At 41.0% G+C, this 72089-nt stretch overlaps 1 protein-coding gene and 3 pseudogenes across 1 annotated transcript; 1 reads left to right on the top strand and 3 right to left on the bottom strand.

Moving 5' to 3' along the window:
* Window positions 1-1117: 1117 nt before the first annotated feature.
* Window positions 1118-2498, bottom strand: LOC147422494 (uncharacterized; annotated as a pseudogene).
* Window positions 2499-3774: 1276 nt separating this feature from the next.
* On the top strand, window positions 3775-4538 carry LOC147422493 (uncharacterized; annotated as a pseudogene).
* Window positions 4539-37413: 32875 nt separating this feature from the next.
* LOC147422492 (uncharacterized) lies at window positions 37414-41180 on the bottom strand. The gene has a single exon (XM_086503536.1). It carries the CDS (start codon window positions 40750-40752, stop codon window positions 40288-40290), a length of 465 nt encoding a protein of 154 aa, XP_086359662.1. The 5' UTR covers window positions 40753-41180; the 3' UTR covers window positions 37414-40287.
* Window positions 41181-41186: 6 nt separating this feature from the next.
* On the bottom strand, window positions 41187-41923 carry LOC147422491 (uncharacterized; annotated as a pseudogene).
* Between the last annotated feature and the right edge of the window lie 30166 nt (window positions 41924-72089).

Below are 72089 nucleotides of genomic sequence, written 5' to 3'. Positions count from 1 at the left end.
CCTTTCCCACGCCTGCAAGTACCGAAGTTTGAAAAAACATATTTTTTGCCCACTTGACCACACTGCCTCACACCCACAACACGACCTCAATCCTGGAGCTCCACCACTTTAGAACATTTTTGCTTAACTTCCCATGCACTACCATGAAAGGACCATTTTCCGAGCCGAGAGCCTCACGATCGTAAACTGCTATCCACCCATCTCGAAGCATCATCAAAGCTCGGACCTTGTCTAAGCAGTGCAAGCACTCAACATACATAGCATGGTACCATCCCGTGCAAGAATATCCAACCACTTTAAGAGACCCGAGCGACTGAGCTTGAAAACCCACTTTGGTATGCTAAAAGAAACATTTGGCATACACATCATGCAAGATCTTTTGTGCTCTGCTTCTAGCATGTGCTTAATCATTTCCCCATCAGGCTACTGATTTCCACACCGTTGCTACTATGGCACTTCCATGGGTCAACACAGATTGGGTGCACCATCATTGCCCACCCCCTTATTGAGCATTCATGATCAACCATAGCATTATTTAAATAAAATAAGTCTGTATAGAGAGAATGATATGAAATAGCTATATAATGAGAGTAAATGATATACATAATGGATGTATAGATAGTTTAGAGGAAAAAACTATGATTTGCATCACCCTCCTGGGTCAAACGGAAAGCTCGAAGCTTCCTCAAGCATGGCATAGAGTCCACCTTGATCAAAAGTAAAGCATTGGCCACGGCCGTCCACTTGTAAAGCATACATATGTAAGCCTTTTCCACCGCCTTTAGATCCAAAAACAAGCCTCTTCTGCAACTCAATGTACATGTCTTTGTCACCCTTTATCCACAAGCCTTTATGCCGACTGTACTCATACTTTCCATCCTTTGAATCACCTAGACCAGAAGTAGCTAACCGGCCACCTGCTAGAGAACTTTCTATAGCATCATCTTTATCATATGAGAACTGAAACCTGTGTATCACACCTTGCAAAGCAACCTGTAACAACATATCCATCAACAACACAAGACATAGCTTCAATGCCTTGTCATTTGCTTGAGCTGCTGCATAGGCAAGAAAACATGTTCCCTTTGCAAACCTCTATCCAAACCCTTTGTAAATGGCTCCAAGACCAACTTTTAATACCCAAGAGTATGACCTGCTAGAGCTTCAACCTGTTCTTCAAACACCTCATCACCAACAATGTTGGTGGCACCTTCTTCTCTGCTTCGAGCCCCTCTCACATAGGCTACACCTACATCAGTTTCCATAGAGTCATCTGTCAGAGCTAGCTCTCCACGGCTACATAAAAACCCTAGAACCACATTGTGCACCTCTACATGCCCATCAAGGCAAGGTTGCCCCTTCCCTTGCATAGACAAATCATCTTGACATACCTCTGCTATTGTCTCTAGCTCCTGCAAGTCATCCTGAGACACCTGCTCTTCAATCAAGTTGGATTCACAATCAAACCATACTTCCTGCTAGCAAGGACTCACCACCACAAGACACAAGAGAAGGTTGCTCGAGTGCCAGGATCACACAAAGTATGTCCGCAATTGCACCATGCTTCTCCCATACCTTCAGCTGGCTGGCTGGCAACTCGTATACATCTTTCTCCACTTCATTCACATGAAAAACATCATAAGTTTCATACCTAGAAGACATGGACTCTGTCTCCAAAATACTATCTGTGTCCAAAGCATTGCTAAAGCTATGAGAGCTGTCGGACTCCTCTTTTGAACTTTCCGGTTCTTGCACCTTTGCTACCTTTCTCGTGACTGGTTTTGAAACTGACACTTCTTCTTCAAGGCTTTTTATCACCTCGTCCTCTTGAGGAAGCAAATTGGGTGGCACTCTGAATATGCTTCTCTGTATTGTTTAAGACGTGATTGGCACTTGTTCTACCTCCTCTTCACGTGCTTTGATCAAATGCATATCAATAAAAGGGCTTTTACCTCTTGATGCTCATTAATCTGTTTGGGCCTAGGTCCACTGGCTGCCGCAAGTATAGACTGCAACAATCCTGCCTCCATCTTCTTCTTCATCTTTTGACTCTTTGCTCTGGCGACTCTGACAGCTTCTTCATAAGTCCTTGGATCTTCATAGTCCACTCTCTCATGAACATAGGGATGCAAGCAAGATAGAAACCTTTCCAACTTAAAATATCCCGCATTGTTTGCTTGGGTAGCAACCGCAAAATCTTCCCAATAAGCTTCAAATCTATCAACAAAGGCATTGAAATTTGCACTTACGTCCTACTCCAAACCTCTGATCTTTGCATCTGCTTTCCAAGACGACACCACCTTTCAATACCTTTGTAGAAATTGCTCTCAAAATTCGATCCAATTCTGCTTGTGTGCATCTTCTAAGCCATTGAACCAAGCTATTTCTTTACCTCGCAACACCAAAGGTAGAGTCTGGAGCTTTGCTTCATCACCTGGCAACCGTAGTACTGTCAGCATAAATAGCTCAAATGGAAATCCAATCGTCTGCATCTTCATCTCCTTTGAATATCAGTGATCTTGATTCATGAACAATCGGTTAGGAAGCTATCAGTGGGTCCTCCGTGGGGGCACCACAAGATGGAAAGAATGAAATGGGAAAACACCCAGCACACAATCTAAACGCCTCTCTATAGCCCAATGATTTCACAACACCCCTATCCCCTAATAAACACACACACAAAGACCCAATCTGCTAACAGCTGTTGTCCGTGTCCAAACCCGACCAACCCTAACTGTATACACCCGGTCAAAAAGCATGCAATTAATTATTTCGACCTTTGACCCTTGATAGAAACATACACTCACATATAAGTAGTCCCAATACCCACAGACACCCGAAGATCATTGGCAATCAAGCTTGACCCCAACTTTTTATCCTCAGGGCATGTAAAGAGAAATATAGGTAGCACTCACTACTCACTCATCCTTACACCATAAAAGGGTGCATATACCCAACATACCCTTAGACTCCACATGAACCATTGAGATACACGTAAACATGAGAGCGACAGAGAGATAGAAAATATTCATTTAAATATTAGGTTATGCCAACGTAGACGTAATTTTCCACATATGCATGACTTGTCGCGTCACTTGTGTCGATTCCAAAGCAGATACAAAGGGGAGCTTGTAACCTCTAAACACTTGACCTCCCCTCTTGACGTTGGCCTTCTTCTCATGCAAGGTTGCTGGTAGCTTCTCTTTGGCTTCTCAATCAGCCCACCTTGTTCTTACCAGCCGTGCACCTGGAGTCCTCACGTTTCTCAAGCCTTGATGGCTTTCTTCCATGCAAAATAGCCCTTGGGGGTTTTCTTGTTTCCTTGCCAATCTCCCTCGGAGCCTCCTCTTCAAAATCACTGCTACTCCTTCATACACATGGCCGCCCCTTGCTTCGCATGACAACCAACATCAGGCCCTACTTCTTGTCGTTCTTGGATCCCCAACACCATCAACCCCTTGCGCTTCATATTACTCAGAGAAGGCGGCCCTGCAACTCAGATCCACCCTTGGTTTGCATGCAGGCCCAAGAACTCTCCCGTTGACCCTCAAGCCCGGGCTCATTTGCAGCTCCTTCCTCTAAAGTCTTTCTCTGTAAGCAACGCCACCTTGTGTCCCTCAATCACCTGTCAGGCCCCCGGCCTTCCTTGCTTCGGCCACTAGCGGTCACCTCCTCTGCCTGGCATCCAATCCTTTCAACTACTCCCGGCTGTCCACGGTGGCAGCTCTTCTGTCCTGCAAAAGCCTTTCCTCGGCTCCTTCTGTACTATACATCATGATGCAGCACACGGACCTGGTCAGAGTCCTTTTGTCAAACTGGTCCCCCCTGCAGAAGGCGGTCCTGCAACTCGCCCCCACCTTGTTTTCTGTGCAGGCCTCCGACCTTTCCTGTACTATGCGGCTCTCCTTTCTATCCCTCTGGGAAGCTTCCGACTTTTTTTCAAGTGGAGGTATCGACCTTGGACAGTAGACTCCTCTTAATAGCGTGCATGGCCTTCCAAGTCCTCTTCTTCCACGCAGTCGGCCAACTCGCTATCCGCTACCCCTCCACCTGGCCGTCATGCTCCCTCTCTGACGTTTTCCAGCCCGCCACCTTGTAACTGCTCACTGCCAAGCACTCTTGCTTTAGCACTTGCCGTCCTCCACTGCTTGCCACCCCTCACTCTTTGGCCACTAGCGATATCGCTAGTGGTCACCTCCTCTACAACTCTCGTCCCCCCCGGCCCCCCCTGCAGAAGGTGGTCCTTGCTTTTCATGTACTACCCACCTGGCCCGTTACCATGGAACCCAACAGGTGGCTTCCCTTTCTGTGGCAACCCATGCTCACCTCATGCAGACCAGCTAACTCCCTGTACAAATGGCACCACCTCTCTTCTCATCACTGGCCCTTCCCTTGTCTGTAAGTGGCGGCTCCCTCTCTCATGTACTGCAACTCCCCTCATGGATCTGTTAGTGGTGCCGCCCTCCCCTCGCGCATGCACAGCCCAACACGATTCTTTAAAAGAAAAAATAGCTTTAAGCTATTTACAGCTTGATTAAAAAACACACTCGCTTGGTCCCTTTCCCCCGTCCGCAAATGCCGAAGTTCGGAAAAACAGATTTTTTGCCCCTTGACCACACTGCCTGCACAACCACAACATGACCTCAATCCTGGAGCTCCCCCACTGTAAAACATTTCTGCTTAACTTCCCATGCACTACCATGAAAGGACCATTTTCAGAGCGGACAGCCTCACAATCGGAAACTGCTATCCACCCATCTCTAAGCATCATCAAAGCTCGGACCTTGTCCGAGAAGTGCAAGCACTCAATATAGATAGCATGGTACCATCCCATGCAAGAATATCCGACCACTTTAAGAGACCCGAGTGATTGAGCTTGAAAACCCCCTTTGGTCTGCTAAAAGAAACATTTGGCATACTCATCACGACAAGATCTTTTGTTTTCTGCTTCTAGCACCTGCTCAAGCATTTCCCCATCAGCCTACTGATTTCCACACCGTTGCTACTGGCACTTCCACGGGTCAACACAGATTGGGTGCACCAACGCCTTCAAAAATATAGCTAGACCATGTGGGTTGTGTATCACACCTCCTCCTGCTTTCTGTAGTACCCTTCGATATGCTCTGTCGAACCACATTGTAAAAGCATCCTCTAAATCAGGCTCCTCTTTAGCTTCATCTCGCACCACCCTTGGATAGGCTAGCAAATCGACCGCCTTGCTGACAAGAATGTGCGCCAAGTGAGACCGATTCGTGTGATCTAACTTGAACTCGAACTCGAACTCTTGTAGCTCCAACACCCACTATATAGTCCTCCTTCCAGGCTTCAAATGTAACACTGCCTCTGGCAATATATTATTAGCTCTCAACACAAAAAAAATTGCACACAATTAAATGCACCTTGAACTTCCTGCAAGCGAAGACCAAAGCCATCACCCATTGCTATGCCTCGATGTAGGTAGCCTCTCCTGGGCTAACCACCCTACTCCCGAAGTATATCGGCTTGTAGCTTCTCCCTACCTTTTACAATAGAACCGCTCCAGTGGCAATTGTGCCCACAATCATAGACACATATAAGTCGTCCTCTTGATTGGGAGGACACACCGCTAGTAACTCACACAAAATTTCCTTGACCCTATCAAAAGCTTCCCGAGCTTCCTCATCCCACTCATAACCATTCAAATGCTGAGCTCTCTTTTGAAGAGGATGTACATATTGCGATAACATCCAAAAGAAATGTGATAGATACTTCAACTTATGAACAAGAAAATTTAAACCTTGAGCATATGATGGCGTCTCCATCAACACCAACACCTTTACCTTCTCGGGATCATCCTCTATACCATTTTGCGACACCATATGACCCAACAGTTGCGCTTGAGGTTGTGCTAGCTTGCACTTCTTTAGGTTCAATTGACCTCCTTCTTCATCAAGCCTTTGAAAGAGTAACTGCAACTTTGATTGGTACTCTAATCTTAAACTGTGACAGCCTATATCATCCATGAAGACCCTGATAAATCGGCCCAGGTATGGACCAAATACCCTATTCATCCAATCTTGGAAGGTGGCATATGCATTCACCAATCCGAATGACATCCTATGGTAAGGAAAACAACCCCATGGAGATATGAATGTGGTCTTCAACTGGCCTTTAAGTGCAATCCCTATCTGAAAGTACCCTGAAAAGCCATCCACGATAAAGCATCTCTCCTGTCTGGCCACCTGATTTAGGATTTTGTCTTGAAATGGAAATGGATAGTGATTCCTCTTGGTCGTTGCATTTAGTGGCTTGTAGTCGACACACACTCTCCATTGCCCATTCTTTTAGGGGTTATAACCACTGGTGATACCCACTCTCACTCTTTCACAGGATATATAATGCCTGCATCTAGCAACTTATTGATCTTCAGTCTCACAGGCCTCCTTCTGGATTTCCCGTAATCTTCTTAGCTTCTCTGCTTTAAGCCTATGTCCCTCCTTGAGAACAATCTTGTGCTCTACCCCTTTTGCACCGCACAAATGCTTGTACTCCGTTGCAAACAAGTTTGGATAGGACTCACACAGCTGAACATAACCCTCTTTTTCACCCTTGGTCAAATCTTCACTTAACATGTTTGAAACCTCCTCTATGCTTAAACCCTGAACTTGAGGCTGCATACCTTTTTCTTTAGTTGGGGAGTCATCTATGGTGACTCCGAACAAGTCTGCACCTATCTTCAACATGTCGTCCTGGCTCTCCTCTTCCTCTATGCTAGTGTAGCCTTCATCATAACCCTTCTGTGTCTCGTACTCGTAGCTCGTCGTTTCGCCCGCATCTTTAACTGCCATAGGAAAATAATTGCTCTCCTTGGTCTTCAAATCAAGCACAATCTGCCTTCCCCTCTCTTTTTCAGGCAAGGTGAACACTTTGCTCTCCCAATCTTGCTTAGCTCCTATCACCAAAATCCATGGCCTACCCAAACCGATCGGATAAGCATAATCTCCTGCCTGCATCACAAAGAAGTCTATCAGGCACTCTATGCCCATCACCTTGACCTTCACATCCTGAGCCACACCCAGACATCTGGCCTTAGTATGGTTGGCCATCCTCATGCACACATTCAATTTGACTACTGCCTTGACTCCTGTCTCTCTCATTGCTGCTTTCGTCATGACACAAAACTGCACTCCACCGTTTATGTAGGTCTGTACCTGCATCCTCTTTTCTATAACAACATTCACCAACGGAAGAACATCAGTGGGGTTACCTACCCTCAAAGCCATGTTTTGTATCACTTGCACATTTCCCTTTGCTCTCGGTAGCCTGGTGCTAACACTTGTGGACCATTGCCTCCTTAATTTTAGATTTAAAGCTAACAACTGACCAAAAGTAATGTTTTGCTTTTTGATTTTGAACATCACTTACCAAATTGTACTCGAGATAGCCATGCCCTAACTGGAAATCCTCTTGTTTGATTTTGCAACTCCTCCTTCTTTTGCTAGGCTTGGTCTGCTCTCTACCTTCGTACACCTTCTCTTTGCCTTTCTGAGCTCTGGTTTCCCGCTCTGTCTCTGTCCCTCTCTCAACTCTTGCTCTCTGATTGACCAAAACTTTGATAGCTTGCTTTTCCACCCCGATAATATTCACTCTTGGTACCTCGCCTCCGTTTGGTGGAGCTGGCTACACCGGATTCTCCACCGCTTGTTCTCTTGGACCATTGAACTGACCTTGACCTCAACCTCTTCCAAAAAGTGGGTAGATGCCTCCTCTCTCTCTTTGTGGTTGAGGAGAATCAGGTGCATAGTGCCCCTCTTCTCCACAATTGTAGCACCTACCTGGCAGCGGCCTTGCCCTACCCCTTGCTCCTCTTGGCTTTCCTCTATCCATCATGCAACTCCTGCATTTTCTCGGACAAATCTTGCACCGTGCGTACCCAATTTTGTGGCACAACAGCTACAGTACCTCGGTTTCCATGATTTTCTTCATGCATAGGCTCCCTTGGACCCTGCGGTTGAACATGGGCCATCATCTCGTAGCCCGACACACCTTGATCTATCTTCTTCTTTATCTTTATGCTCTTGGATCGTGCAATTGCTACCGCACCATTGTAATTCTCGGGGCTCTCAAAATCGACCTTTTCTCTCACCTTTGGGTGCAGACATGCCATGAACTTATGCAGCTTGAAGTAGTCTCCATTAGCCAATTGCATGGCTGTCACTAATTTTTCTGAACACTCTTCAAATTGAACTAAAAGCAGATTGAATTCTTCACTCACATCTTGCTCAAGTGCCTTCAGCTTCGCATCCATCTCGCCTGGGGATGCCTCCTTGCGAAATTCAGGAAGAAAACTCACCTGTAGAGCCGGCCATGCCTGCCTTTGCTTGCCTTCCAACGCTTCATACCATACTTTAGCTTTCCCATGCATCACCAAAGGAAAAGTCTGCAGCTTGCTATTCTCGTTCGGCATACGTAACGATAGCATATACAACTCAAAATCCGACATCCACTTGTCAGGGCTCTCTTCGCCTGTGAAATCGGTCCATAACTTCTAGCTACCATGACTTCCAACACAAAATTTTGCTTCTTTTCAATTAACTGGCAGTGGGGGAACATGCTCGGCACAAACACAAGGGCCTCTCTATAGCTCAAGGTATCCACAACACCCCTATCCTCTTGGAAAACACCTTCAAAAACACACTACACTAGCAGACCACCGCCTGCTCGATTTCCACTGCTCACATGATCCAAAAATTCACCACACAATGCACACCTACTGCCACGGTCTGCTGTCTCTACCCTTACACACGCTCATAGCCACTCAATCTCACTCTCTCACACAAAACACTGTCGATCCGGGGGGTACACACTTCCACACAACCGAAACCGAGGGGAAACATTAAAATAGGAGAAAGAGAAGGGGGGAAGGGGAAAGAACAACAAGAGGGGGCAATGGTGGCTTGATTGCACTTTAAAAGGCATGTACAATGGCTTGCACTGCCATCACCATGGCCATTTTCAAGAAAAAGCTACAAAGGTGTCAACTTGTCAAAGAATTCCACTCTTTTGCAGGCTTCAAACGGCACCAAAAAATCCAAAAAAAATCCCCTAATTTTACTAAAATTTGACTCTTATATGGGAGGGCCTTCAACTTTGGAAACTACACTTCAATTGGTCCATCTTCAACCTTGATTTGGCATCTCTTGGAAGGAGATAACCACCCTGGTTCATCTGCTTTCTCCTTCTCTCTCTTTTGCACTTGATGGGGGGCACAATAGCGATGTAGCGATGTCGTTATTGCCCATAGGTTTTTTATTTCTTTTTTTATTTTTTCCTTGATTTTTTACCTCTTTAGGGCTACTCAATCCTTGCATTGCTCCTTGCTCCTCTTTGACCAACTCTTTCCTACTCCCACCTACCTTCTCTCTCCCTCTTTTCTCATTTTCCCTTTTGGTCCCGGCGTCCCTCCTCGCTTTTGCTTTTGCTCGACCAGCTTTGAAACGAGCTTGCTTGGCGGCCCTTGAAATGGGCCCGCCCTTTGTATTTTCCCCTGCTTGGGCACCCTTTGAGCTCCCTCCTTTACTCTCTCTCTCTCTCTCTTCTCTCGAGACTGCCCCCTTTTTTATGTCCTGGCTGCCTCTCACTTGCAGGACACCCCCCTTGACTAGCAAATAATAGCAATAGCGACATCGCTATTGGGGGGTATTTTCCCTCAAAAATTATTTGTCCCAAGGGCGCTGGCACAAGACCTACGGGCCCGCCATGTCATCATCTATCACGAACTGACGGAGAGCACATGGGGCGGCTCACTGCGCCATTATCGGATTTGTCGCTACCAAAACCAGCCTGGCTCAACAACCTCGCGCCATTGCGTGCCACCAGCGTAGCACTCACAACGCACGCCTTCGCCACGGGGCGAGGGAGCTCCCCTCTCTCCCCCTTCATGTACTGATTCCACCTCTTGGCCCAGCCTATAAAGACCGGGCGCCCTATCTCCTTCATTGCATGTGGGCCTTATGCTATGCCATGTGGCAGTCCCAGGGTCATCGAGCCTATAAAGGCACTGAAAATCTCCAAAGAAATTACCCTTAGGCACTATTTCTTTTGGGTCCATGTTCCCTCTACTCCCATGTACTTCTCGATGGTCAAAAAATCTCGAGCAACCACGCCGGGTCGGATCTTCACCTAGTCGTCCTTGGGTCGTGTAAACCTCATTGTATTATGACTCCTCTGATCTCGCTATCCGAGGCCATAAAAACAGAGAAAATACTTTGCAAACTCTCCACCTTCAACTACTCTAGGGTTCCCCATGCCGTAGCTCAGTGCTTGAAACTCAGAATCATGAGTTGTCACTTCCTACTGACTTCACTTGACCATAACTTACTATTCAGAGATCTGATTCGCATTCCAACAAAAAAGCATACACCATAATTTGTGCTCTATGCATGTATCCACTAAAATCAGCCTGGGCAACCTGACCCTAGCTACCCTGCCTATCGAGGATCTGCTACACACTCTAATTTTGAATTGCAATATCTTGAGCACCGGGGCTCCGTTTGACAAGCCGTTTGGACCGGCTTCTAGAGCACATTGAACACTACATTCCAAAGCACTGACTTGGAATTTTGGGCATTTTAATTTTTCATCCCAATTAGAACATCCTTTAGCACTTTTGGTCTAAAAAACCGCTTCAGACATACATTCTCGCTACCCTTTGGCTACCCAGGACCTTGGTACCTACCCTAGCCTTCTGCATTGCACCTGCCTGCAACCTTTTCTTGGTATAGACCACTTTCTAGCTCAGACCAACTTTGGATGCACCAACGTGATAACTTTGTCCCAGAGAGACAGAGAGAGAGAGAGAGAGAGAGAGAGAGAGAGAGAGAGAGAGAGAGAGAGAGAGAGAGAGAGAGAGAAAGCTCATGCATGCCTTTTTCAGGAATAGATCCACAAATTTCCTTTTATAATATCTAAGCTTTGATACCACTACTTCTCGACCTTGGCTTGATAGCTCTTAGGAGGGTTGGCTATCATTGATCGAGTACGGCATAGAAGTTTATGCACATTTTTAAGGCAGGCCACTTTTTAAAAACCCTAGGTATAAATGTCAATTATTTTAAGATCTAGGGTGGAGAATAGAGAAGAGAGGCGGCTATGGAGATGGATCTCCCCTCTCACATTGTAGCTAGCATTGGGTTGATAACTTAAAGCTATTTGTCGCTCTATGCTTCTCTCCCATGTCTCTATGTGTTGTGATTCTTAGAATTGTGCTCTAATTTTATCAAATAATTATCTCGTCTTGATAATTTCCTCATGTGTGTGCTCATTTAGAGTGAGTGTGTTAAGGTAATAACATTCCATTTCTCTAATCTTGGCTTCCATATGCCTATGTGTGCATGATTATTTATGTGAATATTAGTTATTAGTGAGAGATCATCTTGAGTGATGGATCAAGGTGTGTGTGTGAAGATCTTCCCATCTCTTCATGCATTCCCTCTTCTCTAATCATTAACTCCTACTCTCTCATTAGAGTCCTCAATCTGTAGCATTTGGTGCATCCACGCCTTCATGCACTAGCCCAGTTCCGATCCACTGGATTGACATTATGTCAGTGGGTTGTGAGCTATGCTACGACCACCAACATTGGCTCCCTTGCCGGGGGTCGAGCACCTAAGCTAGAGGATCACCTGTGTAATGGTTTGAGTTTAATTTTCATTAGGCTTTGGTGTTTGTTAAAGGAACGAAAATACAATCTGTTTTGTGTAGCTTGTAAGCTAATTTTGCATTTTTTTCCTCTTTGTACACACTAGTTTCACACTAATCTACTAACCATTGAGTGCACATATGTGTTTATGAGCCTAATTAGAGGCATGAAAATCACTCTTTTGCAAGAAATTTGTAAGAATTTCATACAAAATTGTGCAATTTTAAGTGTGTAGTTAGGGGATTTTTTTTAGTATTATATCCTCTAACTACTCACTAATTATATGGGTTTTTTGTGTTACACATTGCTAAAATCAAAATTCGATACATGCGCATTAATCGTATGTGATTAATTTTAACAAAATCGATGCTACACATGAGATTTGGTGTTGGTTGCATGTAGGTGAAAATGCAGTGAAGTGGATGCGAGTACACACGTGTATGTGCATCATTTATTGTTGGAATCGACATGATTCTTTGATGCAATATGAGTGCACTAATTTTGATTGAAATTTTTAATTTTTGCAGGGATTCAAGTGGTTTAAGCGCACTTGTGTGCTAAACTTAGGAACGGTTTTGTGTTTGTCTATGTGTAGGCAAAATTGTGCACATTTTAGGTGCAATTTATGGCAAATTTTGTGTCAATTGAGTGAGTAAAAAGCACTTGTATGCTTGATGACGTCGTTGTGATTATGGATCAGTTTTTGGAGTCACAAATCACACCGTTATGTTGTGGAAAAATAATGTGTGTGCAAGCTTGTAAGTGTGTTAATTGTGCAAAGTTACACACTTTTGCATTGATTTGAATGAGTGAATTAAGGTGCAATTGAATTGATTGAGATGCTAATTTGATAGTGTAATTAATCAATGTGCAGAGAAATTTATCTAATTAGACTAATGTTGGATCAAACTGGGTCAAAAAACGATTAAAATTGATTTGATTTTGAGTGATAATCTAGTGGATGATTGATTGAAGGGTCCAACAATGTTGTTAAGTGTTGCATTTTGACCTAAATTGAGCTGCATATTTTTCAAAAATTCGATGGTGAGTTTTGGGCTAATTTTTACAAAATTTTAGGTTTTTTTTCATAGTTTTTTGCCTAAAGTTGATAATTTATATCTAAAACACTAATGTGAATTGTCAATCCAGAGCGTGTTTTACTACTTTGTGATTTTCTCTTAATTTTTTGATGAATTTTAATATATTTGGGCATTTTTTGAGTAGTTTTTCAATCTTGGGGAAGTTTTTTTACTTTTTTGCACTGTTTTCAAAAAAAATTTGCACACACACACACTCACATTCACACCCCACACACACCGTTTACACACAGACACACCACACACACACATACGTGAACACACCGCTACACACACAAACTCATTAAGCTATAAGAAGACCAAAAAGAAAAAAGAAAAAAAGAGCACCTCTCTCTTTCCTTTGTCTTCTTTCCCTCTTTCATCAACAGCAGCTGCAGCCTTTTTGTCATTCTTCTTTTTTTGTGTCATTGACTTTTTTTATTGTATTAATTTCATTTTGTTACTTTTCAATTTCATTTTATTATCATTTTTCATTTTAATTCCAATTCGTCTCATTTTCATCCCCTTTAAATTCATTTCAACTTTATTCAATTTATTTTCAAATTTTTCACTTTTATTTCATTAATTTGTATATTAGCCCAAAAAAAAGCAAAGACAAAGAAAAAAAAAGAAAAATTTCACAAAAACCTCAAAGAAGAGAAATTCAAATATAAAATCACAATAATAGATCAAAAAATTAGAAAAAATCCCAAAAAAAAATCAAATAAGAAAACCTTTAAAAAATCCAAAAAAATCACCACAAAATTTTAGAAATTAAATTTTTTTACAAATAATAATAAAACACCAAAAAAACCAAAAAATTTGTTTTAAAAAAATAAAAAATTTACATTTGATTATTTATATTTGTCTTTGAGCTTTTTGCCTTTTCTATTTTTGTTTTACTCATTTCTTTTTTATTTTACATTTGTTTCTTGTTTTCTTTGTAGATATTTTTATTTTATTATTAAAATACAAAAACTCAAAGAGCAAAAAAATAAAAGAAAAATTTACATTTCTCTTTCCGGGCTCTTCTTCTTGCATCACACACGCATCCTATACCCCGTATATGCCGCGTCACATGTATTGTAACTTTGGGGGGCCATATAACACTGTTACACTCCCCAGGCTCATCACATTAGTAAACTCCCTTTATAATACTTAAGCTAAAGGTCAATAGGGTTAAGCCCACTAGAAAGCCCTAGTACATTTCATACAATGCTGCCTAAATCGGATTAAGAACCTAAGTAACCATTGTTTATTAGGAAGGCATTCCCCATGGTATTAAGAGAAGATTTCTAATACCTAGCTTGGTCAAACTAGCTTAGTCGGACTGCTTGATTTTTACACCTAAACAAGTGATTATGACAAAACATTACATTGAATTAAATGTTTGATACTAAGCAAATGCGCTGAATATTATGCTACCAATCACAATCAAAGCAGACAAACATAGATGCAAAAAGATAACGGCAATGCTAATGGATAAGAAACACCTGTTTGTGTTGATGGTCGCGCTTGATTTGAAGGTTCCATGAAGGTCCAATCCTATCAATAGCAACACGTTCCTGTACACACTAGGAAACAAAAGGAATACCTCCAGGAGGAACATCAGTGGGAAAAGAGAACTTTTCTAATCACTCAACTCTAAAACAGAAACACTCCTATCGTACTAATCTTACCTACCCTCCATCACTCAAGTGATGAGGATCAAAGGTGTTTTATGGCATAGGTTTCTGTTTCACTGTACCAGATGTGACATGTGTAGGTCTGAGTCAATGTTTTGACTTTAATGTGCATACTTGTTTGCTAATTGCTCTTGATCCTTTTTTTTTTTTTTTGAGTATAAAGCTTTATATGTACATTCCCTAAGATTGGAATTGAGAGGTCAGGGAAAAAGGTTGAGAGGGAAACAAATGAATGATGGATGTCCACAAACACTCCCCCCTTCCTTAGGTAGATCATACTGTTTGAAATGAGCTTGTCACCCTTTGAAACCAATTGTTCCAGTTGGTAATAGGTGAGGATTTTTGCCAGTAGTTTTCTATTACCCTAGGTGCCTTGTCAAGCTGCAAGGGTGGTAAGGTACTCTCCCATGATTGAACTTGAAGTGGTTCATTAGGTGATTCTTGAACACTGGGAGGTGTGGATTCTTTTGTAGCTTCATGGAGGTCCATTACTATAGATGGAGGCTGTGTAGAAGCTTTTACCTCTATGGATGTATTACATGAGGAGCTAGAAGCTTCATGGGACTCCCCCCTTCCTGAGCTAGGTGGAACAAATCGTTCTTTCTTTGGTACCCAAACTAGCTCGGGAGCGGGTGTGTAGCATTCTGTGATTTTTTTCTTTCCACGATCATTGATTTGTTTTGGAGCTACGGGATTGGGCTCACTTGGGTCAGGTGATAGGTAAGAGCACAATCTACGTTTTGGCACCCAGATTTGATCATTTCCTTGATAGTAGCCTTGGGCTTCCAATAGTCGTTTAGGGATCCATCGCAACATTTTCTTACTTTTCTTGGAGCGAGTGGTACGTTTCTTACAAGGATTCTGTTTTTTAGCACTAGCTATGGTCACTAAAGAAGCTTTAGGGACCCACTTGTATGTTTTCTTCGTTACCTTAGGATGAGTCTTGTCGGAAGCGATATGCATTGCTTGTAGCATATTTAAGGGTATACGCATTTCATCCCCCTCAGGTGTTACCCAGGTCGTCCCCCTATTTCCCCAAGTGTCTATGGTTGATGCTAGGTGGACCCAATCCACATTGTCTGATTCCGTCATACCAGGTAGGATATCCATATAAGGAGAATCTTGGCCAATGTCTGTATCCTTCTTACAAGTGTAACAATATTGTAGTGGGGTCGAGTGAACTGTGGTGTCAGAGCGATGATCAATAATGGTTTTACTCCCTAAGGGGTGTACCTTACCAGTCACCAAATCCACTCTAAGGACAGAGTCTTGGAATTGCAAATAGACATGATTTTTAGACCAATCGTGAACCATTTGTGCTTCCCTCATGAATGGTCGTCCTAAAATCATTTCATATGACATAAGGTGTTTAGAGAAATCCATTACAATGAACGTATGTCGTACCTTGTGTCCTAGAACTTTGATCTTAAGATCCTTGAGCATCCCCATAGGTTTGGCTATGGTACCATTTGCCATCTTTACCACAATGTTAGTAACACTGAGGCGGGGTTTTCCCATGGATTCCCAACAATCTTTTGTAACGATGCTAACTCCCGCACCACCATCAAGAATTCCCTTTATAGTTAATCCCTTGGTAGTGATGGGTAGGGTCGCATTAGACTCGTCGCCTTCAAAATACTGCCCTAATTCGTTAATGGGTACCTCGATCACAGACTCGTGTCCATCTAAGTCAAGTGATTGCACATGATTTTCCTCATCAATCATAATCGAGTCAGGCCTATTTGGTTGAGCAAACTGCGGTAATCCCGTTCGTAGCTCTCCGTTAAGGAATGCTCGAAGTGCAAGGAATAACTCAGGATCTCCATACAGCTTTGCTATGATCGTGGTTCGGACCTCAGAAGACATGAAGTCCACTAGTTTGGCAACATTCATTGGCGTTTTGCAGGGTGTAGGTCCTTGACTAGGAACTGGTGAGGATGGAATCTCATATTCCTCAATGGGATCAGGTATTCCTTCGTTAAACATCCTTTCCAACAAGAAGGGTGTATGCTCACTTTCTGATGTCCTGTCCTCACTCCCTTCTTGGATGATACTAGATATGGCTAACGGTCTATGGTTCATGTGGGGTGGATGAACTTGCATGGGAAACACTGTGTCATGAATTTTGACCTGCATGGGTTCTGGTTCTAGTTTCCTTTGAGTCTCCTCCACTAAACCTCTTAGATGTTTCACCTGCTCAATCTCGTCTACTGGGTTTGGGTACGTCCCAATCCTCTTTTTACGATTCTTTCCTTTTTGCCCCTGCGGTTTTTCTTGGGGGTCTTGGATTGGATTTGGAAACACTTGTGGTGTTTTCAGAGGCTCTTTATGGTTTTCTCTTATTCGGTTTTCATTTGGTTCCATGTTACGGTTTTCTTTGTCGGTCTTTCCCTTTGTGGTATTGGTTCTAGTCTCCATTGTCTCGACTGAATCTGAATCATCCTCGAGGTCATTCATATACACGGGGTCATCTCCTATTCCTATGTTTGTTTTGGAACTTGGCTTTGAATTTTCCGTATTCTGCGACTTCTTCCTTCGTGTCTTCTTTTTCTTTGCTTGGATAACTGACGCGGTATCTCTCTCTTCGAGGATATGGCTTGGCCCTTGAAGCATGGACCGTGTAATCGCATAAGCGGGTGCGACGGGTGGTATTGGCGATGTCACACTAGCAATTTCGACCAAATTCAGGGGTGTGATTTTAGGCGCATTTGGGTTATAGGGGCATTGGGCAATCAAGTGATCTATGCCACAACGATTACATGTGAGTATTGGCATTGCAGACGTGCTCCCTTGATTCATTTGCATCTGTGCAGCATTCTTTTGCAGCCTAATAGGGCACTCCGCTACTCGATGTGGTCCACCACACTCGTAGCATTGAAGAGGTGGCCTCCTAGCCTGGGTGTTGATATTTTGACCTCTGGATGCGAGAGCAGCAGCTTGATAAACCGGCTTGACTTGTCCCCAACAATCTTCCATGTAGTATATAGGACATTCTTCCAATGTATCAAGTCCGTAGGCAATACTAGTGTCTATTTCCTCCTCACAACCATCTGCATAAGCATTAGATGGCTCGCAACCCACTTGGTTCATAGGGGTGACTCTTGGATGCGGGGGCTGCGGTCCTAGCACAGGAGGTGGTAACGGCGTAGCTTGTACAACATTTTGAGGTCTAGGGACCATGTGTTGCGGTAGTTGCTCAACAAGTGGAGTAGGCATCAATACAGGAGCTCGAGGCGCATCCGTCCAGGCTACAGGTGGTCTATTTGCCATCATACGTTTGATCATTAAACAATCCTTAGCTTGGTGACCATACCTACCACATGCGTTGCAAGTTCCATTAAATTTTACTCTAAACGTAGGGCACTCACTAGTGCTATGTGGACCTAAGAAAATGGAACACCATTGTTGCTCCCTTCTTGGATACATGTGACTATTTTGAGGGGGTCGATTATCCTTAAGAGATGTCAAGGGCATGGACTACTACTAGTAGCTATTTGTCATATGTGATGGAGATGTTGATAGCCGTTTTTTCGGCTTTCCATAATTGCCATAGTAAGCTACCTCACCCTATCAAATCACTCAAACATTTTGGTTATCCCTACCATTTCACTGTACATAGGCGTGTGTGAGTTAAGGGACTTTCTCCATATTTTCTTAAAAACCCTCAATTAGCTAGTCACTGGGCTTGTTGAGCCAAAAAACTAAATAAAATCAAAAAAATAAAATATATTATGGCCCATTTGTGTGTAAATATTTCATTGAATATAGGGTCTAAATAAAAGAATTTTTCATAATTATTTTGGTATTTATTTAAATATTTATACTTAGGTGTGTGTTATTTATGCTATGTACATTGACTCACCATTACCATATTTTTTCTTACCATTTTGCATACTCTTTATTCCATATAAAAATAATTTCATCCAAGATTCTCTTATTTTTGGTGTAACTCCATCCCAAAAAAAATCCAAAAAAACTAGTTCTATTTATGTGTATATTTTTTCACTATTGTGATTTTTTCCTTTCTACATCTATTCTCTATTACTCTCATAAATTAGACCACCAAAAATATTCATCTGTTTATGATAGACTTATAATGAGAGAGATTTATTTTGACCCCTTTATATTTTTTCCACCTATATTATTTATATTTGACATGTACATATTTTTTTAGACCCCTCACTATTTGATTTTCTTAGTTGTACTATTCACTTATATCATGATCTCAATAATATCTTCAATTATAGACCTACCAAATAAGGTCAAGGGTACGTGACATGCATGCATGCACCATGGGGAGCTCACTCTTGGAGGTATTCAAAGGAATCATCCAAAGAAGGACCTCACAAGGACCTTGTATAGTGGAAAAAAAAAGTCCGTTTTGCTGAATTTTAAAAGATCACATGCTCCCTGAATTTGAAAAGGTGATACAAACAAAAGTTGTAGCTCGTGAGCTGAACTTTCACCTCAAATTTTTTCATATTTTTTGGAGCCACGAGCTGTGAGCTATGATTTTATTGGTGGACCCCAGTTTGCCCATGCTATGCAGCCACACTCCCTCTTCCACTTTATCATTTTCCTCTTTCACACACACTCCTCCCTCTCCTTTCCACTCCCAAACCTGCAACTCCCATGTCCTAATTCACCCTCTTCACCATTGCCACATCTCTTACACCTCCATAGCCTTCGTCCTCCATTTCTACACCCTATGTGTCTCCCTTTCTCTCTACATATATGTCCATATTACCATACTCTATTCATCTTTGTAAAGAACTTCAAAAAATCAGCAAAAATCCAAGGTTAACCTCTGAAAATGAAGGCTTTATCATGAATTTTCCAAGGTTTGAAGATAACATAGCTTCATCGACACGCGCTACTTCGCCATGCTGACCGCTTCTTCTACCGGTGCTGTAAAGAGGTGAATGTCAACTTCTCCAAAGCTTCAACCTCTCTTTACAAGCTCATCCCTTCTCTAACTTTTCTCATCATATATCTCACCATTTGGTGAATGATTTTGTAAATATTTTTTAGTGATAATTACTAACTACTAACCACTAACCTTATTGTAAAATGCACCCTCTACTAGAGTAGGCACTCCCAAATTATTCACTCAATCCTCTCTCCTTTCATCCTCAATAATTCTCTTCCCTTGAGCCCACATCCATGTGACTCAAAGGACAAGAGAGACCCACCCTCATGAAAAAAAATAAAAATATGCATAATCTTTTATTCCTTCAAATAAACTTGATTAGGCCTAATCCTAATCGGGGGATTCTAAAACCTATAAATAGAGCCCTTATCTCTCTTGTAAATTATCATATGATCACACTACACCACACCATTCTCAACACATACCACACCACTCTTCAAGCCTAGTTGTGTAGAGTGTGTGCATCGTGAGTGCTCTATTCCATCATTACACATAGGTGCATGGAGAAGCTTGAAGTTAGTTATGCCATCTAAAGGAGTGGAGTGTATGCCATACTCTTCACCACACTTGTAGCCTACTCTTGTGCATAAATACAATTTATAGTTTTGGGTGCAATTGTATGCTGCAACTACGACTCTTCTCTCCAAATTGACTTGATAAGTTGGCTCATCAGGTGGTTGAAGGTATATCGTCCTTGAAGTTTGTTGTGCCATTTCATGCTTGGTGGTTTGAGGGCTTGTTGAATTGTTTGCCTAAAAGGTAAATTGTAAGAGGGTGCTCGGTGAGAGGGCTCCCGTGACCCTAAGACAATTTGTGTATTGGCAACAAGGTCAAGTTTTGTGTTGTCTCTCTAGTTCTCATCAAGCTTTGTGTGCATCTAGTCTTTAAGGCTAAGAATGAGTTGCTCAAGTTGATTTGTGCTCTTTACCTCTCACTGGCGTGGTGAATGTTTGTGTTTGGTGTGTGTAGCTATCTTGCATTCCCCTCTCTTTGTGCGTTTGAGTACAAGAAGATATCACATGTGTCCTAGTTCGCATCTACAACTAGGTGGTGTCCCTTTTCTTGTTTGGTTTCTGGCTGTGGGTTGTTGTTGTCTCTGATTGTGCTTGCCCCAGCCCCAATTGAGCAGCACGGGAGCCTCGAAGGGTGTTTAGAGGCCGCTCTTCTTGTTGCCCGCCCCGGACCGCCTCAATGTGAAGTATTTGGTTTTAGATGGCTTTAATTTTCTACTTTGAAAAGCAAGTGAGTGGTCATTTTGCATCAAAACATCTCTTATACTTGAGCCACTAGCATCAATGACAACTACAATGTATGCCAAGGGCAAACCCAGGGGGCTTCATGGACCTAGGCTAAGGACCTACTGCTAAGTGTGGATAGGAGATTCTAAGTATGGATGGCCAAGGGACTATAAAATGGGTGGTAGGGTGCAGAATACTCAAAGAAACTCCCTCAGTTCTCACATTGGTATCAAAGCTAAGGGGAGAGCAGCCATGAAGGAAGAGGGAAAATATTGGAGCTTGCATTGGCTTGCATGGAATCTCTCTCTCCCTCCATCTCTCTCTCTCTCTCTCTCTCTCTCTCTCTCTCTCTCTCTCTCTCTCTCTCATGTGAGTTTGCATGGCAAGTTCAATAGAGGAGGAAGTCATGGGAGCAGCCGCTTGTGGGACGGGTATGGAGAGAGATTTTGAAGGAAGCTTTTGAGGGAGCTTTTTTCTGTTCCTCTACTTGGGGAAATTTTTTATAGCCAAAAACTCTCTACCCTGTTGCTGGAGAGAGCTTTTTGGAGGGAGATTTTTTATCAATCCCTTAGAATATTCACACTACCATTGTCTTTGAATTATGCTTGAAACATATTCAAAGGACAATAAGGTACATTCCATACTTTTAGGACATGTGAGCCCTGACACAAATCACAATTTTAACTGAGCACACAACATCTATTAGCAAAGAAATATGTTATGCACAAAGCAGACGAACTGCAAAACAACTTCAACCTAGCACATAACATCTACAAAGAAAGTAATATGATAATATTAAAGTAGACAAATTGCAAAACAATTAGCATCCATTAACAAAGAAATATGTTATGCCCAAAGTCAACTATTTTCAAAAAAATTGACATTACATCATCTCAAACACGAAATTCTCATTAAAAGAGTTTCAATACCAAATCACCCCGCAATTACATACAAAGGTGCAAGCACTCAATGGAAATTATATTGCACGTTGACAATTGAACACACTTAGAAGATATTCATTTGTAAGCTTGCTTTGATGGACAAACATATTGCGGTTCAAATCCAAGCCAAAAAAGGGTAGAAATATGTATTATATATGCTTACAAGCCGTATATGGTTCACTTTGTGCCACTCGTTTTGCAAAGTCTCCACATGTACACATCGAGCTACTAGCAACATGCACTTCTTACCTCTCTCCTCAAACTTGAGAAGAAGATGTCTCCTCCATGATTTTTTCATTCATGGCTGCCTTTACAACAACGTGCTGAACAACATGTACCTCCATGGTCATGGCTGATTCAATTCTCTTAGAGGCCTGAATTGGTACTCCTGGCAGATAACGCACATTGCTGGTTTCACTTGAAGCAATATTATTTACTGTGAATTAAGTCCCCTGTCTCCAGATCCAATAGCTCCAAGGCATTTATGTTTGTTCCCTTATCCACATACCAAGTTCTAGGTACTCTTGTAGGGCATTGAGTGATTGTGTTGCAGATTTTTCACATGTGATCCACACTGTCATTGCACAACCACATGAATTGTGACTTTGAAGTGCTTCCTTGAACAGTGGTATTCCCTCTTTCCCATGTATGAATCCCCCCAAAGGATGGTGCAACCACAACTGCACATGTGTTCCTTATATTTTTCTTGCATTTACCAAATCTAGATCCCAACCACCCTTGACATTGAACCCTACTACCCTTTGGTATACGACAGATTGCCCACATTGTCTTATGAATATCCATCTCCTCTACTATCAAACCACACTCATTTTCTTTGACCTCCCCACCTCTTGATTTTCCCTTGTGGATGTTGTTTGTGGTCCTCGATGATTGTAAGGAACATTTTGTGTAATATATTCCGGTCGGTGTGATGCATTATCTTCCTCACAATGTACTACCCCAACATTTTTGCACCTTATGGCTACTGTAATATTATCTCCCTCCATTGCCGGTCTTTGATATATGGGTGTACCTCCTAGCCCATCTTCAATCTCTTTAGCAATGGTTGTTGGACCCGGTGCTTTTCCTTGTTGTGCGTGACGACCAAGTTTTTTTGGTTGAAGGGTGTGATCCATGATATGTACCCTCAACAAAAAGCAAGCATATTCATACTTTGCAACAATGAGATTGATAGATTGGAAACACATGCATCATATAAGCTCAACAATTCTTTGTTTCTCTCATCGGAAAGCTAGCTTGCATGCTTTGTTTCTACAAGGGTTGTAGTTGGAATGTATGAAAAATCATCTACTTCCTGCAACATAAAGTAAGTCTTGTAAATGCGTTGAAGAAAACAATTATACATGCCACTAAGATAGCATCCCTCATAGTTTTACCCCAACAAAGTGATTTCTCCAGTGAGGGTAACACACGTGCCACCAACTGAGCCAGCAATCTACTTGGGACAAGTTACTATTGGAAACTTTTCCAGTTACCCACCAAGCTTGAATAGTCCTAGACAAGCTTGTTGCCGCATCGTTGCTTCTTGCACATCACCAAAGTTCACACACATGTTTGTGATTGTCCTGGAAACTTTTATGCACACATTGCATGGTGTGAATGTGCAAATCTTTCTCCCAATGAAACAAACAAGAACATTCTCATCTCTCCATAATATTGTCAGGCCCTTCGTTCAAACAACTCTCCAATTTGCCCCAGCCTCATTTGCCATGAATCCTCTAAAATCTGTTGGAAGGTGCCTACTTTCCAAAAGCACCAAATTCATCATTTCCCAAAACATGGTTTGTGTCTATGTGTCTTATTCTTTCATCTTGCAGATGTATATTGTCTACATTTCTTGGATCTTGCAAAGTGCATTGATTAATCTTTGTTACCAACAAAAGCAAAAGAAGAGGGATGATATGTCAGCAGGTCTTATGCAGGGCCATAAATATGGACTACCATTGTTGTCCACCTTGCTACTCTATGTACGTGATCAAAGCAAACCCAGCTTTTTCAAAGGTCTCCACTACCGTCTTGCTGCATTCTATTGACAAGCTCAACACCAGATCCTGGGCCATTGACTGAAATTTTGAACACATGACATCTTTTGTTTTGATCGGTGGATTGTCTTGGAAAAAGAAAACTATGGAAATACTTGTAGCGGCAGCTGTTTTCTAGTTGTAGCTTCTCACATACAATGTTTAAATTTGAGTTACAAACAACAAAGATGCAAGTAAGAACTTCCATAGGGAGCACACATGATACATATATTAGACAAGAACTTAATACCTTTGTGTATGAGTCAGTGGACAAATCTCCTCTAGTACAGAGAGGAGCTAACTATTATTCAAATGCTCCCCATTTTTAGGCATCACCGTTCCCATTACCATATGCTTTGCAAGATTTAATTGCAAATGCCTAGGGCCCGTCTCACTGGGCTTTCAGACAACACACGTGACACAAGCTCTCTAGTCTGTCTGATTGCTGATCACAAAAATCCCTTGGCCACGGGATGATTATGCCTTCCAAGATGGATAAATAACCGGGTCCAGTTGTAATCAACTAGTAAGTAATAGACAGTGCATGGACACTCTCGAAGAAGAATTGGACAATTACCATAATGAAAGCAGCATAGTGTTCCATTTTCAGTGCTAAACATACCAACCAAAGCAATTGATGTTAGTAATCTCCTTGTCTAAGAATTCTCATTTGGCAACCTGTTCATTCCATTTATCAAGCATGAGCTATTCTTACAAATGAGGTTCCCACCACATTTACTTCTCTTGATAAAAGCTCGATACCTCATTCAAGAATGAATAGGCTTAACAGTGGCCATCATACTTTTGATCCATTCCCAACATTTTGGGAATGCCATATCTGGCATAGCGTCCAGCTCATAAACGTAGTCCCCATTGTATATTTGAGGAAATTTATGAACACATCTAGAGATCATTCGGCTTAACTTGGGGTACTTGTGGATATTTAATGCAATATACTCTAATGTACTTTGCGTTTTTTCCACTTGCTTAAAATCCACTCTTTTTCTTTGTTTTCGGTATGTTCCTCACTTAATTTGCCAGCCATTTCTTCATTAGAAACATAAAAGGAATCCGTAGTCTTACCAGATGAAATTTTGGTAAACCTTTCTCCTTATTCTTCAATGGAGTTGTCAAACAACTCTACTATTGCCACCTTCGATGTTGAGGACATTTTCACACTGTTGTGCATGACCAATAGAGACTTTGAAGACAAGGTTGAATCTAGCAAAAATTGAAATTGTTGACCTACTTTGACACCATCTGCCACCTCTGATTGAATGTCACCATCCATAGATGAAATGATGGCAAACATCTTACTGTCACCACAACCTCCATAGTCCTCATGATTCACCATCGAATATCTTGCTGGACAATCAAGCAACAATGGGACATTGCCAAAATTATTTAAAAATAAACTCACCTTGCTCGATGAGGATGAAGCCATTGCTCAACAAATCTAGTAGAAGTAAATGGATATATGTGAATTTCCAATATTTCCTCTTATCGTATATTTTTAGGCATCCGAGATACTCAAACAAAGATTAGGAAGCTCAATCTATCATATCATAAGTTAGATTTGGAAATCAAAGACCATATTAGTATCAAGCCCTCCTTTAGACATATTAAATAAGATATCCCCACCTATATTCTGGTTTTTTCTCCCATGTTCCTACTCTCTTAACTGCAATTCCTTATTTTTATCTCAATCTCACATTCATTGACTATCCTCCTAATTCAACCATCCTTTATTTTGTCTCTATTTATCTCCCTCACTATGTCTATCATTTTATTCTACCTCTCACTCTATATATCTAACACTCGTACTTTTGATCTCTGTCTATTTCTCTTCACAATATACTATGTCATCTGGCCCTATCTTTAAATTTTTATATATCTCTTCACAATATACTCTATCATCTGGCAATATCTCTACTAGTACACTACTCTAGAGAAATTGGTAGTCCTATAATTATCCAAAATGCCCCTCAAATTTTCCATAGTTTCCAAAATACCCCATGGTTGTGAAATTATATATTCCTAAAAATAAAAATACTTGTAGCTTTGCACAAGAGGATTGATTGCTTCATTACTTCTTGGCAATATTGCCTATTTTACTAGGAGATTTGTGACAAACTACGTGCTAATCACTCAAAATCGGATATCAATTAATAAATAAGAAAAAAGAATAGATATCCTTGAAAAATCTAACAAAAATAGATACAATGGTATTTAAAAATTTCTCAAAACACCCCCACTATTTTGTCATAAATCCCCAGAATGCCCTTCCAATTTTACAAAACTCCCAAAATAAAACTAATTAGGAGATTATATATTTTTATAAGGAAAAAAGGTTGTAGCTTTTGATAAGAAGACTCATTGTCTATCATTACAAGATGCTAAAAGTGGGATTTGGGTGGGTTTTATAAGTTTTTAAGTTTTTAAGTGCTTCATTACTTTAAGGCATAGTTTCCTTTTTTGCTAGGTAATTTGTGACAAATCACGTGTCAAGCACTCAAAAATGGATCTCAATTGTCATATAGGAATAAAGATTAGAAGGTTTTGAAAAATCCAATGAAATTAGATACAAGTGCATATAAAAAATTCTCAAAATACGTACACTATTTGGTCATAAACTCCCAATATGTCCTTCAAATTTTCAAAATTTCCCAAAACACCGGCCCTGGCTGTGCGATTATACATTTTAGAAAAAAAAAGTTGTGGCTCTTCATAAGAGGAAAAATTGTGCATCAATACAAGATGGTTATGTTTTAGATTTGTGACAAATTTTCGTGTCAAGCACTCAATAACGGATTTCAATTGTCAAATAGGAATAAAGTTTTGAAAAAATTGAACAATTTAAATAGATACAATAAACAGTATATTGGGAAATTGTATATTTCTTTAGAAAGTTTGAGGGACACAGAGGAAAAGTGGGATAGAGAGAGACAATGATTTGCATATATAACAGGCTTAGCTCATTATATGTGGACGGGATTATAGGTATCGGTAATCGTTGCATTTAGTCGCTCACCTATTAAAAATAAATATGCATAATACAGTATAATACGCTTTTTGCAATCTACATAATAGAGAGGAAATTTGGTAAATTTCTTACTCAGTCAAAGTAAGAATGAAAATATTGGTAACTGTTGCATTTAGTCACTCAAATATTAGAAATAAATATGCATAATACAGTATAATACGCTTTTTGCAATCTAAATAATAGAGAGGAAATTTGGTAAATTTCTTACTCAATCAAAGTATAAATGAAAATATCTCCCTCTGTATCTCACCATCAAACTAACTACAAAAATTAAATAAAGGTGTTTTAACTGAGTAATTTTGCATAGGCAAAGCGATTGTGTAGAGGAAGAGTGCATGCAGGGCTTGCCACATAGGTCAAGGGATCCGGAGATAGCTTTGTTCAAGGTAGGCGTCTCTCTCTCTCTCTCTCTCTCTCTCTCTCTCTCTGTCTCTCTCTCTCTCTCTCTCTCTCTCTCTCTCTCTCTCTCTCTCTCTCTCTCTCTCTCTCTCTCTCTCTCTCTCGCTCTCTCACCCTCTTGTTCATCATTTGCCCAAGCACTGGCGCTCATGCATCAAGAAGAGCAAGCACTAGAAATCCAATTTGAAGACGTTGAAAGGGTGGGTGTTGAATCCTAAAAATTCAGAGAGTACTAGGGCCTCCCTCTCTCTCTCTCACCTTCTTGCTCAACATGTGGCCCAAGAGCTAGCGTTCATGCATCTTGAGTCTTTCAAGGTGCACTAGTGAGGAGATTTTGATGGTGATATCCTTTGGAATATGGGTAGTTCTATGTGAACATTTGCAAGGAGAAAAAACCGGTTTCTTATTATCGGCATGTAGGATAGGAGACAACACAAACTAGGTTTGAGAACAAGAAATCTCTTATTGTTGCCAATAATAGAGGACAACCTAATGACAAGGCAACATAACTCAACAAACCAAATGTCATTTTCTCTCTCTCTATCTCTCACCCTCTTCCTCATCATGATGACTGAGCGCTCCGTCATCATGATGATCAAGAGGGTGAGAGAGAGAGGGGGAGAAAATGACAATGGAGAAATTTGTCGTGGGGAGGGGAAATGCCTATAAATAAGGGTACCTCATTGACGAATTAAGAGTGACAAGCAAGCGATTATATTCGAGCAGACAATTGTTAGGTAATTAACCACTTGAAACCGTCCCGCCCTCCCTCTTTCCCTCTACCTCCCTTAAGGGAGAGGGAAAGTGCGAGGGAGAGAGAAATCAATGTCACATAAAAGGGTGAAAGAGGGAAATAGGGACAAGGAATTATAGATGCACAACGGAATCTTAACTAAGAGTATATGATGCAAAATGGAATCTTAACCTTTATGAGTTGTGCTTTTTTATCTCTCTTTCTTGAACTTTCTCTCTGTCTCCCTCAAGGTTAACAAGAGAGGTGATAGCGCTCACCTCTCTTGTTGACCTTTAGAGAGAGAGAGAGAGAGAGAGAGAGAGAGAGAGAGAGAGAGAGAGAGAAGGTATATAGATCTATAAACTAGTATATAGATAATAAGAGAGATGATAGTGCTCACCTCTCTTGTTGACCTTCAGGGAGAGAGAGAAAGTGTGCGAAAGAGAGAGAGAGAGAGAGAGAGAGAGAGAGAGAGAGAGAGAGAGAGAGAGAGAAGGTATATAGATCTATAAACTAGTATATAGATAATAAGAGAGATGATAAAAATGGAAAGGGAAAATTGCCTATATATAGGCGTTTATCATAGTTATATTGAGAGTAACAAGAGAAGGTGTGTAACGTGTACTTGATTATTAGGTAATAATGTTCTTGAACCATACCTCTCCCCCTCTCGCACCCTCCTCAGTGAGTTTTGTTCTCTCAATAAACTTTGTTCTCTATAGATATTGAGAGAGAGAGAGAGAGAGAGAGAGAGAGAGAGAGAGAGAGAGAGAGAGAGAGAGAGAGAGAGAGAGAGAGAGAGAGAGAGAGAGAGAGAGAGAGAGAGAGAGAGAGAGAGTGTGTGTGTGTGTGTGTGTGTGTGTGAGAGAGAGAGAGAGAGAGAGAGAGAGAGAGAGAGAGAGAGAGAGAGAGGGAATAGAGGAGGGTGAAAGAGGGGAAGAGAGCAGGTGAATTTATAAAGAGAAAATAGACGAGATTGAGATATTTGGGGCATTAAGAGCTATTAAGCTCTATATGGCCTAGGAGATTCTTGAGTCATCCGAGCAGGTATCAAGCGGTTGTGAACAAGGTAGGAAGACATGTATACACTCTTTTTCAATGAATTTCTTACTATCCCCCTCTATCTTGTCAGAAACCTCCCTCCCCTTGTCCCGATTGTTCTCTATTGACATAATAATAAAATAGCAGATTGTTATAATGTTTATAAGTAGAATGATGGTAACTTGGTTTAGGTTGATTTTGCAGAGTTTTCTATCTTTGCAATAACATCTAAAGAGAAAGATGGACAAGAAAACTGATGCTTCTGCATAAATTGAATTTATTTACAATGGAGAAGCTATTGGCGTTGGAAAAATAGATAAGACTTCAAATTTGGCCAAGCCTCATGGAAACAGATTGCCAATTGGATGCTTTTCTTTTGCTATGGGAGAGATATTTGAAGGGAAGTACGCTCCCCTCCCTCATGTTCCTTGTGGAAATGAGGAGATGACTACTTTGAAGAAGGCAGAGAATAGTTTTGTTGCATTGCCTAGAATTGAATTGGTAATCTGGTTTCATTTCATTAATGGCTAGTCAATGATATCCTTTGTGTGAATAGTGCTTTGTGACATCTGCAATGCACTAAGTTGTTGAATGATCTTTGCTCCAATTTTTGGTAAATAGCGGGTCACCAAGATTGCAGGACTAAACCAGCACAAATGTCACCGTATCCTACTATCGGACACTACACTTGTAGCCAACTAGTTAGCGCTGTCCCATCTTTACCTGTTTTGTCTGTAGAAAAAATCTAAAAAGGCTGCAAAGGGCGAGACAAAAGTGCATGAAGGGACTATCAGGTTGGATGAAGATATTGATAACCGAGAGATGGAGGCTTACATGACAGCAAAGGAAAATGTTGGAGGGGAGTTTCCATTAACGAGGATGTCACTGTACAATAGGATATGCCGTCTAAGCATCTTAGAAATTTAAGGGTGATTGTAATCCTTTGTATTGAAATTAAGCTGCGACTTATGAAAATTGAGTTTTTGAACATAACTTATTTGGTTATTGCAGACATAGAGCACAAGACTCCATTGCCGTGGGTTCCTCTATGCCGGTTGCTTAAACTAGAGAAAGCAAGATAGGTAAGTTGGGATTCCAAGCGTCTTCAACCACTAGCAGATACCTTTATGCTAGAGGGATATTATGAGCCCAAGGGATGCTTCATATGCTCTATCAGTGCATCGGACTATCCTAGCCTCAATGTTGAGACGCTATCATGAAAACATGGGATCCATTGTGGAAGATGGTGAATGAACAGTTTGAGGCAAAAATCAAAGATACATATTGGGATGACCTTTGTGAAAATTTTCTATAATTGTGGGATGGGAACCATAGGTTGGCCACTTGAATGGAAATTCTTAAACAAAGTGAGTTTTGTTCTCTAAGCAATTAACATGAATACGCTTTTTGGGGTGAATTTCTACATGATCTTTCCTATGATTGTAGGCATGGCCAATGAAAAAGATATCGAGTTGCATCCAGTGGTTCATGTCAAGATTGTGACCGCAAGCGCTTTAAATGAGACTGACATGCTGAGCATAGTGATGCGTATAAACAAGTAAGAACCTTTAGGAAGCTTTGATTCAAGTGTTGCTTCAAAACTAAATAAATTTCTCACTCTATCATTATGAATTGAATGTAGATTGAATGAGACGGAATACGTTGCAACATCCTACATTGATATGTTATGTATGGTGCGAGCAATGGGGATTTTTTTGAAGGAGGCAATCATGGAGAAATTGCCATGCGTGGTCTATACTTGGATGCAAGCAGACAGTGACAAGAGGGCACGGAGAAAAGCATCGTATAATGTGCCTGTGGCTCTAATGTCTCAATTGCTGCATCCTGTGAGTACCACTGTGGGTTTTTTACAGAAGATTGCGTCAGATTTTGCATCTTGCATCACTAGGTTGATTATAATGCAACACATGCTAGAAAATTACACTCTTGCATTGAAAAAGATCATTGCCAAGAAGGATACAATGCTTCCTTTGGAGTTTCAAAGCAATTATACAAAGGCATTCTTCAAAACAGATGCACCGTCCAAAAAAATAACAAAACATTTGGTGGTCATTGTTGATCCAACTTTAAGAGATGATTGGTGAAGGTAAAAAATATGGAATTGATTCTTCTTGGTTTAAATGCAGGACATTGAGAATGATTGAATGGAGCAGCTGACAAAAGTGGCTAACGGAGAAAAGACTGTACGGGTTGGCATGTGAGGATCTTTTGCTCGTGAAGAAAACATTCATTCTGCATGCAATGGCTTCTAATGACCAGACATACGTTAAGACTTTGGACATACCACAGACAGGTGAGTACATTTAGCCATTTCCTTAACAATCTACATCTCTAGCTTGGCATGGAATCCAATTTTCATGATAGATGTTTTCATAACCCAGGAGAGTCAGCTGTATTTAGGGAGTGGCTATGGGTTGAGGTTTTCTGGGTGGTGATTGCAAGAGAAGGAGGGAACGTACACAACAACATTTGTAGTATACATTTGACATCCATGCCTTATTTGAACCTTGATTCATTTATCGATGATGCCAAGCTTGCTCATAAAGGAAAGAGCTTTAGTTATGATCTGGCTATAATGAAAAGGGGAACTCAATCACAGGTAGCAAAAGCATTGGCAAATGTAAGAAAAAGATACCTTTGTAGGTTAGATCACTACATATTACTGCTTGAAAAAAACAAAACACACTTTTGAGTGCGTGTGATTCTGTTAAATGTGTTAGATGTTTGCAAAAGCATAAGTTCAACATCAAAGGTGTTGCAAGCTTGCAAAAAATGTTTGAGACCAAAAAACCAGAGCAAGTGCTCAACCCTTTGCAGCTAGCTAGCAACTTCAAGGGAAGATTTTACCAAGACCTACCTTGGTTCTTGAAATATGATGATGGATGTTTCCCTATAAGTCGAGGAGAAAGCACACAAAGAGATGAAGTGAGAGAAAGAGAAGAAGGAGCATGTGCAGGTACCAAAATGTCTATCGCATCAGAGTATAGTGTGCAATTTCTTGGTCGAGAGAAATTTGATGCGACTTCATAGTAGGTACCATCATTCTATGATTTAAAAAATCTTTACTTATGAGCACCGTCAACGTAGTGGCATTTCATTTTCACTAAGCAATTTATTTTTGTTATGCAGATCCTATCAGTCCGGTCTCTCTTTCGACTCACAACGACAGGATAGAATGAAAGAGAAACATGAGTTCTATTGATTTACGTAAGAATCACAGTCCTGATTGTTTAGCTTGTTAATATGATCTTGTTGTTTAGGAAAAAGAAGTGAAATGTCTGTAGAGGAGGTGGTAGACTTCTCCACAAGTCTGATGTTAGCAAGAAGCTAACAAGGATACCATTTTTTGAAGTTCTCTTTGTAAAACACTTATTATTTTGATAAATCAGGAATATTGTAACTCCTATTTTCTCGGATAGACTCTGTAATTAATGAGCCGGGGCTACAAGCTTCTAGATTGTATCAGCCTGTCATTACCCATCTTTGGTAGAACTCCAGATTATTAGTTTTGACCACCCAAAAACCTTGGCTAAGGTATAAAAGCCATTTTTTTAAATAAATTTTGGATAATGAAATACACAGCGTGAGCTAATGGAGCTCACTCCTCTCCTTCTCGTGCTTCTTACTCCCTCCCTGGTTGTCACATTGCAACCGCAGGTAAGAGCTCTACGCATTGACGTAAGCAATTCACACTAATTTGTAGCTTTTGGCGTCGTTGACCCGCGGCCTAATTTTATCATAACTAGGAATTTACACTTTCAAATCAAAAACTAAGCATAGACGGGGTATTGCGGCATCATTGCTAAGCATTTAGATGCATTCTGGGTCAAAAACGACTAGGTAAAAAATCCACTGCTCTTAATAATCGCGATTTTGGAAGGGGGCTTTGAAACCATAAGCATGTGTGCTTAGGTCTTCTAAACATGTCCTAGAAGTTTTGTTACGTTTGGATGTCATTTGATGCTGTAACGGATGTGATTTGTTTGTCGATGAGCGATTGGATTTTGGTGATTTCAGTTACTTGAGTGTAGCTTGAGTTAGATGCGAGTTGTTTTCTGAGAGATTGAAAACCTCTTGTAGCCTCTATGCACTAGTCGAGTCAGCTTCATCCCATGGATTCACAAATTAATCGTGGTTCTCACTAATGTTACAATAAGATAGGATTGTGAGGTTAGACATGCGTCCCACATTTGGCACAATTGCCGGAGATCGAAGAGACCTAAACTACGAAAAAACACGAGCGTCTTGTGAAGTTATCCTTTAACTTCCTCTAGGTTCACCTAAACTTCAAAACTTTCTTTTAGAAATCGCATAGCTTAAGATTGTCGTCTTTTGCTGTGTAGAGGTAGCTTGGAAGTAATTGTACTTGCTGAGTGCCTTTAGGATTGTAGTATTGTATAAATAGATTAGGATTTTGAGAATGATTGGTAGACAAGAAAAGTCTTAAGATCAGTGCTCAAAAAACCATAAAAGACAAGAAAACGAGTGTTTGTGGACACTACTTACAATCCCATTGCATGAGAATCTAGGAGTAGGGTAAGTAGGATCCGAGGTGGATTTCAGAGCATTGCTCAATCTGAAAGAATCAAGTGTGAGTTGTTTTTGGAAGCTGCAGAATTTCAGGTCTACAACTAGAAATAGCTCAAAAAGACTCGAAACCACTCAATCCAAGAGGACAGTAAGCTTAAAAGTTTTCTGAACCAGTTAGTAAGCTCAAAGACACTTTGAGGTAAAAATTTCAAGAGTTGACCAAAACTCAGATTCTTTACTTTTTCTTAACATTTTAGGCCAAATTAATTTTTGACTTGATTCATAGGCTTAAAATAGCTCATATAAAGACTGTCTTTGAAAAAATTGCAAAAAAATGTTCATTTCAAGCCTGAAGTTAATAATCACGATTATTAACTTTCTACCATTGACTCATTTCATGTGTACAAACAACTTTTGTAAAGGCCCAAAAGATTTGTATCACCAAATTGGCAAAAAAATTGTCCAAACTTGTTGAAAATTGATTCATAGGCTTATATTGATGTGATAAACATGTGTACATGCTCAGTTGACAAAAAAAGATGCAAAAAGCTGCCAGTTATAAATAATCGTGATTATTTACATTTGCTCCATTTTTCAAATTTTTTGACCAAGTGAGCATACCACTAGTTTACCATGTTGTTATAAGCCCAGAAACCAAATTTGGTAAGATTTGGATCAATGGAGTGGAAATTGTGACCAAATTTACAAAGTTAGTCTGTGGACAGAAAATTGATGACCATTTGACCAAAAATTGTCCAAACTTGATGAAACTGGGCTAGTGACCTTAATTTGAGGTGCTTAACAGATTTGTGTCAAAGTTTGGGCAAAAAGTTACAAAAATTTAGCTGGAGTAAATAAAAATGATTATTTACATCTGCTTCAAAACTTGAATTTTTTTCACATTTGAGTATACCACAAGGTCAAGAATATTAAGTAGACCTCACAAATTAATTTTGGTGAAATTTGGATCCCATAAGTGAGACTTAAGCCAGATTCTGAAAGTCAGAGTCTACGGACACAAAACAATTGATAAACTTGATCAGATTTTGTCCAAACTTGTTGAAACTTGTCCAGGGACTTTAACAAGTTGTATACTTGCCAAACCAATCCAAAAAGTGCAAAAAATTAGCAAAAGTATATAATCGTGATTATTTACTACTTCTATTTAGAGACATCAATTTTGACTTTTGAACTTATACAATGTTAGACCAACATAATACAAAGCCACTGGGCAATTTTGGGTTCAATTGGATGAAAACTGATACATGTTCACTTAGTTTCCAGGTTGCAGATTAAACCTTTGATTTTTTGCTAAAGTCAAATCTGAAAGTCAAATTTTGACTCCCATAGCTTGATTTGAAGTGATACACATAGACCAATCACAAGAGTTAGCAAAAACTCTACTGTCTTTATAGAAGAATAGCTAACTTGATCAAATTTGTACAGGAATCAAGTTGCAGACAAGGAATCGTGGCTTGATAGAAAGTTGCAATTGAATCAAGTGGAAATTCATGACAAGTCAATCCAAAGGTGAGCACTGAGCACTCTATCTAGGGCTTCATAAGTCTATATGAACCTTAGATCTGGTCGTGTACTAGGAAATTACGGCATACTCGAAGAAACCTTTAGTAGAGTATCCATTGAAGAAAGCATGAATCAAGAAAATTCCTTGCACACAATTCTTGAAGAAGTCTCAGACACTTTGTCAGATTCAACATCTGAAATGTCTTCTTACTCGACTCACTCGAAAATCGGAACAACAATGTGCTATAAGCATATACTCTCTTTTTTATAAGACTAACCGCCATGGAGCACAGGTTTACTTGGACCCTAACAAGGAGTATGCTATTCGCATTGATGACCATGGTATTGAGTTCGAAGAAGAGATTAGGACAAACAAACAAGGAAAAATATACATGGATAGAAATGGGACTCAGTATGTACAAGTCAAAAACCCTAATATGATAAAAAAATTGGGGTTATAATTAAACACCATAATCCAAGATATGTCAGCAAAAGAAGGACCACCAACTTTAGAATTCGAAGGATACGATCACGTAGATTTGAAGCCTTTGAAACGGCTTAGTACGGATAATACTAGCTAGGATCGGAGTCTATTGTTGGAAATATAGAAACATAAAAGATCTTATGTGGACTTCGCATGCCAAACCAGGACAACTAACGACCATGAAGGTCATCTATATCTTCAAGATCAAGGATAAGGGATCAACGGACCTACCAACCTACCTGTTTAGGGATTGTATAACAAAAACTTTGTTATGATGACTCCTGAGGAGGTAGAAACGAAATACCAAGGATATTCTATACGGGATTGGATATTGGGACAAGGACCAGGAACAATTCAAAGAGATGAACACTGTGAGAGATCATCTAAGAGTAATGTAAAGAAACCAGAACCCACCTCATTACGTAGAAAATCGGGTGACACTAAGGCGAATCCAGGGCTGCATGAGTCATTATTTCCAACAGATTGGTTTGAAGGACTCGGAACAAGACCAACTGCCAGGAGACCGGGAGTTGAACCAAACAGATGGGCTAGACCAGCTGATTTTCAGAAATGGGTCAAAAAATACAGTGGATCAGGGGATCCATACGACCACTTAGCAAGCTTTAAGCAAGTGCTAAGAGAAGAACGTATATTCAATTTCAAAACTCAATTTGAGGGGTTTGAAATGGCATTAGAAAGAAAATCGTTGACATGGTTCCAAAACATTCCACCAAGGTCAATCATGGACTTGAACACATTAGCTCAAGGATTTGTAGTTGCTTGTTCCAAAACGGGGATCAAACATAATATGATAGCTCAAATCTAAAGCTTTCAACAGAAAAATGATGAGTCTGTCAGGCATTCTGCAACTCGAATGAAACAATACATTGTCAGATGCCCAAGGCTAGAGATACCTGTAGAAGAACGAGTCGTATCATTGTTTCTAGAGGAACTGCTAAACAAAGAACTTCATGCTATACTCTATAGTAAAAAGCATACAACCCTAGAAGAGTGTGTGTCAGATGCTATTGACTTACGAGACAATTGTGATATTTTTAACGAAGAAGATGTCCCTAAGGATAATCAAAGCGATAAATTAGCATCCACTAAACCATCATAAGTGGGAATGGCTGCTGCAGCACCACTTTTAGCCATAGAAGATATGCTTAAAAGGATGAATGACATGATGAACAACACGCAAAAAGCACCTATGAGGGGACCAGTACAAGGGATACCTCAACAAGGACAACCAATTAGGCCACAAAAATGGTGTGCAATTGAGGGTAAGCGGACCAACCATGAGACCCATGAGTGCTACTTCAGACCAAAGTATGATGGGAATGTTCAGTTCGTGTCCATGAGGCGACAAGGACAACCCATGTACAGATATCAGTTGTGGGACGCATGTCTAACCTCACCATCCTATCTTATTGGAGTATTAGCGAGAACCACGATTAATTTGTCAAACCATGGAACAAAACCAACTCGACTAGTACATAAAAGCTACAAGAGGTTGTCAATCTCTCGGAAAACAACTAACAACTCGCATCTAACTCATGCTACACTCAAGTGACTGAAATCACCAAAAGCCAATCACTCATCTGCAAGAAAATCACATCTGTTCCAACATCAAATGACATCCAAACATAATGAAACTTCTAGGACAAGTTTATATGACCTAAGCACACATGCTTATGGCCTCAAATCCACTTTAGGTCATGTTCCAAAATCGCGATTATTAACAACAATGGATTTTTGACCTAATCGTTTTTGATCTAGAATGCATATAAATGCTTAGCAATGATGCCCCAAGACCCCGCCTATGCTTATTTTTTGTTTTAAAAGTGTAAATTCATAGTTATGATGAAATTAGGCCGCGGGTCGGCGACGCCAAAAGCTACGAAATACTGTGAACTGCGTACATCAATGCGTAGAGCTCTTACCTGTGGTTGCAATGCAACAAACGCAATTGCAATGTGACAATTGGAGAGGGAGTAGGAAGAGCGAGAAGGAGAGAAGTGAGTGCCCTTAGCTCACGCTGTGTATTTCTTATTCAAAAAGTTATAAAAAACTTACAAAAATTGGCTTTTATACCTTAGCCAAGGTTTTTGGGTGGTCAAAAGTAAGAATCTGGAGTTCTACCAAAGTTGGAAACTGAATGGCTGATACAATCTGGAAGCTTGTAGCCCCGGCTCATTAATTACAAGGTTTATCAAGAAAACAAAAGTTACAATATTCTCGATTTATCAAAATAATAATTGTTTTTAGAAGGAGAACTCCAACAAATGGTGTCCCTGTTAGCTTGCTGCTAGCATTCCCCCCCTCCTTGTCTATGTTGTCCGTTGACACAACTTTATGGGCTGAAGTAATCTTCAGGTTGAGGACGGGCGAGGCGGTCCTTCAGTGCTTCCAGTGATTTCTCATATCTGATTTTGTGTTCTTTGTCTGGCACTTGCAAAAACTGCATGGTGACTTTGTTTTTTAGTTCCACTACCGAGTACCCTACAAATCTGGCTGTGAGGTTGCTTATCACCGGTGCAAATATCTTCGTTCGCCAGGTGAAAAAGCCAGTGTAGAAGGCTTCCTCAAAAGCTAGCATATTGTGCGAGGGCAGAAACATGCATCGGGTGTAAAATCCATAAAGAACTTCCTCTGAGGGCTGTCCACTTAGATCATAACAGAGGCCTTTGTTTCCTTCCAAAAATGAGAGCCATGGGGCTCCTATCTGCTCACGATCATTGAAGACTTGTATGCAGGTAAGTAACATCTTGCAAATTTTGTATAGCATTGCGCATGAGAGATCTGGCAGACTTTTGAAGAATGTCATGACGCCTGTTGGAAAGGGAGAAATGGGAAAACCACCAGCACATAAACTCGATGCCTCTATATAGCTCAATGATCTCACAACACCCCTATCCCCTGTTTAACCTACACCTAGACTCCCTATCTACAAACCATTACTGTCCAAGCCCAATACCGACCAGCCCTGACTAGATAGACCCAATTGCAAAGTAGGTTTAGATAGCCTCCATCTATAACATTGTAGAGCACCATGTAACACAATAACAATAGATACTAAAAACCCCTACCCGATCCTTGACATACACTCGTTTATCTTCAAGCTTGCAGTCTTATACACACCATCATCCATATATATAGCACATATACACCCATCGCTTTCGAAGATACACATATACTAGACCAATAGATAAGAGAGAAAGAAAGGATTGATAAACTTGCGGATAGATGTAACCAATATCAGGTAGACAAAAACCTCCAAAGAGGGTATACAATGATGGATCCCCATAAAGACCACCATCCTAGTTTGATTGCATGGCTCAATTTTTGGTGGCTCACAACAATACACCTTAGCTCCCATAGGCTGCTCTCAATCTTACTTTCTTTTCACATGCCATCTCAATAGATGGCACACCCTGTGACATGGCAGCCCCTTCAGGCCCTCTCGTTCTCCTCCTCTATAGCCCACTCCTCAAGGTGGTCCTCTGGCGGCCCTTCTCCTCACGACCCTTGGCGGCCCGTCTTGCTGCAAGCAGCGCCCTCCTTTATGGCGACTCCTGCTCCCCCTGTAACCCTCGTCCAAACTGCCCTTCACCATGCGACTTCAACAGGTCGGGCTTGCAAAACTGGCTCGGCCTGCCTCCTTCTTCCACTACACCACCCCGTGACTGGCGGCCTCTGGCCTTTTTTCTGTTTCACGCCATCATTGGCTCCTCTTCGTGCAGCCACCCCACCACACAGGCTCTCCTCTGGCAACCCTGTCTTCCTCCTCTGCTAGGCCAATAGCGACCTCGCTATTGGTCACTCCCTCTATCAACTGGCCTCCCCACGTTCAGCCACCCCAACTGGCGGCTCCTCTAGTCCTCAGTGCTTAGCCGCGGGCTGCAGCCCCTCTTGCTCTTCTGCAATCGATCCCCCAACACCCTGGCGGCCCTTTGGCGGCCCCTCGCTGCCTTCTACTGGATGCGGCCCCCTCTTCACTTGTGATATCGGGCCACCTCCTGTCTTGCCAAAACTGGCCCTCTTTCCCACTTGCTCTCCTTTATGCAAACTGGCCCTCCACCTGTCGACCTTCCAAGTAGCACTACTCGTCAACTGCAGCTTGCTATTCGTTTTTTTATATTAAGAGCCTTAAAAGCTTTTGGGCTTGGCCCCCTTGCACACGCCAGCGATCGTCGGCTTTAATTCGCCTAAAAAAAAACAAGATGTTCGCCCGGACTCACACCTTGACATAACAATTATAACTCCCTCTAAATGGTACCACCGATTGCCTTAGACAAATCCATGTCCTGTCCTCGATAAAGCACAAACTCGTCCCGATCCTTGTGACCTTCAAACATACGCACCCACTTGGCGAGTCTCCAAATAATGGCGTTTGAGCTCGACCAACTTTAACACCCATTTTGCCTACACCATGGCACCATCACTTAGGGCTTCAATCTGCTATGTTCGACCGGTTATGTATCACATCCGACATCACTGTGAAACGTGCTTAAAAATGTATCTAATACTTGCCAAAGTGTGATACCATTATCCTGCTTAATACCGGGCACCGGCTGCTGGCTTCACCCTGTGCCGACAAAAACTGGCTGCACCATCATTGCCCACCCCCTCGTTGAGCATTTATGCTCAACCATAGCATTATTTAGGTAAAATAGCATTGCATAAAGAGAATGATATAACATAGATATATAGTGGCTATATAGATAGGATAGAAATAGATAGAAAAGCATCAGCTATTGCATCACCCTCCAGGGTCAAATGGAAAGCTCGAAGCGTCCCCAAGCATGACATAGAGTCCACCTGTATCAAAAACAAAACCATGGCCGTGGCCATCCACCTGTAGAACATGCATCTTCAAGCCTTCCTTTGCACTTGTAGGCCAATAAACTCGCCACCCCTCTAGCTCTTTATAGCTTGGAGCGTTGTCACTGTGTACCCACAAGCCCTCGTGCCAACCATAAACATTGTTTTGACCACTTCAAGCATTGGTACCACAAGCGCGGCTATCCTGTCACCTACTAGAGAACCCTCCATAATGTAGTCTTCTGCAAAAAAACCTTGCCACTGAGACAAAAACACCTGTAAAGCAACCTCCAATAACATAGCTATCAGTAGCATCACATAAAATAGCAAAACCCTGCCACTAGCCTCCACCTGCTGCATAGCCAAGCAAACCTGATCCCTTTGCAAACCTGTATCCCAACCCTTTGTAAATGACACCAAAACCATCTCTTTATCCTCAAGAACATGACCTGCTAGAACGACAACCTGTTCTACAAACACCTCATCATCTGCAAGGTTGGTGTCACCTTCCTCTCTGCATAGAGCCTCACGCTCATAGGCTGCACCTGCATCATCTTCCATAAAGTCATCTGCCGGAGCTAACTCTCCATGGCTACCCACAAACTCTGGAACTTCAAAGTACACCTCTACATGCTCACCAAGTCAAGGTTGCCCCACCCCCTGCATAGACAATCACTTCGACATACCTCTGTTTCTGCTTCTAGCTCTTGCAAGGCACTCTCAAAACCTGTTCTTCAACTAGGTCTGATGCACAATCAAGCCATACCTCTTCCTCCAATAGGGACTCACCATCACACGACATTTGATAGGACTACTCGACTGACAGATTCATACAAGGTGAAACACTATACTTATCTTCGACTTTCAAATGAATGGCAGACAACTCGTATACATTGCTCTCCACTTCTTCTACATGGAAAACATCATAAGTTTCATACCTGGAAGATCGGGATTCTGTCTCCCACATGCTATCTGTGTCCAAACTGCTGCTGGAGCTATGAGAACTCTCGGACTCCTCTTTTGATCTTGCCAATTCTTGGACCACTACTGTCACCCTCGTTGCCCTCGTTACTGGCTTTGGAACTGGCACCTCTTCTTGAAAAACTTTTACGACCTCGCTCTCTTGAGAAAGCAAACTGGGTGGCACTCTGAATATACCTCGTTGTATCCTTGAGACCTGGTTGGCATTTCTTCTACCTCTTCTAGCCTGACATTAGCTTCACGTGCTTTGATCAAATGTATATCAAGAAAATGAGCTTTTACCTTTTGATGCTCCTCAACCTGTTTGGGCCTAGGTCTACTGGCTGCCGCAAGTATAGACTGCAACATCTTGCCTCCATCTTCTTCTTCATCTTTTGACTCTTTGCTTTGGCAATTCTGATGGCTTCATCATAAGTGCTTGGATCTTCATAATTGACTCTCTCACGAACATAGGGATGCAAGCATGATAGAAACCTTTCGAGCTTCAAATATCCCTCATTGGTTGCTTGTGTAGCAGCCGCCAAATCCCCCCAATAAGCTTCAAATTTATCAACAAAAGCATCGAAATTTTCACTTACGTCTTGCTGCAAACCTTTGATCTTTGCATCTGCTTTCGAAGTCGACACCACCTTTCTATACCCTTGTAATAAATGCTCTCGAAACCCGATCCAAGTTTTCTTGTAAGCATCTTCTAAACCATCGTACCAAACCTTTGCTTTTCCTTGCAGCACCAAAGGTAGAGTCTCGAGCTTTGCTTCATCACCTCACATCCGCAATACTGTCAGCATAAATAGCTCAAAATAGGCAAGATAATCATCTGCATCCTCATCTCCTTTGAACACTGGACCAAACTCCTGCTTCATCTTGATTCACAAACACTCGGTCAGGAAGCAATCAGTGGGTCCTTAGTGGGGCCACCACAAGATGGAAAGGGGGAAATAGGAAAACCACTAACACATAAACTCGATGCCTCTATATAGCTCAATGATCTCACAGTACCCCTATCCCCTGTTTAACATACACCTAGACTCCCTATCTGCAAACCATTACTGTCCAAGCCCAATACCGACCAGCCCTGACTAGATAGACCCAATTGCAAAGTAGGTTTAGATAGCCTCCATCTATAACATTGTAGAGCACCATGTAACACAATAACAATAGATACTAAAAACCCCTACCTGATCCTTGACATACACCCGTTTATCTTCAAGCTTGCAGTCTTATACACACCATCATCCATATATAAAGCACATATACACCCATCGCCTTCGAAGATACACATATACTAGACCAATAGATAAGAGAGAAAGAAAGGATTGATAAATTTGCGGATAGATGTAACCAATATCAGGTAGACAAAAACCTCCAAAGAGGGTATACAATGATGGATCCCCATAAAGACCACCATCCTAGTTTGTTTGCATGGCTCAATTTTTGGTGGCTCACAACACCTTAGCTCCCATAGGCTGCTCTCAATCTTACTTTCTTTTCACATGCTATCTCCATAGATGGCGCACCCTGTGACATGGCAGCCCCTTCAGGCCCTCTCGTTCTCCTCCTCTACAGCCCACTCCTCAAGGTGGTCCTCTGGCGGCCCTTCTCCTCACGACCCTTGGCGGCCCCGTCTTGCCGCAAGCAGCATCCTCCTTTATGGCGACTCCTGCTCCCCCTGTAACCCTCGGCCAAACTGCCCTTCACCATGCGACTTCAACAGGTCGGGCTTGCAAAACTGGCCCGCCTGTCTCCTCCTTCCACTACACCACCCCATTACTGGCGGCCTCTGGCCTTTTTTCTGTTTCATGCCATCATTGGCTCCTGTTCATGCAGCAACCCCACCACACAGGCTCTCCTCTGGTGACCCTGTCTTCCTCCTCTGCTAGGCCAATAGTGACCTCGCTATTGGTCACTCCCTCTATCAACTGGCCTCCCCACATTCAGCCACCCCAACTGGCGGCTCCTCTAGTCCTCAGTGCTTAGCCGCGGGCTGCAGCCCCTCTTGCTCTTCTGCAATCGATCCCCCAACACCCTGGCGGCCCTTTGGCGGCCCCTCGCTGCCTTCTACTGGATGCGCCCCCCTCTTCACTTGTGATATCGGGCCACCTCCTGTCTTGCCAAAACTGGCCCTCTTTCCCACTTGCTCTCCTTCATGCAAACTGGCCCTCCACCTGTCGACCTTCCAAGTAGCATTGCTCGTCGACTGCAGCTTGCTATTTGTTTTTTTATATTAAGAGCCTTAAAATATTTTGGGCTTGTCCCCCTTGCACACGCCAGCGATCGTCGGCTTTAATGCACCTTAAAAAAAACAAGATCTTTGCCTGGACTCACACCTTGACATACCAATCATAAGTCCCTCTAAATGGTACCACCGATTGCCGCAGAAAAAGCCACGTCCTTTCCTCAATAAAGCACAAACTCGTCCCGATCCTTGTGACCTAAAACGTACACACCCACTTGGGGAGTTGCCAAATAACGGCCTTTGAGCTCGACCAACTTTAACACCCATTTTGCCTACACCATGGCACCATCACTTAGGGCTTCAATCTGCTATGTTCGACCGTTAATGTATCACATCCGACATAGACATCACTGTGAAACCTGCTCAAAAATGTATTTGATACCTGCCAAAGTGTAATACCATTATCTTGCTTAATATCGGGCACCGGCTGTTGGCTTCACCCTGTGTCGGCAAAAACTGGCTGCACCACTGTTAGTGTTTTCACCATGTATTCTTCTGTTGCTTGGCCTCTCTCTGGATCCGGCAGCATGGGAAAGTTTAGCCATGTTGGCCTCTTCTTCTGCAGTGCTTCATGTGGTTGCCATGTCCTTACTCGAGGTACAAGACAAAATGTTGGATCTTTCTATATGGCCGCAGGTGCTCTCCTGAACAGAATCAAGTATCTTGATTTCTTGTTCAACCAACTTAGCCTCCACTTCGGGTGGTCTTGATCTGCACCATCTTCTTGCATATCTCTGTATAATCTTTCCTTTACCTGTAAGAGTTCAACCTTGATGAGAGGGTATGGCAGGGATTGTTGGTGCCATTGAGCATTGATTTGATTGGGAGTGAGCTGTGTGACGTTGACAGAGTGTAAAACTCTCAACTCCCAATCCATAGCTGCCTTCCACTGCTCATCTACCTCCAAGGCAGTGAATCTTCTTCAGCCTTTGACAGCTGGACCATCGGCACTGGGTATTCCTCCGTGATTTGACTTGAAAATCTTCTCCCCCACTAGGCTTTGCTGTAGACTGCGTCTCAAAGTCAGCAAATGAGACCGATGGGATTTCCACTTGGGGTGGCTCTGAAGTGCCTGCCTCTTCCTGTATGTCTGGCTCTCCATCTCTGAGGAGTTGGTTTACTCTTTTCAGTTCTGCAATCTCTTTAAGGAGCTCCTCCTCTATTTGGACCCGCATGAGCGCTAGGTCTCTGCATTGTGATTGCTCCAACTTCAACTCCAGCTCTAAATATCTGTTTGTCTTTTCAAGTGCTTTATACACCTCATCTATTCCCTTGATCGAGGCCATGGCTGGATTTTCTCTTAATTGCTGCAAGAAATTGGCCTGATCATTAATTCTTTGTTCAGAATACTGCAGAGATGCGTTCGCGACATCTAATTGTACTTGAATCTTTTGAGTTGACAGAGAGGTGGTAAGAAGTTCATTTTTTACTTCTGTCAAGTGCTCATCTTTCACTTTGCAGGCATCAAATAGCTTAGTCAGGAGGTCACCCAACTCCTCCATTTCCTTATGTTGGCTATCCCTGTTTATCTGATGTTGTTCTGCTTTAGTCTTTAGCTCTTGTACCTAATTTTGGAGATCAGTAATTGTAGCCATTCTGTGTTCGAGCTCTCCTTAAAGAGCATCGATTGACCATTTCTAATTCTTTGGCTTTAGTACTACGGTTAAAGGCTGCTGAGCGGAGTTTCTCCGTCATGATTTGCATCTGCCCTGCATACTCGTTCACTTGTAGAAAGACTTCATCATTGGACTGCCACGATTCCTGTTGTGCTAGTTCAGATGTGCCGACAGCCTCTTGTGTCGCTTCTTGCTGTGTTGTTATTGCTGGTGTCTCTATAGAGATGGTTGCTTCTTGGCCAGCTTGAGGTTTTGAAACCTCGGCAGTTTCTGGCTGAGTGGAAACAAGCTGTGTGGTTTCAACCCTTACAGTTTCTTTAGTTATAGGTCTTTCTGCCTTCTCAGTCTCGGTTTCTTCCCCATGTGTAGTGGTTTGCTTTTTCTGTATCTTGGTCTTTATTAGTTTCATCCGCCTCCTTGTGAGTGTCCTCAGCTGTCTGTTCTGGTGCTGGTTCAGCTTCCTTTTCTTCATGTTGCTCGGTGTGGTCAGTTTTCTCTGTAGCTTCAGTTTGGTGGGTGAACTGAGACTCTTGTTCCTTGTCAGTCTCGGCCTTTTCAGTGGTCTCTTGGCCTGGCGGTGATGATGGTGAAGTGGGCATGGGCTCATCCTGTTGTTCCGGCGGCGGTGAGGTGGGTCGGGGAGATGCTTGGCCTTGCTCTTGAGTTGCCGCTTCTTCAACTTTCTTGGATGCTTCTTCAGTCTCTTTCAACTTCAAGGCCTCTACCTCTTAGTAAATTCTTTCTAAATGATTGTTGGGATCCTCGGCCTCTTTCCTTGAATGATGTTTCGTTCGAAGTCCCTTCAAGCCGGTGGATACCCACTTTTCCGGGTCTTTTCCCTATGCTTGCCTAGTGTGCTGATATGCCAGTTTTTCTCTTTCAAATCTCGTTTTCTTTTGAGCTAGCTCCTCTTGGTGAGCAGCCACTGCTTTCCTCTTCATCTCTTCCCTCCTAGCTCTTTTTTCTTTGTTGTCAGAGCTTTCACTGCTATGCTGCTCTGATGAATTGTCATCGGATTCATCACTTGATTTAAATGATCACTTACCAGATCTTGTAGATCTTGGAGAGGGTTGAGCTGCCAAGATCCATGTGTTCTGATCCGGGGCAGGCGGTAGGTTGTCGGCCATGCCAATGGCATGATAGGCTATTCTGGTCAAGACTTCAGGTGTGCCCAAGTAGGTTATCTTTCCGTCCTTCTTGGTGGCTTTCAATGTTGTTAACACATATTGCGCATGGTCCACAGGTTGTCTAGTGGTTGACTTCAGAACTTGTGTAAAAGTGGTGGCCGCAGCGTGATTTGGTGTCGTGTACCTTGGTGGCCTTTTTGCCAAGAAATGGAAATGTTGGTGGTACAGACGGGCTGGATCTTCCACCTGCTTGTGGATGAGATCGACAAATGTAGCTGTAACTGTTTTCTTTGTAAATGTGCCCACTGTTTTCCTATCTCTTGCCCGCATGGTCATCCATTTAGTGGGCAATCTGAGTGCCTCTGCCACTGTTTCCTTTGTAATTACAACATCTACCTTATTTCCTTGGTTGTTTGAGATTTGGGCTGTTCCGTCTTCCTTGATGGTGGACAGAAGCTCGTAATCTTTCTGTAAGTCTACTCTGCAGGGCTCTTGTTCATGGAAGTGTCGGAGTCCCAACCTGCAGTTAGACTCTTTGGTTTTTGGCTTTGCTGCGACATCATAAACCTCTTTAGGCAAGAGCTGCAACTCCATCGGATGCCCTTTTTCACTCTTAAATCTGCCCGTGAAGACCGTGGTGTGGTGTTCTTCTAACTCCTCTTTAGAAAGATAAGATGCCTTTGCTGCCTTTACTGACTCGGGGTCCAATTGATATGGGGGTAGTTCTTGTAGTTTCTCCTTTTGGTTTAACTTTTTCTTGGCCTTCTCCGCGGCTTACATTGCTCTTGATCAGTGAGTAGAGTCCAAAGTTAGCGGAGCTGTTAGATTTTTCTCCAGAATGTCCTTTTAGGCTGAAATGCTGACAATTTGGTCCAAATTGCTTCAAATCAATTTTTGAACAAGCAAAGATGCATAAAATCATGCAAGGAACAAAACTGTATGGTCAAAACAAAAATTTGCAACCAAAGTAAATAATCACGATTATTTACAGATGGGAAAATTTTCAACTTTTTTGCAATTTTGGCTTTATAGCCTTGAAGTATATGCCAATTACATGCTCTGAGAGAAATATGGGCTCATTTGGATGTACAAGGTGAAAATGGTACCATATTTTGGTTTTAGGTCTCTGAAACAGTAGATATAAAGAAAATTTGAGATTTTGAAATCCAAATTGACTCAAAATTGGCTAGTGGGCTTATCACAACATGTACTTCGGATGTATGATGACAAATTTTCCAAATTGCCCCATTTTGGCGAAAAAGTAAATAATCACGATTATTAACTTTTCTTCCAAAATTGACATTTTTTGGCATAGACTGGTTCAAGGCATGGTATAGAGCTTGGGTATGGATTATGAGTTGATTTGGATCAAGAAAAGTTGTCCATAATCCAATTTTTGGCTTTCACAGACGTCTTTGCGTTTTTTGGCATTTTTGCAAGTAATAGGTGGTCACTTTGGCTATACTTGATTTTTGGCATGTAATAGCTGTGTACACATGATAGGTGAGGTGAATCGACAGTTTCCATGAAAAAATGTTACAAAAGTAAATAATGACGATTATTTACAACAGTGACAAAAACTTTGCATTTCACATAAATTTTGACCTAAACATGTTTCATACACCTAATACAAGTCCTAAATTGAATTTGGTCAAGTTTGGTCATGCCGGCATCACTTTGTGCTTTGTTGACTCTAAAATCACCGTTTTCTGTGACTACTCTGTCTGTTGGGTTGGTCGGTCAACTTTGAGGCTTTGGACTTGTCCGTAACATCATCGTGAAGCTACCTGTCCAATTCTGGCTCATTTGAAGTCAATTTGGCCTCGTATGTCGAATTTGATGCTTTGTAACCTTTGAGCCGTTTTCCGCTTTTCGAGGGCTTTACTTGATGAATTTCTCCAAACCAATCATATACATTGTATATGAACCTCATTAGCAGGCCATCTGTGGAGTCAGGTCAGAATTCTGGCCGTTCCCAAAAGACCCTAATTCTCTACTGAGGACCCCCTTGACCCCAGCCGAATGATCATCTGATGTTATGGAATGGTTCTATTATTTTATGGCATGCTATGGTTTAAATCCCATCCGATTTGGTCAAGCTGGTAGGCCGCTATGGTCACTTTTAGGTCGTAGGTCTTCGTGCACTGCTCGGCTTCTAGGGTTTTTTCTAGGGCTTTAGACTAGCTTCCGGCCGTACAAAATGGATCATTGATTAGTAAGGAACTTACCCCTCATGTCTCGTGTGAGACGGCGCTGAAAGAGGTCAACTGTGGGCTCCGGAAATGACGCGCGAAAGAAGCTGAAATGCTCTCTCTACAAAGCTCCAAGTGGAAATGAGGTGGTTTTAGCCCACCCTGGCTATCTATACCCGGACTTCTCGAACCAAATTTTCCTAGACTCCCCCGTTAGTCCTATTAGGCCATGAAATCTATGTTTGGCTCCAAAATTTCCAAAATCGGATTTTTGTAGCTCATTCTGTAAGAATTTTGCAAAAGTAGTTTTGGTCGCCTAATTTAGGCTTCCCACTTCCATCTTCTGATTTTGTTGAAAATTTTTGTGCTTGTCTGCTTTGTCTTTCTGATCACCAACGTGTCTTCCAATTTTCCATCCGAGCTTCTCTGCTATTTATTATTAATTTTTGACCTTTTTATTTGATAAATCAAAGAAAATGCTATAAAAAAGCAAAGTGAAAATCCAGTAATTAAGAAAATCCCTTTAAAAACATAGCTTTATTGTTTTTTGCGGATTTCTCCATTTTAAAGCCTTCCCATCAGCAAAAATGATGAAAAATACCCAAAAAAGGACTATTTTTTAATGATTTTCTGGTAGTGTATACACTATTTACACTCATCGGGAAGATATTATCAGTGACTTTTCCCCAGTTGATGAATTATAAGGGCATTATTGGGTAATTTTTCAAAAAATCACACGTTAACATTTTTTTCTCCCTCTTCAAACATTGCCCTTAATTACTTAGTATTTAGTAGTACCCTTCCACCCCTCCTAGATGGCGTTCTCCGGGATGACTGTGTGCATAGGTTGAACAATTGTGTCTATGCATAGCCGTGATTCGCTCTACTATGATATGAAGATCAATGCAATTCAACTCAATATGTTGTGCAAGAGTTGAGTCTTGAGTAAATAACTCAAGGGTTTCTGATGTGGAGGTTTGCTGTTGGTGTCTTCCAAAGAGAAAATCTTGTAGCCTTTGTGCTCTATGCTTGATAGTACCACTAGGGTGTTTAAGCACGCTGATTGCTTGAGCTGTTGGTAGCACTTTAGACGGTTGTCGAGCTTTTTCTTGCCATTGCTAGCTCGGTTTGCTTGGTGCATGGTGGTTGAGAGTCTGTTGAGACTTAACTTGCCACTGTTTGATTGATTTTGCGTTGTGTGGAGAAGATACGTGCTCCTTTTTCTTCCCAAACTTTTTCATGTTAGGTTCCTTGATCATAGATGCTCGATTCTGTGCTCGAATCCTTGGAACCGTCTTCTCTTTCTTTGGTGAAATTTTAGGCACCCAGATCTGATTTGGTTTATCCACAAGTTGTGCTTTTGGTACCCAAATTTTCCCGACTCCTTGCATGCTACTTGTAGAATTTGTTTGTCGAGGGGGTGGAGAAGATTTGCTTCGTGGATTGGTCCTTTGATTGCACCTTTTCCATTCCTCTTTTCTAGGTGCAATAGGAACAATGAGTTGCCCTCCCTTAAAGTGATAACTTTAGCTAATTTGTATCCCAATCTGGTACTGCTTTGTATGTACGCATCCAAGGAATGCCAAGAATCATTTTTTCATTCATGTGTTCATCTGGAAAGCATACAAACTAATGCGGACATGAGCATCCATGTACTACCACGTTCAAGTTGACTGCTCCCAATGTTGGAGTTTGGTTCTTGTTGCATCCTTTGATTGTCGTTATTCTTGCAGTCAATACTTGACTTGTTGCTTTCTTGTATGTGGAATAACTGATTGCATTCACTCTAGCTCCTGTGTCTACCAAAGCATTGGTGCTATGATTGTTGAGCTGTACTTTGATGCAGAGATCCATTCCATCTAACCAATCATCATCTGTTGAAACTGCATCTTTAGGTAATTCCCATTATCGATCATCTATTTCCAAAGTGTTAATGGGAATCGGTATCTATTGATTCTTCAGAGTAGCTTTACGCTTGAATACCCAAAGTCTAGGTTCCTATTGGGCTTCATCAATAACCTGTTGTCGCTTCATCTTCCTTAGTTTGGCTGCATGCATTCTCTCTAGCAATTCATTTGTTAATGGAAAATTGTATTTCTTTAAATGACATCCACTAATCCAATTAGCCATTGGTTCACCATCTATGGTTGATAATTTTACTACTCCACTTGGAGATACATCTTCAATGATAAATGGTCCATTCTCCTTTTTCTTAAACTTGGGAATGTATTGCTTAAGGGAATAGACTAGAACTAAGTCCCCTTTCTTGAAAATTTCGGTGATTAAGTGGGAATCAAAAAACTGTTTTTGTTTCCACTTTTGTGCATACATATGAGCTACGGCAGTTAGCCTTTGCTCCTCTAGCTTTTCCAAATCTTCAAGTCTTTCTAACAATTCATGTCCAGTCCACTCAAGAGTTTGTGCTACCCTTAATGTCAGCAATAGAAATTCTATTGATAGTATGGCATCAAGACCATAAACAAGGTTAAAGGGTGTAGCATTTAAAGCTGTTTTGAATGAAACTCGATAAGCCCATAGAGCAACATGGAGATTCATTTCCCAGTTGGTCCTTCCTGAACTAACCACTTTGGTCAGTACCGAGCTAAGAATTTTATTTGTATTCTCAGCTTGTCCGTTTGCTTGTGGGTGATAGGGAGATGATTTGTTATGGATAACCATAAACTCATTTAGCAGATACTCCATTACCTCATTGAGGAAATGAGTTCCCCGATCACTGACAATCTCTATTGGCAGTCCATACCTTACAAATACATACTCATATAAAAATGCAGCAGTGGTTCTGCCATCATTATTTTGAGTCGCTTTAGCCTCGGCCCATTTGGTCAAATAGTCCGTAGCTACAATGATATATTGAGCTTGGGTTCTATAAGTAGGTGGCTGTATCGGTCCAACAAAATCTATACCCCATTTTGCAAAGGCTCTGGCCCCCATCAGTGGTCTTAAGGGCATGATATCTACCCGTGTGGGCATTTTTGCTCATTGACAAGCATCACACCTACGAATATTCTTTGGCATCTGCAAAAAGTGTTGGCCACCATATGCCTGCCATCAAGATTTCTCTTGTGGTGGTTTCACTAGAAAAGTGACCTCCAGCTAATCGAGCATGTGCTTATTCCATAATCGGAATATACTCGTTTTCATTTGCACAAAGACGCGAGTGTTGATCCTTACCTCTCCGATACAATTGGTTTCCAATGAGAGCATAGTCTCTTGCTTCTGTTTCAATTGCTCTTTGACAGAGTTTACTCATATCCTCATGAAATTTTCGGTTCGATAAGTAAGTAACCAAATAGTTACTCCATGTAGGAACAGGTGACATTTGAAACAATGTTACATGAGGAATGGGTTGTTGTTTCTGACATTGAGGGCAATCTCTTTCAAAAAATCGAACATCTCTCCTCATAGTCGGCCAAAATACTAGATCCAAGTCTTAAGATTTGTTGCATAGTTTGGTCTTTCACAAAGTGAAGTCCTACTATGGTAACATGTGCTTGACTTAGGTACTAATCCCTTTCTTCAGGGTTAATGCATAAAAGCAATATCCCATCTCGATTTCTTTTATATAGCCTCCTAGCTAGTAATTGATACGTAGCCGATTGCTCAATTAAATCAACTGTGATAGGAAGTGGTGAATCCAATTGAGCTATTTTCATCAATGACATAATTTTTTCCAACCATCTTGGTATCATTTCCATGGAGACCAAATAGGCATCTGGTAGATCATTATCTACCCCTTTAGGTGATTCCCCTAAAACAATCCTGGACAAATGATCTGCTTGTTGATGTGTAGTGCCTTTTTTAACAACCACACTGAAATCAAATTCAAGAAGAATGATGAACCATCTCACTATTCTCCCCGTGTTGCATGGTTTGTTGACCAAATATAACAAAGCTCGGTGGTCCACAAAGAACACAAACTTGTTGGCCAATAGGTAATTTCTATACTTTTTAACGGCATAGATCATTCCTAGTCCTTCTCTTTCAATGGTGGTGTAATTCTTTTCTGTCATATTTTATTGCCGGCTAGCATAAGAAATAGGAAAGTCAATTTTCCCATCTCCTAGTTGGGCCAGTATACAACCAATAGCAAAATTTGAGGCATCTAAGTGTACGTGGAATACCTTATCCTAATCGGGTGCTTTCAATATTGGAGCTGAGGTGAGAGCTTGCTTAAGTTACATGAAAGATTCTTCACATGCCTCGGTCCATTCAAAGTGTGTAATCAAGCTATACATGGGTTTTGCAATTATGGCATACATGTAGATGAACCGTCGGTAATATCCACAATGTCCCATGAAGGCTTGTATCCCTTTGACTATTGTTGGTCTAGGTAAATCAGCAATGACATCAATCTTTTCAATATCGGTAGCTATGCCATTTTTAGACACTATATGTCCAAGAATTTTTCCTTGTCTTCCCATGAATGTGCACTTTTTAGGGTTTAAGCAAATCTTGTAAAGTCTACATTTCTCGAATACCTTTTTGAGGTTTTCAAAATGATCAGCTCGGATTGACAAATGTACGTATAAATCATCCATGTATACTTCCAAGAATTTCCTAAGATACTCTTTGAAAGCATGGCTCATTAATCGCTGAAATGTGGCTGGAGCATTAGTTAACCCAAACGGCATAACCCGATAGGAAAATATACCCCATTCTGTTGCAAAAGCAGTTTTGTGCTGATCTTTTGGGTCAACCAAAAGTTGATTGTATCCCAAAAAACCATCTAGGAAGCTATAAGCTTCTTCCTGCCACTCGTTCTAAAACGTACTCAGTTATCAGAAGAGGAAAGTTGTCTCTAATCGTAGCTTCATTCAATTTTTCGAGATTAACGCACACTCGTAATTTCCCATTCTTTGTAGGTACTACCACAATTGGGGACACCCATTCAGTGTGTTCAATTTTAATAAAAAAATCAGCTTCCTTTAGTTTTTCAATCTCTTCTTTGATCTTCTTGGCAAATGTTTCGTTATAAGTGTATGGTCTCTGTCTACTTGGTTTAGCATCATCTCTCATGGGTATAGTATGTTGACAGATTTTTGGCTCAACACCCTTGAGATCCTTGTAAGACAAGCAAAGATATCCCGGTATTCCTTTAACAAACTTAACAAAAGCTTCTCTTCTTCTTCTGTTAGGTCATTTTCAATGTAGGCCGGTCTAGGCTCTTCTCCTAGTTCAGCCAAGTCTACCCTTTTAGCGTTTTCAGGTCCTTCATAAGACTTGCCTTGTTTCTGTGGTTCCCTAACAGGTTGTTTGATTATGATTTTCCGATCTTGGAGAGTATACTTTTTGTAATGGGATGGAACATGCATTACATCCTTCCCATCCTCTTCCGTGGTTTCCATTTCGGTGGTGTATATCTCCTTTAGATCCTTTTTCAACTCTTGATATTTCTGTGGTTCCCTAACAGGTTGTTTGATTATGATTTTCCGATCTTGGCGAGTATACTTTTTGTAATGGGATGGAACATGCATTACATCCTTCCCATCCTCTTCCGTGGTTTCCATTTCGGTGGTGTATATCTCCTTTAGATCCTTTTTCGCTTGACTCTGGTCATGAGTGGTTTTTTATCCTGATGTTCTTCTTGAGTACCCTTCCTTGTTTTTCTCGATGTCTGAGAAATTTTTAAGTCTCCGTTTGAAGGATATCTGCCAGTTATTTTGTCCTTGATACAATCATTAGCATTGATAGCCATTTTTCGGCTTTCCATAATTGCCATAGTAAGCTACCTCACCCTATCAAATCACTCAAACATTTTGGTTATCCCTACCATTTCACTGTACATAGGCGTGTGTGAGCTAGGGGACTTTTCCCACATCTTCTTAAAAACCCTTAATTAGCTAGTCGCTGGGCTAGTTGAGCCAAAAAAATATAAAAATATAAAAAATATAAGTATATTATGGTCCATTTGTGTGTAAATATTTCATTGTATATAGGGCCTAAATAAAAGGATTTTTCATAATTATTTTGGTATTTATTTAAATATTTCTACCTATGGTGTGTTATTTATGCTATGTACATTGATTCACCATTACCATATTTTTTCTTACCATTTTGCATACTCTTTATTCCATATAAAAATAATTTCATGCAATCTTCTCTTATTTTTGGTGTAACTCCATCCCAACAAAAATCCAAAAAAACTAGTTCTATTTATGTGTATATTTTTTCACTATTTTAATTTTTTTCCTTCCTACATATATTCTCTATTACTCTCATAAATTATAACACAAAAAATATTCATCTTTTTATGGTAGACTTATAATGAGAGAGATTTATTTTGACCCCATTTTCCACCTATATTATTTATATTTGACATGTACATATATTTTTAGACCCCTCAATATTTGATTTTCTTAGTTGTACTATTCACTTATATCATGATCTCAACAATATCTTCAATTATAGACCTACAAAATAAGGTCAAGGGTATGTGGCATGCATGCATGCACCATGGGGAGCTCACTCTTGGAGGTATTCAAAAGAATCATCCAAAGAAGGACCTCACAAGGACCTTGTGCAGTGGACAAAATAGTCGGTTTTGCTGAATTTTTAAAGATCACATGCTCCCCAAATTTGAAAAGGTGATACAAACAAAAGTTGTAGCTCGTGAGCTGAACTTTCACCTCAAATTGTTTCATATTTTTTTGAGCTACGAGATGGGAGCTATGATTTTATTGGTGGACCCCAGTTTGCCCATGCTATGCAGCCACACTCCCTCTTCCACTTTATCATTTTCCTCTTTCACACACACTCCTCCCTCTCCTTCCCACTCCCAAACCTGCAACTCCCATGTCCTAATTCACCCTCTTCACCATTGCCACATCTCTCACACCTCCATAGCCTTCATCCTCCATTTCTACACCCTATGTGTTCCCCTTTCTCTCTACATATATGTCCATATTACCATACTCTATTCATCTTTGTAAAGAACTTCAAAAAATCAGCAAAAATCCAAGGTTAACCTCTGCAAATGAAGGCTTTATCATGAATTTTCCAAGGTTTGAAGATAACATAGCTTCATCGACACGCGCTACTTCGCCATGCTGACCGCTTCTTCTTCCGATGCTGTAAAGAGGTGAATGTCAACTTCTCCAAAGCTTCAACCTCTCTTTACAAGCTCATCTCTTCTCTATCTTTTCTCATCGTATATCTCACCATTTGGTGAATGATTTTGTAAATATTTTTTAGTGATAATTACTAACTACTAACCACTAACCTTATTGTAAAATGCACCCTCTACTAGAGTAGGCACTCCCCAATTATTCACTCAATCCTCTCTCCTTTCATCCTCAATAATTCTCTTCCCTTGAGCCCACATCCATGTGACTCAAAGGACAAGAGAGACCCACCCTCATAAAAAAAATATAAAAATGCATAATCTTTTATTCCTTCAAATAAACTTGATTAGGCCTGATCCTAATCGCGGCTTCTAAAACCTATAAATAGAGCCCTTCTCTCCCTTGTAAAAGATCACATGATCACACTACACCACACCATTCTCAACACATAACACACCACTCTTCAAGCCTAGTTGTGTAGAGTGTGTGCATCGTGAGTGCTCTATTCCATCATTACACATAGGTGCATGGAGAAGCTTGAAGTTAGTTATGCCATCTAGAGGAGTGGAGTGTATGCCATACTCTTCACCACACTTGTAGCCTACGATTGTGCATAAATAAGATTTATAGTTTTGGGTGCAATTGTATGCTGCAACTACGACTCTTGTCTCCAAATTGACTTGATAAGTTGTCTAATCAGGTGGTTGAAGGTATATTGTCCTTGAAGTTTGTTGTGCCATTTCATGCTTGGTGATTTGAGGGCTTGTTGAATTGTTTGCCTAAAAGGTCAATTGTAAGAGGGTGCTCGGTGAGAGGGCTCCCGTGACCCTAAGACAATTTTTGTATTGGCAACAAGGTCAAGTTTTGTGTTGTCTCTCTATTTCTCATCGAGCTTTGTGTGCATCTAGTCTTTAAGGCTAAGAATGAGTTGCTCAAGTTGATTTGTGCTCTTTATCTCTCTCTGGAGTGGTGAATGTTTGTGTTTGGTGTGTGTGGCTATCTTGCATTCCCCTCTCTTTGTGCGTTTGAGTACAAGGAGATATCACGTGTGTCCTAGTTCGCATCTACAACTAGGTGGTGCCCCGTTTCTTGTTTGGTTTCTGGCTATGGGTTGTTTTTGTCTCTGATTGTGCTTGCCCCAGCCCCAATTGAGCAGCACGGGAGCATCGAAGGGTGTTTAGAGGCCGCTCTTCTTGTTGTCCGCCCCGGACCGTCGCAAATTGGAGCCCTGACGGAGGACAGCTTGTGTATGTTTTGTGAAGGTTCAACCTTTAGCATAATCAAGTAGCTTGTATGAATCACGAGAATTTGTATGATCTCTTCATTTCCATTGCAAGGCAAAAGATACACATAATTGTTAGTACTAAGTTGCAATTTCAACGAGTAATTCGTAGAATTTTAGGTCCTCTTAGGTTGACCAAGATAAACGCTTCAGTAAATCCTTTTATTTTGCCTCTCATTAGGTACGACCTTAGTTTGGACGTTTATATTTTTGTTTTGTTTTAAGTATTAGGTCATGCATAGACAATGGATAATGGCCCAAGAATAGAGGTTTTCCCCTTTCATTTCAGTCCACACATTAGAATAAACATTGCAATTAGTAGAAAAATCCATTTTCAAGAACGTATGGTGTTCATGTTTGGTGCCCAAAGAGTAGGAGAAATTCTTGCGTCACCAAACCCTGTCATCCTACCTCTTATTGATTATCATAGGTCATGTGATGTGAATATTTTTATTTTGTTGTAGAATAGATTGCAATTTAGAAAATATTATTGTGTAAATCTTTTAATGAAAGAAAAAACAAAAACGCGTCACTTTGAAATCAATTCAATGGAGAGCCAACGCCAAATGTCTCGATATCCTCTTTTCTTTGGAGAACCTGGAGAGGATGCATAATTATTTTTAGCAAATTTCAAGATGTCTTGTCGTATCAAGAGGATAGTAACTGATCAAGAACGTGTAGAGATGTTTGAAGTGGTCCTTAGGAAAGATGCTAGCACTTGGTTTGACTCGTTGCCTGAGGAAGTTAAAGGGAATTACACGGAAGTTGTGAATCATTTCAAGAGATACTTCTTTGATCCCCAAAACACTCAAAAGCGATGGCAAGACATTGTTTCTCATAAGCAAAAAGACTTAGATGACTACTACTTGTACAAGCAAGAGTTTCTACGTCTTTGGGCTCTATGGATACGAAATGTTGCTAGCCCTGGTGATGGTGCAGAGTTCCTAAAGAAGGAGAGGTTCATAGCCGGACTCTTTCCTGACCTTAAGATAAAAGTTGAGGCGGGTGCACCTGCTACCTTTGATGCAGCTGAAACTAGGGCTGCTGAGAAATATAGGAAACTCAAGTGCTTAAGGGGGGAGGTTCCAATAGAAGGTCTTAGACCCAAAGGTAAGTCACAAGCATCAACATCTAGGGAGCTTCCTGAGGTAACGGCGGAAGTGATTGAGAAGTTAAATGAATCTTTAAGAAGCTTGTCAATTCACCTTGCACAAGCTGTAGGTCCAAAAGGACAAGCAAGGAAGTCTGAAGAGTGAGATCCACGACCTAGGAGAGTCTTACAATGTTGGAATTGCGGAGAGTCTGGAAATGGGATGTATAATTGTCCTTGGCGCCATAGGGAGCTAGGGAGACCTAACTTGAATTACCCAGTGATGAATGCAGGTGAAGGAACTAGTCAGCAACCACGGCTTCTACAAAGGCCAAATGGAGCAAGAACACCTCCACAAGGAGTGGAAGGAGTTCCACCTTTGCCATACCCAAATGTGCATGTGGTAGAGGTGACAAATTCAAAAGAGGTTGACATGGAAGCAAATGGCATTAAGCGTGGCCGTGGAAAAGGGAAGGAGAAAGAAGGTGTCACATCACAGAGTGACCATGGACGAGGTAAGAAGGCAAAGGAGACCAAGGAAGCTAAGAGGACTCGACATCATATCAATCTCCAAGACTTCCCTCTTGGACATGGTATGGCTCCATACAACTTGTTGGAAGACATGAGAGGTAAGGGTCCTCATATCACATGGCCTCAGTTTCTTGCATTATGCCCATAAGTTAGGAGGGATTTAACAAAGGCAGTTAGCACTAGGAGAAAGGTAAAAGAGAGTGTGCCTTTTGTAAAAATTTCACATGCTGAAATGAATGAGGATATTACACATGTGCTAGATTGTTACATCAAAGGAATATTGGTTAGGAAAGGTCTAGTGGATGGGGGTGCAAAAATTTGCATCATGACAGAGGGACTCATGCAAAAACTAGGCATGCACATCCACGAGACACCTGAAATTAAAGTCAAGATGGTAAACAATAGCAAAGCTAGGTGTGTAGGCATTTGTAAAAATGTTTTTGTAGAGGCCTTTGGCATTAAGAAGGCAGTGGATTTTTATGTTATGTCTACCAAAGGAAATGGTTACCCATTTATCCTAGGGAGACCATGGCTAATGAAAATGCGAGCTTTGCAGGATTGGGAGAGTGGAAAGCTAATTTGCAGGAATGACAATCATAAACAGGTTGTCTTTGACATGAAGGAGCAACCCCAAGAGGAGCTCCATGAAGAATCATCTCAAAGTGAGACGGAGGAAGGCTGGACCGATAGCACTTCAGAAGGAGAAAGTAGCGGCAGCATTACTGAAGAGGATTCTTCCATCGAGTCATGGGGGTAAGTTTTAATCCAAACAACTAAGAGACCTCTTGCCCAGGTTTGGAAGAGGTAGGTTCCCAAGAGAACCAAAATGTCCAAGATGAAGGAATGTTAGAAGGTATGTTGTCTACAACACTTATAAAGGACGAAAGAGAGGAGTTCCAATGTGTGCTAAGGAAATTTCCTAGGCTTTTTGCTAAAGACTACACTGATGTGCGTGGAGTAGATGCTGTTCAACACAAAATTGAGTTGAAGCCAGAGGCCACACCTAAGGCTCAGAAGCTACGAAGGCTAGGAGTCATCAAGGAGCAGGCTTTACTCAAGGAGGTAAGAAAGCTTCTAGCAGTAGGTTTCATTTATCCAGTGGAGAATTCAGAGTGGGTATCTCCCGTTGTTGTCACTCCTATGAAAAATGGCAAGTGGAGGGTGTGTGTGGATTACCGTCCACTCAATGAGGCAACAAAAAGAGATCACTTTCCCCTCCCATTTCAGGATGAGATACTAAATGAGGTAGCTAGTCATGAGAAGTACACTGTGTGTGATGGCTACTCGGGTTACTTTCAAATAGGTATCGCATTGGAAGATCAGTTGAAAACAACCTTCATCACTCCTTGGGGTTGTTATGCTTTCAGAGTCATGCCATTTGGACTGACAAATGCTCCTGCAACTTTCCAATGCTTCATGAACATGGTGTTTCAAGAATTCTTTGGAAAGTCCATTAGGGTTTTTATTGATGATTTTTGCATTTATAGCTCAAAATAATTGCATCTACAAAGGGTAGAAGAAGGTTTAAAGAAGCTCTACGACATGGGAGGTCAACTCAACCCCGACAAGTGTCACATAGGTGAGGATGAAGTGATCTTGCTTGGTCACAAGGTTTCTTATAAAGGCATTGAGGTGGATCCTTCAAAGGCAATGTCTCTTATTGAGCTCCCATCACCCAAGAATCTCAAAGAGGCCATCCCATTCATTCAAAAGGTGAAGTATATGTCACGCTTTATTCACTTAGCTTCGGAGTTGCTTCATCCTTTGCAAAAGTTGACACAAAATGTAGAATTTGCATGGTCTTATGAGCTTGAAAAGTACTTTTGTAACATTAAAGTCATTTTGTCAGAGCTACCAACACTCCTGCCTCCTTGTTGGGAGTACACATTTTTTGTTAGCTCTAGTGTTGGGAAAGAAACAATTGGTGCGGTTTTGCTACAACAAGATCCCCATAGTACCCGGATGCGACCCATCTACTTTGATAGTAGGGTCATGAATGCTTTGGAGAAAGGCTACACGGAGGCAAAACTCATGATGCTTTCTCTCATGTTTGCGGTGAGAAAGTTTAGATCCTACTTGCTACCAAAACCTTTTGTAACTCTCACTGCAGAAAATTTGTTCCCTTGGGTGTCATCTCAAATGAATCTTAGCACTAGGATCTCAAAGTGGATTATGGAATTGCAAGAGTTTCAATACTTTTTCAAGGTAGAAGATAGTGTGCGTGCACAATTGGCAGGGATACTTACTTATAGGGTACATGAGAAGGAGATTAAGGTGCATGAAATAAAGACCCTACCATTGCCACCAACGAAAAGTATTCCTAATGCTTTTACCTTGTTCTTTGATGGAGCTTTTCGACGAGTCACAGGAAAAGCAGGGAGAGGGCTAGTATTGCTCAACCCAAGTGGAGAAGTGGTCATGAAAGAGAAGGTCAATCTACCAAGTTCAACTAGCAACAATGAAGCAGAATACGACACACTACTTCATGGTTTAAAGATATGCATTGGCCAAGGTATACAATGTTTCATGGTAAAAGGGGATGCATTTCTCATTGTGAAGCAAATTTTAGGCATTTGGGCATGCAAGAATGAAAGCTTAAGGAAAAAAGTTCATACCATTCGTAGATTGTTTAATCAATTTGAAGAAGTGAAACTATATCATATTGCTAGGAAACAGAATGAAGATGCCGATTTACTTGCACAACAAGCAGTTACATGTGTTGAGAAAGAAGTGCAGGTCATCATGGTGGCAGTAACTGTCAAGCAACCGAGATACCAGGGATTGGAGTCATTGACTCCCATTATTAGCTACATTTTGGAGGGTGAGTTTCCACAAGACTTCACAAAGGCTCTGAAGAGGAGACTCATGAAAAAGGCAAGCGCGTATCTCTTTCTAGAAGGATCCCTTTATCAAAGAGGGAAGGATCAAGTGTGCAGAAGAGTACCAACTAATGAGGAAATCCCAGCCATTCTAAAAGGTTTGCATGAGAAAGCGTGTGGTGGTCATTTTGCCCAGAACTCACTGCAAAAAAGATTTTTCTTGTTGGATATGTTTGGCCAAGCTTGCACATTGATGTTCAACATTGGTGTAAAAGCTGTCACAATTGTCAGATTAATGGAAACAAGCGTCTGTTACATGGTCCACGTCAGTTAGTCCTTGCAAATGGTCCATTTGAAAAATGGGGCATTGATGCTATGGGTCCATTGCCTATGACTAAAAATGGGAAATCGTATATCTTGGTCGCCATAGACTACATGACGAGATGGGTAGAAGCACAAAGTGTGGCAAAGGTAAATGAGAGGACAGTGAGTAAATTTGTCTACACTCACATTTGTTGTAGATTTGGCACACCTTTGGAGATTGTTTTTGATAATGGTCCAGGGTTTAGAAAGGGCTTGCTCACAGAAGTCTGTGAAGAACTTCAAATTCTACATCATCATAGTACACCCTACTATCCCCAATCCAATGGTTTGGTAGAAAAAGCTAATGGTGTCATTGCAAGCATCATTAGAAAGATGGTGAGAAACAAGACAAAGTTGTGGGATGACTTCGTGGATGGTGCCTTGTGGGTGTATCGAACCACATATAGGGAAGCCACGGAGTTTACACCATTTCACTTGGTCTATGGTCAAGAGGCTTTACAACCAATTGAGCTCAACATCCCAACAATACGACTTCATGGCAAAGCAACACAAGATGATCAAGAAGCATGGATGGATCGACTTCTTACCTTAGCTGATCTTGAGTGGAAAAGAGAAGCAGCATACGAGTGCTATAAGAGGAAAGCTACGCACACGAAGGAGAAGCTTGACATGAAACTAAAGGACAAAGGCATCAATGAAGGAGATCTTGTGCTAAGGTATGAAAATCAACTCGACAATCGTTTTGATGCCCAATTTGAAACTAGATGGCAAGGGCCATACATAGTTAAGAAGGCTTTCAATTCAAGTTACTATCAACTTATGGACTTGAATGGGAAAGAGCACTCCAGGAAGGTAAACAGGTATCGCTTGAAGCCTTATTTGAGTCGCCTTCTACCAAAGGATCTACCAAAGATCTGTCAAAAGGCAGCTATCTCATGTAGGTATTGTTCCGTGAAGCATGAGTGTAACTCAAACCAAAATTCTGAGGGGCCAAACAATGAAGACCTTGTCAAGGACTCTGAAGCACTCTCTTTGGAAAAGATGCTCTATGATGGTACATGAATATACCATCATCCTGGGAGAGGGCTAATGATAGCCGTTTTTCGGATTTCCATAATTGCCATAGTAAGCTACCTCACCCTATCAAATCACTCAAACATTTTGGTTATCCCTACCATTTCACTGTACATAGGCGTGTGTGAGTTAGGGGACTTTTCCCATATCTTCTTAAAAACCCTTAATTAGCTAGTCACTGGGCTAGTTGAGCCAAAAAAATAAAAAAATATAAACAATATAAGTATATTATGGCCCATTTGTGTGTAAATATTTCATTGTATATAGGGCCTAAATAAATAGATTTTTCATAATTATTTTGGTATTTATTTAAATATTTCTACCTATGGTGTGTTATTTATGCTATGTACATTGACTCACCATTACCATATTTTTTCTTACCATTTTGCATACTCTTTATTCCATATAAAAATAATTTCATGCAATCTTCTCTTATTTTTGGTGTAACTCCATCCCAACAAAAATCCAAAAAAACTAGTTCTATTTATGTGTATATTTTTTCACTATTTTAATTTTTTTCCTTCCTACATATATTCTCTATTACTCTCATAAATTATAACACAAAAAATATTCATCTTTTTATGGTAGAATTATAATGAGAGAGATTTATTTTGACCCCTTTTTCTACCTATATTATTTATATTTGACATGTACATATATTTTTAGACCCCTCAATATTTGATTTTCTTAGTTGTACTATTCACTTATATCATGATCTCAACAATAACTTCAATTATAGACCTACAAAATAAGGTCAAGGGTATGTGGCATGCATGCATGCACCATGGGGAGCTCACTCTTGGAGGTATTCAAAAGAATCATCCAAAGAAGGACCTCACAAGGACCTTGTGCAGTGGAAAAAATAGTCGGTTTTGCTGAATTTTTAAAGATCACATGCTCCCCAAATTTGAAAAGGTGATACAAACAAAAGTTGTAGCTCATGAGCTGAACTTTCACCTCAAATTGTTTCATATTTTTTTGAGCTACGAGATGGGAGCTATGATTTTATTGGTGGACCCCAGTTTGCCCATGCTATGTAGCCACACTCCCTCTTCCACTTTATCATTTTCCTCTTTCAGACACACTCCTCCCTCTCCTTCCCACTCCCAAACCTGCAACTCCCCTGTCCTAATTCACCGTCTTCACCATTTCCACATCTCTCACACCTCCATAGCCTTCATCCTCCATTTCTACACCCTATGTGTCCCCCTTTCTCTCTACATATATGTCCATATTACCATACTCTATTCATCTTTGTAAAGAACTTCAAAAAATCAGCAAAAATCCAAGGTTAACCTCTGCAAATGAAGGCTTTATCATGAATTTTCCAAGGTTTGAAGATAACATAGCTTCATCGACACGCGCTACTTCGCCATGCTGACCGCTTCTTTTTCCGATGCTGTAAAGAGGTGAATGTCAACTTCTCCAAAGCTTCAACCTCTCTTTACAAGCTCATCCCTTCTCTAACTTTTCTCATCATATATCTCACCATTTGGTGAATGATTTTGTAAATATATTTTTAGTGATAATTACTAACTACTAACCACTAACCTTATTGTAAAATGCACCCTCTACTAGAGTAGGCACTCCCCAATTATTCACTCAATCCTCTCTCCTTTCATCCTCAATAATTCTCTTCCCTTGAGCCAACATCCATGTGACTCAAAGGACAAGAGAGACCCACCCTCATAAAAAAAATAAAAATATGCATAATCTTTTATTCCTTCAAATAAACTTGATTAGGCTTGATCCTAATCGGGGCTTCTAAAACCTATAAATAGAGCCCTTCTCTCCCTTGTAAAAGATCACATGATCACACTACACCACACCATTCTCAACACATAACACACCACTCTTCAAGCCTAGTTGTGTAGAGTGTGTGCATCGTGAGTGCTTTATTCCATCATTACACATAGGTGCATGGAGAAGCTTGAAGTTAGTTATGCCATCTAGAGGAGTGGAGTGTATGCCATACTCTTCACCACACTTGTAGCCTACTCTTGTGCATAAATAAGATTTATAGTTTTGGGTGCAATTGTATGCTGCAACTACGACTCTTCTCTCCAAATTGACTTGATAAGTTGGCTAATCAGGTGGTTGAAGGTATATTGTCCTTGAAGTTTGTTGTGCCATTTCATGCTTGGTGGTTTGAGGGCTTGTTGAATTGTTTGCCTAAAAGGTCAATTGTAAGAGGGTGCTCGGTGAGAGGGCTCCCGTGACCCTAAGACAATTTTTGTATTGGCAACAAGGTCAAGTTTTGTGTTGTCTCTCTATTTCTCATCGAGCTTTGTGTGCATCTAGTCTTTAAGGCTAAGACTGAGTTGCTCAAGTTGATTTGTGCTCTTTATCTCTCTCTGGTGTGGTGAATGTTTGTGTTTGGTGTGTGTGGCTATCTTGCATTCCCCTCTCTTTGTGCGTTTGAGTACAAGGAGATATCACGTGCGTCCTAGTTCGCATCTACAACTAGGTGGTGCCCCTTTTCTTGTTTGGTTTCTGGCTGTGGGTTGTTTTTGTCTCTGATTGTGCTTGCCCCAGCCCCAATTGAGCAGCACGGGAGCCTCGAAGGGTGTTTAGAGGCCGCTCTTCTTGTTGCCCGCCTCGGACCGCCTCAGCATCTATCTGCATCAGGAATGGTGTTTTACTAGAGACTGATGGCATAGGTCGTGCTTTCATAATTTAGTGTCCCTCTTTCTTCTATACCATTTTTGTCGTCTTGATTTCTGGTTTGGAAAGTCAAAAAACTTTTCCTCCCTTCCCCTTAAGAGTAGTTGAGCTCTCGTATATTCTTTTTCGGATCGCAACTCTTTAGAGGTAGCTGAGTGTTCATCCAACTCATCAGCTGCATCATAATAGAGGTCAGAAAAGACTTGTTGAGATTTCATCAAGTCCTTTGTTTCCTCATCCTTATTTTCAATGTTAAGAACTGACATCATTTGGATGGGAATTATGTCGTAGCCATCCTCATTGCAAAATTGGGTAGGCATAGACATATTCACACATACATCCATTGTCGCTAAGATTTGAGTCCACTCGAATGGTTCAAATAAATGGTCTGGGAAGGGTTCCATTATGTAGGCTTCGTCTATACAGTCCCTTTCTAGGATACATTCCTCTCGTCTTAAGATTCCATTCTTTGAAGCTTCGCACATCCAAATAGGATTGTCTTTGTTTAGCCAAGATGGAAGTTTAGTTTTAGACGAAGAGACCGAATCAAAATCTTGGATGGGTGTTTTTAAGACGTCTCTATAGGTGTGGTCCTTTAGATTGACCCTTGTTATAGATCGCACCTGCTTTAAGTATAGATAGTTGTTTCCCCAATCTTGGATAAGCTGTACTTGTCGCATAAAAGGTCTTCCCAATTTGATTTCATAGCTGATTTTTTTCCCAAAGTCTACTATGGAAAAAGTGTGTAGATATTCAATTCCACAGGAGTTGACTATCACTTTTTATAGCAGCCCTATTGGTCTTTCAATGTGTCAGTTAGCCAATTGTAATTTCATTAGCGTTTGTCTAATGGCTGGCTATCCCCACGATTCCCATATTGCTTTAGTTGCTATGGTTATGCCCTCTCCACTATCCAGTATTGCCATGGTTTCAATGTCATTATATTTCTTTGGGAGGGTAGTGTTTCCTTCTTCCCCTTCATAATGTTCTCTGACCTTGTTCTTAGGAACTGATCGTATCTCTTTGTATTCCGTTTCATTTTTTGAGTTTCCCAGATTCTTAGAGGTTAACCTCGTTATCCCCACGTTTTCTAGGGTTTTCTATAAATCATTCCATAAGTATAGCCTGAGTTTCAACAGTTCCCCCAAAGTAAGAATGGATTGGATAGGTGTAGACATGATTGACTGAATGTTGTCCACTTCGAGGGTCTGTTTGGATCTTTTTACTTGAGTGGTCTTGCAAATGATGGATTCATCTTCGTTATCTCCCAAGTAAGATAGTAATGTTTTTAATGTCATTGGTTTAGATATCCCTGAAGCCTCTGACCCACAATCCCCGTATAAGGATTGTATATCCATGTTTTTATCAGATGGTAGGTTATCCAACCAGACTTCCTCTATAGGATCTGACTTTAAAGTTTGGCTCCCATCATTGATCTCCCTTACCTTTTCCCATAAGTGTCCTGGACAGTCTTCCTCCACGATGGAATTCCGTCTAAGGAATCTTCACTGTCCGGCACTATGAGCTCTAGTTCATTTGTTTCAAGATGGGGTTCTGCCACCACATCGGATTTTTCTTTCGTCTCTTCTATTGCAAGCTCTTCCGGTTTCGCAATACTTTCAATCTTGGGTTTTTGTTTATCCAGCATTTCCTGCGTGATTCTTACCAAATTTGGATAAGCTTCCAGCTCAGCTGCTTCCATGTCTGGAGATGGATAGTTTTTCCATTTGTTTTCCATGTTTTGGTCTGCTTTAAGTCCTGCTTGGTAGGCTTCCAAGGCAGCATTGATAGGCTCAAAAATTTTATCAACCAGAATGTATCCTCCAGATTTCACGGTTGTTTTCTTGAATTCACTGCTAGTTTCTTTCAACTTGTCCTGGGCTAGAATTTTTGCTTTCTCTTCGTTTTCAACCCACTGTTTTTGTTTTCTCATCTCATATCTTTTGCTTCTGCTCCTTTTGATTCTTTGAGAAGAAACTTTCATGTTCTCTAAATCATCAGAGGAATTGTGTTTCTTTTTCTTTGCCTGGGCTCTAGTGATTACCTTGATTGGAACAACCGGTTTGCTCTCTGATGAGCTAATAGGCATCACTTGGACTACGTTGACTACAGTTTTTCCCTTGTTCAAAGGATTTTTATGACAATCTTGCAGAAAGTGTCTTCCCTTTTCGCAACATTTTATGCAATAGGCTTCAATCGGTTGGAGTTTTTTGTCAGGCTCTGGACATTCGTTCTTCCAATGGTCATCAGCACCACAGTTATGACAGTTTCCTGTTCTAGGCTTCATCACCGGTCTTTCCATGGGAGGTATGACACCTTTGATTAGCTACATAATACATTGGTGCGAGCTCTGGTGGAGCATAAGTCATGGTTTCCTTCATTGGTGGTGGGTGTGGACTATATCAATCTCCCTCTACCATTACTGTTACCATAGTAGGACCTCACTTTGGGAAAGACCAAACTATGCAACGAATCTTGAGACTTGGAGTATTTTGGCCGGCTATGAGGAGTGATGTTTGATCTTTTGTGAAGTATTTCCCTCAATGTCAAAAACAAACACCCATACCTCATGTAACATTGTTTCAAATGTCACCTGTTCCTAAGTGGAGTAACTACCTAGTTCCTTACTTATCAAGCCGAACATTTCTTGAGGATATGAGTAAACACCATCAAAAGAGCAATTGAAATTGAAGCAAGAGATTATGCTCTTATTGGGAACCAATTGTATTGAACAGGTAAAGATCAAAATTTACATCTTTGTGCAAATCAAAACGAGTATATTTCAATTATAGAACAAGCACATGCTGGATTAGATAGAGGTCACTTTTCTAGTCAGACCACCGTAAGAGCAATCTTGATGGTGGCAGGCATTTGGTGGCCAGCACGTTTTGCAGACGCTAAAGGATATGTTCGAAGGTGTGATGCTTGTCAGCGAGCAAAAAAGCCAACACGTGCAGATAGCATGTCCTTTGAGACCAATGATGGGAGCTAGAGCTTTTGCAAAATGGGGTATAGATTTTGTTGGGCCAATACAGCCACCTGCTTATCGAACCCAAGCTCAATATATGATTGTAGCTACGGACTATTTGACCAAGTGGGCTGAGGCTAAAGCAACTCAAAAGAATGATTCTAGAACCACTACTGCATTCTTATATGAGTATGTATTCACGAGATATGGACTGCCAATAGAAATTGTCAGTGATCGAAAACTCATTTCCTCAATGAGGTAATCAAGTATTTTCTTAATGAGTTTATGGTCATCCATAACAAATCAGTTCCCTATCACTCACAAGCAAACAGACAAGCTGAGCATACGAACAAAATTCTTAGCTCAGTGTTGACTAAAGTGGTCAGTTCAAGAAGGGCAGACTGGGAAATGAATCTCCATGCTGCTCTATGGGCTTATCGAGTTTCATTCAAAACAGCTTTAAATGCTACACCCTTTAACCTTGTTTATGGTCTGGATGTCATACTGCCAATAGAATTTCTATTGCCGATTAAGGGTAGCACATAATCTTGAGTGGACTAGACATGAATTGTTAGAAAGACTTGAATATTTGGAAAAGCTAGATGAGCAAAGGCTAACTACTGTAGCTCACATCTATGCACTTAATCACAAAAATCTTCAAGAAAGGGGACTTAGATTTAATCTATTCTCTTAAGCAACAAATTCCCAAGTTTAAGAAAAAGGAAAACGGACCGTTTATCATTGGAGATGTATCTCCAAGTGGAGTAGTAAAATTGTCCACCCTAGATGGTGAACCAATGGCTAATTGGATTAGTGAATGTCGTTTAAAGAAATATAATTTTTCTTTAACAAGGAATTGCTAGAAAGAATGCATGCAGCCAAGCAAAAGAAGATTAAACGACAGCAGGTTATTGATGAAGCCCAAGAGGAAGCTCGACTTCAGGTACTTAAACGGAAAGCTGCTCTTAAGAATCAACAGATACCAATTACCATCAACACTCTGTAAATAGATGACCGACAATGGGAATTACCTAAAGATGTAGTTTCAACAGATGATGACTAGTTAGACGGAATGTACCTGCACATCAAAGTACAATTCAACAATCATAGCATGAATGCTTTGGTCGACACATGAGCTAGAGTAAATGTAGTCAGTTATTCCACATACAAGAAGGCAACAAGTCAAGCATTGACAGCAAGAACAACGACAATCAAAGGATACAACAAGAACCCAACCCCAGCATTGGGAGTAGTCAACTTGAACGTGAAAGTACATGGATGTTCATGTCCTCATCAGTTTGTATGCTTACCAGATGAACACATGAATGAGATGAGGATTCTTGGAATTCCCTGGATGCGGACACAGAAAGCAGTACCGGATCGGGATACAAATCAGCTAAAGCTATCACCTAAAGGCGGGAAACTCATTGTTCCAATTGCACCAAGCAAAGAGGCATGGAAAGGAAGCAATACACAGACCAAACCATGAACTAGTCAATCTTCTCCATCACCTCGACAAGAAAATGCTACAAGTAGCATGCAAGGAGTCAGGGAAATTTGGGTACCAAAAGCACAGCTTAAGGATAAGCCGATTCAGATCTGGTTGCTTAAAACTTCACCAACAAAACAAAAGAAGGTTCCACAAAGACAAGTATCTCTGAGCAAGGAACCTAGCATGAGATTGGTTTGGAAGAAAAACGAGCACTTATCTTCTCCACAAGTCGTAAAACCAATCAAGCAATGACGAGTTAAGTCGCAAAAGACTCCACCACACCATAAAGCAACAAGCAAATCAAGATACCAATAGCGAGAAAAAGCTCGACAACAGTCAAAAGTGCTACCAACAGCTCAAGCAATCATTGTGCTGAAGCATCCTGATGGTACAATCAAATAGAAAGCACACAAGCTACAAAATTTTCTCTTTGGAAGACATCAGCAGAAAACCTTGACATCAGAAACCCTTGAGTTAATTACTCAAGACCCAGGTCTTGCAAAACGCAGTGGTTTGAATTGCATTGATCTTCAAAGCATGGTAGAGCCAACCACGGCTATGCATAGACACGATTGTTCAACCCATGCACACAGTCGTCCCGGAGCACGCCATCTAGGAGGGGTGGAAAGGCACTAAGTACTAAGTAATTAAGGGCAATGTTTGAAGAGGGAGAAAAAAGTTTGATGTAACGTGTGATTTTTTGTAAAATTACCTAATAATGCCTTTATAATTCATCATAAAGGAAAAATTCACTGATAATATCTTCCCGATGAGTGGAAATAGTGTATATACTATTAAAAAATCATCAAAAAATACTCCTTTTTGGGTATTTTTCATCATTTTTATTGATAATGAGGCTTCAAAGTAGAAAAATTCAACAAAAAACAATAAAGCTACATTTTTCAATGGATTTTCTTAATTATTGGCTTTTTACTTTACTTTTTTAGAGCATTTTGCTATTTTCTTTGAACTTTTCAAATAAACAGGTCAAAAATTAATAGTAAATAGCAGGGAAGCTCAGATGGAAAAACGGAAGACACGATGGTGATCAAAAAGAAAAGGCAAACAAGCACAAAAATTTTCAATGAAATTAGAAGATGGAAGCAGGAAGCGTAAATTAGGCGGCTCGGCCTACTTTTGCAAAATTCTTGCAGAATGAGCTACATGAATCCGATCAGGGAAACTTTTGAGTCTAACATAGATTTCATGGCCTAGTAGGACTAATGGGGGAATCTAGAAAAAATTGGTTCGGGAAGTCCGGGTATAGATATCCAAGGTAGGTTAAACCCACTTCATTTCCACTTGCAGCCTTTGCAAAGAGAGCTTTCAACCTCTTTCGCGCATCTTTTCCGGAGTCCACAGTTGTCCGCTTTCAGTGCCATCTCACACGAGACATGAGGGGTAATTTCTTTACTCATCAATGATCCATTTTTTATGGCCGGTAGCTAGTCTTAACCCTTTGAAAAAAACCCTAGAAATCGAGCAATGCACGAAGACCTACGACCAAAAACTGACCATAGCGGCCTGTCAGCTCGACCAAATGAGATGGGATTTGAATTACAGCATGTCCTAACATAATAGAACCTTTCTATAACATCAGTTAAAAAGCTAGACTTTTTGCAGATGCCAGAATTCTGATTTGACTCCACAGACAGCTTGCATACGAGGTTCATATACAATGTATATAATTGGTTTAGTAAAATTAATCAAGCAAAGCGCTCAAAAAGTAGAAAACGGCTCGAAGGCTATAGAGCGTCAAATTCAACATACAGGGTCAAACTGACTCCAAATGAGCCAAAATTGGATAAGTTGCTTCACGACTATGTTGCGGACAAGTCCAAAGCTTCAAAGTTGACTGACCAACCCAACATGCAGTGTAGTCACAAAAAACAATGATTTCTTCTTCGACAAAGCACAAAGTGATGACGGCATGACCAAACTTAACCAAATTCAATTTAGGACTTGTTTTAGGTGTATAGAATGTGTCTAGGTCAAAAGTTGTAAGTTTTGCAAAAAAATTGTCACTGTTATAAATAATCACGATTATTTACTTTTGCACTATTTTTGCTTGGAAATTGTCACATCACCTCACCTATTGTGTGTACACACCTATTACATGCTAAAAATCAAGTATGAGCCAAAATGAGCACCTATAACTTGGAAAATTGCCAAAAAATGCAAAGAAGTCTTCACAAGCTTGTTTTTGGGTTATGGACAACATTTCTTGATCCAAATCACCTCATATCTCATACACAGGGTCTGTATAATGCATAGAACCAATCTCTACCAAAAAATGTTGATTCTGGTAGAAAAGTTAATAATTGTAATTATGTACTTTCTAGCCAAATAGGGAGAATTTTGATATTTTGCCATCATACATCCAAAGTACATGACGTGTTAAGCCCACTAGCCAAGTTTGA

This window comes from Adiantum capillus-veneris, chromosome 27 (assembly GCF_014529385.1).
Source record: "Adiantum capillus-veneris isolate H3 chromosome 27, ASM1452938v2, whole genome shotgun sequence".
NCBI classification, from domain to species: domain Eukaryota; kingdom Viridiplantae; phylum Streptophyta; class Polypodiopsida; order Polypodiales; family Pteridaceae; genus Adiantum; species Adiantum capillus-veneris.
This window is presented reverse-complemented; position numbering and strand designations above follow the sequence as displayed.

Bases quoted from the DNA above. Each gene is read 5' to 3' on its own strand.
- LOC147422492 (XM_086503536.1), bottom strand. From the start codon at position 40,752: ATGGAAGATGATGCAGGTGCAGCCTATGAGCGTGAGGCTCTATGCAGA.